This window comes from Rosa rugosa, chromosome 2 (assembly GCF_958449725.1).
Source record: "Rosa rugosa chromosome 2, drRosRugo1.1, whole genome shotgun sequence".
Taxonomy (NCBI): Eukaryota; Viridiplantae; Streptophyta; class Magnoliopsida; order Rosales; family Rosaceae; genus Rosa; species Rosa rugosa.
Genome location: NC_084821.1, coordinates 44,064,494 through 44,135,392, shown reverse-complemented (window position 1 = coordinate 44,135,392; position 70,899 = coordinate 44,064,494). Strand labels below are relative to the sequence as shown.

At 38.4% G+C, this 70,899-nt stretch overlaps 4 protein-coding genes and 5 long non-coding RNA genes across 35 annotated transcripts; 4 read left to right on the top strand and 5 right to left on the bottom strand.

The window, feature by feature from the left end:
• Positions 1-3,654: 3,654 nt before the first annotated feature.
• Positions 3,655-5,065, bottom strand: LOC133730796 (uncharacterized). The gene is made up of 3 exons (XR_009856665.1): positions 4,869-5,065; positions 4,111-4,141; positions 3,655-3,902 (listed from the first exon to the last, which is right to left on the bottom strand). It is a non-coding gene; the product is annotated as an uncharacterized LOC133730796 (long non-coding RNA).
• A 2,836-nt stretch (positions 5,066-7,901) lies between these two features.
• Positions 7,902-11,574, top strand: LOC133734313 (ornithine aminotransferase, mitochondrial-like). 21 transcript variants are annotated; one of them, XR_009858229.1, is made up of 8 exons: positions 7,912-8,233; positions 8,338-8,483; positions 9,215-9,330; positions 9,832-9,900; positions 10,045-10,121; positions 10,377-10,480; positions 11,045-11,220; positions 11,300-11,574. XR_009858229.1 is itself a non-coding variant. In XM_062161940.1 (7 exons), the coding sequence occupies exons 1-5, from the start codon at positions 8,188-8,190 to the stop codon at positions 10,280-10,282; spliced, it is 276 nt and encodes a 91-aa protein (XP_062017924.1). In that variant the 5' UTR covers positions 7,907-8,187; the 3' UTR covers positions 10,283-10,291; positions 10,377-10,480; positions 11,045-11,220. The 21 variants fall into 21 exon arrangements, 15 of the variants coding, with proteins under 15 accessions (XP_062017917.1, XP_062017916.1, XP_062017912.1 ...); XR_009858226.1 differs by having other exon boundaries at positions 7,913-8,233; positions 8,338-8,459; XR_009858228.1 differs by having other exon boundaries at positions 7,915-8,233; positions 8,417-8,459; positions 11,045-11,179.
• A 1,825-nt stretch (positions 11,575-13,399) lies between these two features.
• On the bottom strand, positions 13,400-25,187 carry LOC133727965 (transcription factor MYB1-like). The gene is made up of 2 exons (XM_062155394.1): positions 24,779-25,187; positions 13,400-13,976 (listed from the first exon to the last, which is right to left on the bottom strand). The coding sequence occupies exons 1-2, from the start codon at positions 24,922-24,924 to the stop codon at positions 13,529-13,531; spliced, it is 594 nt and encodes a 197-aa protein (XP_062011378.1). The 5' UTR covers positions 24,925-25,187; the 3' UTR covers positions 13,400-13,528.
• LOC133733394 (uncharacterized) lies at positions 14,666-17,889 on the top strand. 3 transcript variants are annotated; one of them, XR_009857678.1, is made up of 6 exons: positions 14,666-15,208; positions 15,936-16,253; positions 16,357-16,387; positions 16,630-16,751; positions 17,262-17,320; positions 17,705-17,889. It is a non-coding gene; the product is annotated as an uncharacterized LOC133733394 (long non-coding RNA). The 3 variants fall into 3 exon arrangements; XR_009857677.1 differs by having other exon boundaries at positions 14,667-14,995; positions 15,096-15,208; positions 15,936-16,387; positions 17,705-17,886; XR_009857676.1 differs by having other exon boundaries at positions 14,667-15,208; positions 15,936-16,387; positions 17,705-17,888.
• LOC133734182 (uncharacterized) lies at positions 22,020-23,757 on the top strand. Of its 2 annotated transcripts, XR_009858129.1 has the most exons (4): positions 22,020-22,280; positions 23,037-23,113; positions 23,338-23,419; positions 23,528-23,757. It is a non-coding gene; the product is annotated as an uncharacterized LOC133734182 (long non-coding RNA). The 2 variants fall into 2 exon arrangements; XR_009858128.1 differs by having other exon boundaries at positions 23,037-23,419.
• A 28,647-nt stretch (positions 25,188-53,834) lies between the features above and the next one.
• LOC133732462 (uncharacterized) lies at positions 53,835-56,313 on the bottom strand. Its single transcript, XR_009857149.1, has 6 exons — positions 55,798-56,313; positions 55,597-55,706; positions 54,897-54,970; positions 54,364-54,432; positions 54,216-54,275; positions 53,835-53,991 (listed from the first exon to the last, which is right to left on the bottom strand). It is a non-coding gene; the product is annotated as an uncharacterized LOC133732462 (long non-coding RNA).
• Positions 56,314-60,189: 3,876 nt separating this feature from the next.
• Positions 60,190-62,626, top strand: LOC133734377 (uncharacterized protein At4g14342). Its single transcript, XM_062162017.1, has 4 exons — positions 60,190-60,348; positions 60,522-60,607; positions 60,719-60,842; positions 62,286-62,626. The coding sequence occupies exons 1-4, from the start codon at positions 60,343-60,345 to the stop codon at positions 62,331-62,333; spliced, it is 264 nt and encodes an 87-aa protein (XP_062018001.1). The 5' UTR covers positions 60,190-60,342; the 3' UTR covers positions 62,334-62,626.
• A 132-nt stretch (positions 62,627-62,758) lies between these two features.
• On the bottom strand, positions 62,759-66,855 carry LOC133734376 (AUGMIN subunit 4-like). 3 transcript variants are annotated; one of them, XM_062162016.1, is made up of 13 exons: positions 66,569-66,855; positions 66,440-66,487; positions 66,265-66,330; positions 65,452-65,799; positions 65,129-65,228; positions 64,852-64,900; positions 64,313-64,406; positions 64,144-64,215; positions 63,943-64,001; positions 63,672-63,740; positions 63,542-63,593; positions 63,125-63,202; positions 62,759-63,058 (listed from the first exon to the last, which is right to left on the bottom strand). In XM_062162016.1, the coding sequence occupies exons 1-13, from the start codon at positions 66,701-66,703 to the stop codon at positions 62,987-62,989; spliced, it is 1,242 nt and encodes a 413-aa protein (XP_062018000.1). In that variant the 5' UTR covers positions 66,704-66,855; the 3' UTR covers positions 62,759-62,986. The 3 variants fall into 3 exon arrangements, with proteins under 3 accessions (XP_062018000.1, XP_062017998.1, XP_062017999.1); XM_062162014.1 differs by having other exon boundaries at positions 66,440-66,855; XM_062162015.1 differs by having other exon boundaries at positions 63,970-64,001; positions 66,440-66,855.
• A 1,270-nt stretch (positions 66,856-68,125) lies between these two features.
• LOC133733027 (uncharacterized) lies at positions 68,126-70,040 on the bottom strand. 2 transcript variants are annotated; one of them, XR_009857461.1, is made up of 3 exons: positions 69,723-70,040; positions 68,955-69,061; positions 68,126-68,409 (listed from the first exon to the last, which is right to left on the bottom strand). It is a non-coding gene; the product is annotated as an uncharacterized LOC133733027 (long non-coding RNA). The 2 variants fall into 2 exon arrangements; XR_009857460.1 differs by lacking the exon at positions 68,955-69,061.
• Between the last annotated feature and the right edge of the window lie 859 nt (positions 70,041-70,899).

Sequence of the window (70,899 nt, the reverse complement as noted above, 5' to 3'; positions counted from 1 at the left end):
CTGATCATCCTATTAAGTCTATAAGATTAGACAATGCTGGAGAGTTTACATCAAAGACTTTTGATGATTATTGCATGTCCATTGGGATTGATGTTGAACATCCTGTTCCTCATGTTCACACCCAAAATGGTCTCGCAGAAGCCGCCATTAAACGACTACAAATGGTTGCTTGAGCATTGGTAATGCGCACCAATCTCCCTATTTCTGCTTGGGGCTATGCAATATTGCATGCAGCTGTGCTTATTCGTCTGAGGCCCACTGCCACTCAACCCTTTTCTGCGTCCCAGATGGTGACTGGGTATGAGCCTAATGTCTCACACTTACGCATATTTGGGTGTGCAGTTTATGTGCCAATTGCGCCACCACAGCGCACCAAAATGGGTCCTCAAAGACGATTAGGCATTTATGTTGGATATGATTCTCCAACGATTATCCGCTACATAGAACCCTTGACAGGCGATCTCTTTACCGCTAGATTTGCGGATTGTCACTTCGATGAGACAGTCTTCCCGTCATTAGGGGGAGATAAGAACATCAATGTTCAACAGGAACGACAGGAATTGTCGTGGTCTGTCCCCACTCTGTCTCATCTTGATCCCCGAACCGCACAGTCCGAAATTGAAGTGCGGAGAATTCTCGATCTTCAGAACGTAGCAGAATCGATGCCTGATGCGTTTTCTGATATCGCTAAAGTGACGAGATCACACATACCTGCTGCAAACGCGCCTGCAAGGATTGATGTCCCTAAAAATAGAGGACATGACGCCAACTCAAGAATGCATGAGCATGGCGCCAACGTCCCATCTCTCAATGATGGTGACGTTATGGCTAGGCCTACGGCTCCTGCCAGGAAGCGCGGGAGGCCCATAGGTTCGATGGATTCTCGCCCAAGAAAGAAAGCGAGTTTGGCACAAAATAATCCATTAATCATCGATGTGAATAATCCATCTCATGAGAATATTCCGGATTATGGTTATGTCCAAGAGACATCATTGGGGGACGCTCCAATGTCAGAACCAACTCCAGAGAATAGAGAGATCTCCATAAATTACACTAGTGTACATGAGATGATGGATAGAAATTCTATGGCGATTGATGATGCATTTGCATATCATATTGCAAAAGGAATTATAGAATATGATGATATCGAACCTCGCTCTGTTGAAGAATGTCAACGAAGAGCAGATTGGCCTAAATGGAAAGATGCGATCCAGGTTGAATTGGATTCACTAACAAAGAGACAGGTATTTGGGCCTGTAACGCAGACACCCCCAAGTGTAAAACCTGTTGGCCATAAATGGGTCTTTGTTAGAAAGCGTAATGAGAAAAATGAGGTGGTAAGATATAAAGCCCGCCTTGTGGCGCAAGGTTTCTCACAACGCTCTGGAATCGACTACGAGGAGACATATTCTCCCGTAATGGACGTTATAACGTTCCGCTACCTTGTCAGTTTGGTAGTTTCCGAAAAACTTGACATGCAGCTTATGGATGTGGTTACAGCATATCTCTATGGGGATCTAGATTCAGAGATATATATGAAGGTTCCAGATGGACTTCAATTACCCAAATCAAGTGGCTCTAAACCACGGAGCGCGTTTTCAATAAGATTAAAACGCTCACTATATGGATTAAAACAATCCGGACGGATGTGGTATAACCGTCTAAGTGACTACTTGATTGGGAAGGGATATATTAACAATGAAATATGCCCATGCGTGTTCATTAAAAGAACAAGTTCTGGATTTGCAATCGTAGCAGTTTATGTCGATGACGTTCTGGATTTTCCTTCAACAGAAGAGAGTTTCTTACTCATTGTGGCGATAATATCAGTTCTTCAAGATAGTCCTTCACCTTGAATATTTGTTAAAAGGTCGACTACTGCAAGTTACAAGTCAAAATTCTCTTATTTCCTTTAAATATCAGTTCTCTTCAAGGATGTCCGCAGAGAGGCATATATTTCTGAGCAAAGTAGTGCAAACGGAGTTGGTTTGACCTCCAACGGATAGCAAGAGTGGAAGGCAGGCTTCCGGTCGTACAAGGTCTCTTCAATTAATATCGCTTTTATGATGATCCGGAAAAGTATACCTCTGATCCACCAGTGCAAGTAGCTCGAAGAAATATTTTGTTCCGTCCTGATGAATTAACGGGAACATTGATGGCTTGGGAACTTATGCAACTAGCTAGGTGTCCCACAAGAAGAACATGCAGCCAACTATTATTCAGGAAATAGCTCAGCTTGCTGAAGCGGCCGTCCCTGAATTGCCTATTACTGTTGCTATATTGGACATAGTGTACGTGCTCATTGGGTATTGTTGACTATATCAGGATGTCATTGATCGGCTTGCAAGTGAACGCATCAATATACTTCCTCCCCCTCCTATAGTTACAAGTGAACCCATCAAATTCATATGGAGACTATCTTGCTCCTAGTAAAAATGAATCCATGAGAACATGCGAACCTAATCTTTTAGCAAGTCCAACAAATTCCCGGAGGTGGGAAATGAAGTGGTAAATCGAAAACTATATATATGAGTCATTCACATCGACTTATTACAAAAACTAATTGATTTTGCCAGCTAAATGAATTTAACTCAGTCTAAAGGATAGTCATTTCAATACAAGCACATCAAGCATATATGCAGCTATATAAGCACATCAAGGGAAACAGACACAAGATAAAGAAATAAGCGAAGGATGATAGCTTAGTCCTTTATCATACAATCTCCTAGACTACAGATGGCTTACTATCTCTGTGTTTGATATATAAAGTAAACTAGCAAACCTCCAGGCCAAGGTGATCTCAAGAAAACCATTCTACAACAACGTCACAAGTTGAGGATATTAAGCATCTGTGCAGTGTGCACTGCACTACAGGGGACTCTTGGTATTTGGAATGATCCAGTTTTATCTCGGTGTCTCTAAAGTTCTCTTTACGTATTTGATTATAATTGAAGCTCATTTTTTTCTACTGTAAATCTTTTAATTAGTCTTAGTTCCATGCAGAAGCTTCCTCCATTCATGCTCTCTTTCCGCTTTAAATCTTTCCTCCTTGGATCCATTGGTTATGGTTGTTTGACTTCATTACTGTTAACCAAAATGGAGTAGGCAGGCATATCTGACATCGAGTATTGGAAGCAGAAAGATTATCTCCTTCAAATGAGAGTATGGAGAGTACAAACAAACACAAATATCAGTTTAACAAAAGCTCTGTGCACAATCAGTTCAAGATAAATATGGATGTTTTTCTGAGTTCAGGTATTACATTATGGTTGACCAAATATATACATTGTTCCAAACTTATTGTTCTTAGTTCTTGTGCTTTTATAGATATATATACTTCTGTTTTCATGAAATGCAAATACGAGAATCTGCTTTAGCAGATGGCAAACAGCACTAAGATGATGCTTCAATAAGTTGAAGAAGGAAAGTCGGGAGAGTCAAATCGGATGATCAGTTAGGTGAAGTAGATATTATTGTTGGAAGATTAATAATAAACTGACAACATTTGTAACAAAATCCATGCCAGAATTGAGTTAAATTTTAACATATTTGAATCATAAACTCTCTTACCGTCCAATTAATAAACGGAATTCAAGTATTATCTAAACAAATAAGAATACTCTCCATTCAGATCAAGGTGAGTCAAACTCTTCAATAGCAGAATGTTGAGAACTCAACATCTGTAGATGCCCTGGGAAGCCCTTTAATAAATCAATGGTATCATTTAGCGAATTCAGCGGAAGAGAACTTCCGCTTCTCCAGAAGCTAAGAGTCATTTTTTGCAGGCCTCTTCCATATTTAAGCAAAAACTTTACAAAAGTGAATGCAATCTCAGAGGTCATGTTACTAACACCAATGTCGACCACCTTTAGGTGACTAAGAAACGGGATCAAATATTGAGCCTGAGTTGTAAAACCAAATATACAAGAAATTTTGTCATGAAGCGGTGGATATTGAAGACCAAGCATTGAGAGTTAATTAAGACAACATATATGCACAAGACAAGAGATGAATCACAACATTGTCTGCGCTTCCAAAAAATTCCAGATTTTGACTTCTTTTTGTTCACAAATTGAACGAAGGAGTAAAGAAAAGAAACAAAGCTCTCACCTGGCTCCACGCGTAGAGAAATCAATTACACCTTCTGTTAGAACCAATCAGTATATGCTTGTAACGAACAGTATAATCATATATATATGAATATAAACAGATATACATATAACAACTAATAAACAAAATTGAGATCAAATAGTTTTGAACAGAAATTTAATTCACTAACTTGATCAGATAGAGGCCTGCAACGCAGTGACCTAAGACAGAAATTCGCCCCCACTTGTGCTATAGTTTTCGGACGTCTATCTAGAGGATACAACTATCTGGTACAAGTTCTTGCACAAGAACTTGACCCTGACAAATTCTACTTTATGTTTCTCAGAACTTTGGGAGGAGGAAGAAGAAGATTGATGGATTTATCAATGACGACCGAAAGGTCGTCCTTATACAGAAGCCAAGACGAGCAGTTGCGTCGGCAGTTGTTTGACGTTGTTTGATTCCATCCGTTGCAACTGTTAGATTTTATCCGAAAATTGAACAGTAAAGCAAAAAATAAAATCAGATTTAATCAAACCGAACCCAAGAGCCCCAATGCATGCCCAAGGCCCATCTATGACTTTATATAGATGCTTATTCCTATGGGAAACCCAAGAGGAAAAGCCCACCAAAGCCCACTTTTAGGCTTTGTTATCCATTTACTTGATTTGAATGATATGGTCTTATAAAGGCCATAACCCTCAACAATTTCTTCCATGTGGGACAAAAGTCCCACAAGTTCCAACAATTCCCCACATTTTCTATTCAAACCCTAACACCTTCAAACAATGAAGCCTTCTCTTGATAAGAACAAATGCAAATGCGTGTACCCATCTCTCAATTGCTTTGTGGAAGTTCATGCGTTCCCATCTCCAAGTCCCACTCTGATTCAATTTCAGTCTTCAACTCCACCTTCATTCCATTTTGGTTATGGACTTCTGGGTATTGTCCAAGACCGTAGAAGAAAGAAACGGAAGAAGTGAAAAGGAAAGAAGAGTAAAGGAGTGGAAGAAAAAAATAGAAGTGGAACAGAGGAAATAGTAACTAGGCCTCTATATCACTTTGAGCCTCTAAAAGGGCCTTGATGGATGGTAGACCAAGGAAATGACTCGCAAGCAAAGCTCATCTCAAATTTGGGCCCATTTGAAGAGTTCAGCGAGACTCAACACAACGAGTGTCCGAATTAAAAAAAAGACTCGGATATTGGTTTCTTAAAAAAATTGCTTCGAAACCAAATAAAAGTTTCTTTTAGTACAAAACCAAGAAATCTCAAACACAAATTTTATGAATTGCAATGGTTTGATCAATTCACAGGGTATGTAGGCAATCTAGTGATCCAATAGATGCAACCACAATTTCCAATCGAATCCCTAACTCCACCAGTCAAATTCAGCCAAACTGATTTCCTGACTCGACTAGTCAAATTCACCCAAACAACTATAAAAAAAATCATTCTCAAATTACCTAAAAACAAATTCAAGGGCTCTAAACCCTCACAAATATCCCAAACACAAATCCAAAATAAATGGGTCATCTAAATGCTGAAACTACATTTGGTTTGATCCCGCAAGGATATGTAGGCAATCTGGAATTAAATAATCTAGATACAACCACATCCTAAACACTATTCCTATCCCAAAAATCCAAGCATTCCAATAGGTCATTTAGTCATTGGAACTCTTGAATTGCGAGTGACTTAATCCCCTCCCGGGTACATAGCTAGGCAACCCATTCCAAAATTTGGGTGCAGCCACAAAAACAAACAAACACACATTGGTTTCTGTATAAATGAAATATTAAATAACTAAAACTCTATTTTGCTAATGAATACGAGTGAAATTACGTTGGGTGACATTTTACACTTTGTGCAATTTTTTTAACTCAACAATTGGTGGTACATGTTTTTTGGGGGGTCAAAATTTGGCCAAGAACTCGACTACTTCTCTCTCTCCCCAAACAAACCCCTGAAACCAGTTTCCCCTCTTCCTCCCCGTCTCTGGCCAGATCTCGATCAATTTGATTGGGATCTTCAACTTAAGAGGAGGGAGGGTACTCGTTCTTGATCTTGTTTTCTTTTCTGTTTTGCTTGTTTGCTTTTTCTTGGCCGTTTTGGCGATTTCCTCAGTTCGTCTCCGATCCGACCTTGCTTGGTGACCCCTGTGGGTCTGCAGTATGCCGGGTCCTCAGTTAATGTTCCTTCGGCGGATCGGGGAGTGGTGGTGGCGGTTTGGGGGAGTTGTGGTGGCGGCTTGGGTTGGTCCCGATTGGTTTGGGTCCGATCTGATTTGCTGATGTTGATATGAGATGGACTTGATTCGGGAAAGGCCTAGGGTGGTCTTGGTGGCAAAGGGTGGAGGGTGGCGGTCAGGCGATTCAGATGGCAGAGGGCTGTTGGTAGTCAGTCGGCAATGGCGGGGATGAAGATGGGTGAGCTCGGTTTTAATTTGGTTTTGTTTTGTTGGTACGTAATAAGTCATTTCCAAGGGATGTCAGGTATTAGTTGTTGGTTCGGGCACACTGCAGGTTGTGGCAAAGCCAATCTTCTCTTTGGCCTTTTGGAGGGTCGTTCCTGTTCTGGAGTTGGGTCAGCAACGATGACGAAAAAGTCTGGTTGTGGCACAGACAATCATCTTTGGCCTTCTAGTGGGTCGACCCTGTCTGGTTTCGGGTCGGAGGCGATGGCGATTTGGAGTAGTAGTGGATTGACGGTGTTGACATTAAGGTGGTGACGGTGTTGGGTTTACTTTAGTCCCAGGTCTGATGGCCCAGCAATTCACTTTAGTCGGGTTTGAAGTCACAACGAGTGTAGGCTTGGTCGATCAAAGGCAGGTCCAGTGGACTCTGGGTGGCGAGTTAATGTTGGCAAAGTTGAGTGTCAAGGATTTATTGTTCCTGCGCATGTTGTCTTTGTCACATAGTTGTTGTGCAAGTTTTCTCTTAGTCTCTTTTAAGTCTGTAGTTGTCATTTTGTGAAATGTGATGGCACCAAGATTGCTCACCGTTTGGCAAAATGGGTTTGTTTGGAGTCAGGGCCTTTTGGCTCCTTCAGTCAGTCTTTATAGAGTATTAGAGTTCCAATGTGAAGTCTAGTGGTCATTTCTGTATTAGAGATGTTGCCCAAAACTCGTTGTAACCGGCCATGCCAGTTCATTATTAATGAAGTTCTTCTTTGATCAAAAAAAAAAAAAACAATTGGTGGTACATAGACAACCATAATAAAATTAAAAGTGCAAGATATAAATGATTTAAAGTAGAAACATATTAGAGGTAAAATTGATTTCATTCTAGTATGCGTTAATTTAAAACATACCCATGCCATGCATTAACATTTTTATACTGTTTGTTGTATCCACTATGATCAGTACGGTGGAGTAGATATTGATTGTTGGAAGATGTATTAATTGAAGTGGACATCTACTCTGTAGGTTTCTTGATCAGAACTATATATAAGGAGAATGCCTTAATTAACCTCCAAATTAAGAAGATATGAGCAGAATGATACAAAGAATGAACATCATCCTAATGATCGATGTATTTTCTGATTGTATTAAACGCGTCACGACACTACTAGAAATTTCCCCAATAGCACATCTTTAATAGACACTAAAAATAATCAGTGGCTTCTCAAATAGTATCACACCGATCTTTGACCTCAGTGACATAATCAGTGCCTAATGGGTGAATAGAGGCTATGCAAGTACTGAAACAGTGCCATATGCATTATAATAATAATATAAGTGGGCTCCAGGGTTCCTATGTTTGGGCCGAGTTCTTAAGAACTCTTATGGTGTGGTGCCGAGACAGCAAACCTCTACTCTTTGGTATATATTCACTTGCTTCGACTAAAAACCCTAGCCTGCTCTCTGCCTCTCTCTCTCTCTCTCTCCGTCCGTCTCTCTCGTTGTCATGTAATTTTGTGAGTGTTACTCCAGAATCCCTCGATTTCCTAGATAAGAGTTGCAAAAGCCATGTTATTTTTGGGCCTAAACCAACCTCGAGGCTTTGGTGATTCGAGGTTGGCTTGGGGAGTGGGAGATCTGTTGTAGAGTTTTCCGACGACGACGTAGATTTGGATCTACGAGGCATCAAAGGCGTTCAATGGAGCAGGGGAGTTGGCCTGAGCCTAGAGCTTGGGGTGCTCGCGGTAACTTTCTTGTTTCTCTTCTATTATATTTTAAAAGTTTCGATCTTTAGGCTTGCGTGTTGTAGATCTTGAATGTTTCGCTTGATGGATTTTTGTTTGTGTAGGATTTTGTTGTGGGTTGGAGGGTATGTTGTTTAACATTCATGTGCTTTCCCCCTTCTCACTCTGGACTTTTATGTGCAGGGATTTGTCTTACAACTATTTATCAACAAGTCTTCCCCCATGGGTAACCTCAATATCTGAGCTGGATGTGAGCTGGATGTTTTTTTGACTTTTTTCTCTTATAAGCTTTTTACGATTTATATAACCTGCATTTGATTTGACAGAGCTTCAATTTCATTGTTTATTGTGTATTATTAATAATACATGAACAATATCAAGGAATAAGTAATGAGAAATCTATGCTTGACTACTAACGAACAGAGTGGATGAGTTTGAAACCCCATCTAGGTTGTTTGTCTTGGTTGTCTATCTAGGTTGTTTATCAGAGTGGATAATACTTATTTGATTCTTGATCATGTTCTGCCATCCGGGTTTTGCTTGTTTCAATTTGATTGTCTCTTTGTGGGTTCTAAATGAATGTTAATGTGCTCACTGTACATGAACTTTTGTATTTGCCTAATGGTTTTGTTTGACTATCATATTGTTTTGAGTTTTTTATGAGTAAATTTATGCATTTCTTGATGTTTTTGTTCAAGTTTTTATTTGCGCTGTCATTAATTGTGAGAATCATGGAAGAAACTGATGAAATGAGGATATTTGTGCGAGTAATTTCCCTATTTTCTTAATCTTTTTGGTCAAATATGTATACGTGGTGTGTCATTAATTGTGACAATCATGGAAGAAACTGTAGAAATGAGGATTCTAGTATGAGATTCTTGTCAATGTTATAAGGTTTTGCCTTGATGGTTTACATGTGTTAATATCTTTGGTTAGTGTAAGTGATAAGGTTTTAAGAAAATTTGCTGGTGCAATTTGCAGTTACCACTCGATCAGTGTTGTATTCTCTAAACTCTAAAGCGAAGGGATCATGCATATGGGATCCTGAGGAAAACAGATATCTCGACTTTTTTGTAGCTTACTCTGCTGTTAACCAGGTATAAAAACTAAGTTGTGTGTGTTACAACAATGGTTCATGCAAACATGTTCACACACAGACACATGAACACAGAAACTGGTAAATAGATATGCACTGAACCAGATGACATGTAGTTGGGAATGAAACTATAGTCTGAGCCTATAGTCCTTCTGGGTTGCATGAAACTATAGTCCAAACATGTCCAAATACTCATTGCAGACAAAAAGTAGAGTTCAAATCTCAATTATCTAGAAAAGAATGCTTCTAAACTGTCTCGCGATACATGAATATAGTGTTTTCATGCAAAATAAAGCATATAACTTGATGAAATGTCAAACATGTTATTCAAATAAACTATGAACTGAACAACCCTTCTTATTCATATAAACTTATGAACAAGTTGAACAGTGCTTGTGCATCTTGGGATCTGTTTTCTCCTAATAGTCAGCTAAAGTATAATGATGATGTATAATGTTAATGTATTGTTGAGTAACTTGAGTATTGTTTTTGCTAATTACAGGATGTTGCTGTTAAGGTATTCTTCAAGCAAGAATATCCAGATGATGTGCTTCTTTCTTTTAGACAACAAGTGAGCTTCCTACTTGCGCATTATTTGTACTATGTACTTGAAAGACAGATGAAAACTCTTTATTCTTTGTTACCAATATGTAGTTATATTTATAATATTGACCAAGATATTAATATATAGTTTTTCATACTGTCTTGTATAAAGCACTTCTTGGGCTGACAGGTGCCTCTCATCTCAATTTTTCTTACTGGAGACGACGTGTTCAAATGGCTTTGGATATAGTGAGTATTGATTTTTCGACATCCTTGAACAAAATAAAGAAAAAATATGGTTATAGTGTTCGTTTTATACCAGTGTTCTCGTTTTTTAATGTATTGTTGCAGGCTCAGTTTATATCAGTCTAGATTCTTGGATGCATCAATTTGTGTTCATCTTGTCTTGAATAGTCTCAGTTATGTATTTTTTTATATTTACTCTTTAAGAAAAGAAAAAAAATTGATTTCCCATTTAATGTATTATTTGTAATCCTTCCACAGGCACGAGGCATGAATTATCTTCATCATTTCAACCCCTTTAATTATTCATCGAGATCTGAAGTCTTCAAATCCCCTAGTTGATAAGAACTGGACTGTCAAGGCAGGTCAAGTTCATGTTTTTATTCTAAGATCCCTCAATTTGATTTTTTGTTTTGTTTTTTGTGTTTTAAGTTTATTTCTTGAATGTGTAGAATTTAATCATTGATGTATTTGTTGCTTGTTTTGCCAATGTCTAGCATCAAATTAATTGGTACACAATAAATTAAATTACCCTTCGCCTGCCTCAATACCAGAGCTGTAGCTCTTGTCTTTCTTAGTAGGTCTATTCTTGTCTTGTACTTGATTAGAGATATTGGATCCAGTTTGGACAAGGTTTTTGCATTGTGCTTAGAGGTGTATTGCTGTTATGAAATTTGCATTTTGAGAATGAATGCACTGCTTGTAGGCATTCATTATCCTCGATAAACACTACTTCACCAATAGCAGATTCTCTGGCCCAAATTCATTAGAGTATTTGAATCTAGGGTTGCGGTAAAGGTTATTTGTCAATCATTTGACTCGGTTTTTGTATTTGTATTTGGGGATCGTAGGAGTAGGATCAATAAACTGATTGTAGGATTCAATTGTGTTTAGGATGTTTCTCTTCTGATCTGATCTTTTGATTTTAGGGTTGAAGGTTCCTCTTTCTACTCGATCTCATTATACACCCCCTCTCTTTATATTTCAGTAAGGGGATGTTTACTTTGGAGACAAAGGTGGGCTGATCTTTGTGCGTTTGCCAAATCTGGTAGAGATCCATGTTGGTCAGATTTCCAACGGAACCTACTTTTAAATTGTTCCATGGGTATGGCTGTTTTCTTCTATTTAGATTTGTTTTCGTTAAATGGGTTCTGCCTTACTTACCTTATTGTCAATGTCAACAGAAATAAAGGGAGTTGGAATCAGATCGCATATAAAAGTTGCCGGAGGTAGCAGATGCAGCGTGGAGAGGAACATGAAGAGATTCAAGTTTTTTTTATGTTGTATTTTATTTGAAATTGTATACGAATTGTACAATACATTTTAGAAATATGTGGTTGTAGCTAGACCAAATTGTTATTTTTTTTATATTTACTCCCAATCTTGCCACTGATGTTGGTGGCATTGAGAATACACACTGATTCAGTAACAGTGGGAAAGAAAAAGGTATCTTGCAGCATTGGGTTTTGGGATGCCACTGATGTTTTATCAGTGTGGATTGCCCCAATAGCACCTGCTATAGAGGGGACTGATAGGGAATTAGTGGCTGCATAGTGGCTAATGCCATTAGCCATTGTTATCAGTGTGCTTTGTCCCAATAGGGACTAATTCAAATCAGTGTGCAATGGGGAAATTTCTAGTAGTGCGATTATGTACGTTCAGAAAGACAACGGGTATTGCAACCAGTAATATTATCGATGCAAACCTAACATCTTCTTTCTAAAGACTTTGTATACAAGCTGTCATTACGTACATCTTTTCTTCTGGGTTCTAGTAAACTACATATTGACAATGAATCAATTAGCAAGTCATCAACAAATTCTGGAGGTGGGAAATGTAGCGGGAGATTTGAAAACCATATTTGATCAAATAATTCTTACAAAAACTGATTAATTCTGCCAGATAAATAAATGCATCTCGGTCTAAAGGGTAGGCATTTTAATACAAGCAAATCAAGCATATGCTGCCATCGTAATCTGCTGATATGTTCTTGAGATCGAGGGAAATAGATAAATGATAAACAAATAAAAAAGTTAGAAGAATGGAGTGCCCAAATGTTTCGTTCTTCTGTCCTGCAGTGAATTTAATATATATATATGCACACACACACGGTCCTTCTTAGGTAAAGGATATCCTTACCTTAACTTTAAGAACGAATTTTAAGTTTTTGACCACTTTTTTATCACATATTTATATTTTAACTGTTCAGTTTTTAGGTCCTAATGTATAAATCACTTCTGCAAATTGTCAGCCAAATTGATGATCGTTAAGGTATCGAACTTGATTAAACCAATGAATTACGAACTGAATCTGTCGAACCAAAACCGTTCGCATTCATTATTGTAACTTGCAGTTTTGAATGTCTTAACGATCATCAATTTTGCTGAAATTTTGCAGAGATGATCTATACATTAGGACCTAAAAACTGAACGGTTAAGATGTGAATATGTGATCAAAAAGTTGTCAAAAACTTGAAATCCGTTCTTAAGCTAAGGTAAGGACATCCTTAGCCAAGAAAGACTAAGGATATATCAAAAACTTGAAATCTGTTCCTAAGCTAAAATAAGGACATCCTTAGCCAAGAAGGACCAAGGATACATACATAGATTAAAGATACATACATAGATTCACATATGTTGAATAATAACTATGTCAAATACAAGATTGTTATTAAACAGCAACATGAATCATAAATGATATATATAATCTGCAGCAGAACAAGTATTGATTACAAAACAAAATTTATAAGAGCATATGATACTAACTCGATGGAGTACTTCTCCAAGATCCACTCTATATCTCAATTGTTAGATCAGACAATTATTTGAGTGTGTGTAGTGTTCTTGCAGGGATCAATGTAGGCTGTGTAATCCTCTTATATAGACAAAGGCAAATGAGATAGTTCCTTCCATCAAGGAACTGTTATGTAACTGCCATACTTTTGTCTGATTAGATTGATCCAAATAACCATACAATTTTGAATTTCAAATTCAAAACAGATCATTATCATAAAACTAATTTTCGATTACAGGTTTTATGTATTTATATGTGTTGCTATTTGAACTCAAAACATCTCACATATATCAGCTTAAGTAATATTGCTGATATCTAGTTCTAATGAATTTTACATCGCCTTGATCCCCAACATTGTAATATGTGAGATATCTTGTTCATTTTCCTTCCAGACTTGGACTTGCCTTGATCCCTAAATCATTGAACACATTATTACACAATATTAATGCTAGTGAAATCTTGGATATCTACGGTAAATTTGGTCACTATAATATGGTGATTAATATTATGAATCATGCCTAAATATTAATGGATTATATATATATTTATGTATCAAATCTGGTGAGATAATTAATCACCCAAGGGGATTAGTGATACATTTTCTTGAATTAATATGTAGCTCAAGCAATATTATTTGGCATGTCTTGTTGATCGGTGAAGCAATCTCCGACGTCGATAATGTTCGCCTTAGATTCCCAATTCTCAGGGAAGTCGGTTTGGAAGTCAGATACGTCGAGTTGGGTATCATTGAAATCCGCTATGAAATTGTTCCACCAAAGGTCATCCCTCAGATATTCATCATCACCAATACCGTTATTATTAGTTGCTTCAACTCCAACTCCAACTCCAACTCCAACTTCAGTGACATTCTTTTTGGTCAAACCTGGGTTTTCCTCATCAGCAGCAGCAGCAACAACGGCAGAGGATGACCAGTCCTCCTTGATCTCCTCATCTTTAGACACTTCTAAGTGATTTTCTTGTTGTAGCTTCCTCTTTAAGGTGGAATTCCAGTAGTTTTTGATTTCATTGTCAGTTCGCCCTGGTATCCTTCCAGCTATCAATGACCATCTACACCAAGTGTACAGTGAACCGAAAGTTAAGAAAGAATAATGTACGTACTAATTAATTAGCTCACATAGAATTAGTTGAGTAGGGTTTTTACGAAAAAAATGTCACGCCCCTGATTTTTAACACAAATAATAATCGATATATAACCCCATAATTATACATGCGTGAACGTTCAGCCATCAATACCAAATACCTGGAAAACTTTTTCCTTTATACAACATACATATTGATGCCCTGAACCCACTATGTCAATATTGACCTGCTCCACAAAGTCATATATTACATAAGCTTACGAATTAAATTGTCAAAAACAAAATAATAAGTAAATGCTCCTCAGAGCTTACTACAGCAGAAGTAATAACAACGGTAAGGTCACAACATATGCTTCCTACCATGATGCTGCCAGCACGCTACCTCAGCTTCAGCCACGATTACCTTGACCTGTAGGATTAACCCACTACTACAGAAAACATGATTCGGGACACCCACAAATTTTTTCAAGGACGTTTTTTGAAACTTAATGTCCTTGTATAAATGTTAGGACGTCAACTCATGACTACCTCTTCAAAAGCAAAAACAGGAGAAGCTGCTTTAAGTCTAGCGCGTCTAGACGTCCTCCAAGTGTGGGGTTCGATTCACACAATACCCAAAAACCTTAATAGTTGAATAATAAAAATAATTGAAAAGTCCCCTTCTAGGAATTCAATCCAATGCACGCGCGTTCATCTTTCATTTTCCCCCAAATTGCTTTAGCCATTTTTGTGTTCCTTCTTAGATGCAAACCCTTCCGTTTCACTTTCATTATCAAATTTTCCCGTCAAATGGAAATATTTCACCGAATTTCGTCCTATCAATCAGCACTTCTCTACTCTTCTCACCTCGTTGCATCCATCATCACTGTTCTCTCATCACCCAGAAAACCCTAATCTTCTTCCTTGCCATTCAAAATCAAGACATAGAATAGCTGAGGAGTAGAATCCTTAGTCAATCAAAGTTGAAAATTCAGGCTGGGTTTTAGTGTTAGTGATTTCAGTGTCTTGTTGAAAATTTCAGAATTTTCTTGTAGAAAATCTGGAGTCTTTGCAATTTGGAAAATTTCAGTTGTATTTGTATTGGCAGGTGCAGGGAAGAAAAAAAAGAAAAGGATCTCGACTGCTGCTTTGAGTGCTCTCCCAAATCTCTCTCCTCACTTTCAGACGAAAGTCACGAAATTCGTCCAGAAATTTCTCCAGGTAATTCTCTCTTGCTCGAATTCCATGTCTCTTCTAGTTCTTCAATTAGGTAGAAACGAAAGGTCGAGATCTGGGATTCTGGGTGATGATGATTTGTGTTTGGGTACTGGGTGATGATAATTTGCGTTTGGATACTGGGTTGGTGAGTGGGTCTGTAGGAATGTAAGAGATGAAAGCTTCTGGTTCTCCTTTATTCTTTAATTTCAAATTGATTGTTTGTGCTACTATTGTGCTTCGTATCTCTTGGTTCATTTGTGCTGATCTAATCTTAATAAGAATAATGTTATGTAGTTCATTTCTAGGTTGTCTAGTTATGATCATTGTTCTGTACCTTCATTATATGTTTATTATTTTCTCATTCCCATCTCTGCTGCTCTTTATTGGTCAAAGAGCAACTGAACCATAGATATGAGAACCGAGCAATATAAGAAAAGAAAAAAAATATTACAAGGCACATTGATTAAGGTCTCAATTATGAAAAACTAGAAACTTCATGATTCATCCGTTTACAAAAGTATTGTAAACATATCTTAAAGTTTTAATTGAAAATTGTTTTTCTTTGCTTTTGCTTTGTTTAATAATAAGATAATGGTGTTGTATAATTTGTATGGCACTATGACAGTAAGTTTGAATTGAAAATGGTTTTGTTGGTTTGATACATTGGTATTTTTTATTATATGGCAATATGTTTATATCAAAATTTCCATATCTGTTTTATCTTTTATAGGTTATGATGGCTCCGATTAGGAAGTATCCTTCTGGGGTTAAAAAAAGAAAAGAGAAGCAAAAGAGAGAGGCATTGGTTAAGCTTCAAGCCGGATGTACTTCAACGCAAATGCTGAACAAGTACAAGAGAATGAGAATGAGAATGATAATGTGAATGAGAGTACAGAAGAGATTTTTTTTTTATTTTATTTTTTTTTATAAAATATATTTAAAGGTAGGGAGCCCCCATTTTTTTTTTCCACCTAGAGCCCCGGAAATCCCAGGGCCGGCTCTGCCCTATAGTAGATTAGCTGGGTCAGATCTAACACTTACAAGCGAGGTATCTGATAGTATGTTCTTGCTTATGTGAACCTGGGAAGAAGTTCTCAGATACTATGGAGTTTCCTACCTAATTGATTTTTTTCCTGTGTTTTTCTTTGAAGTTTGCAGGTATTTGAGCAATTATGGTTCCAGGTAACCCTTCTTCTCCATGTAACTAATTTAGTTTCCCAAATTGCACAGGTTTTCCTTTTTCATGTCGATGGGCTAATGTATGTATAATCTATATTTTCAATACGTTTTCTATGGCTATTGTAACTCCTTAATTGTATTATTTTGGTTAGGGTTTAGTGATTGATGCTATTATAATTGTACTTTTTCAGTTTTCTATGTGGTGATTTAGCATTCCTTCTTTGGCTTTTTTTGTTCCTGAACAGGGTAGTGGTAAAAAATTCTGGTGAGGAAGAAAACAAGGAAAAGACAGTGGTTATGCAAAGGGATAATGCCATTAGCCAGCAAAGGATTTCTACCCACCCTGAAAATATTGGCAGCTTGCATGGTATTCTCATATTTCTCTAGTCTATATGCTTGTATTGTGTGTTGTTTAATTTAAGTATTATACATGAAGGCTAGTTCAAGTTTGGTAATAAAGACAAATAATTTTGTTGGCTTATTTCTTAATTTGGATATAGTTTCTAGCTTATACTTAGTGCACCAACATTGGTTTGTTTCTCAATTCGGATCTCAGTTTCTAGCTTGTACTTAGTGCATCAATATTGGTTTGTTTCTCAGTTGGGATTGCAGTTCCTAACTTGTACTTAGTGCAGCAATATTGGTTTGTTTCTCAACTTGAGATCTAAATTTATAGCTTGCATAATTCATCTGGCTTCTCTCTTAAATGTGAATCTCACCTTTTATTTAGTGGGTTTCTACACATTTTACTTATATGTATTTGTGTTCTTGGATAAGAAAGAAGCTTCTTAGACATTTCGTCTTAGTGTTTTGGGTATTTGAATTTCAAGGCTGAAATTAACATTCTTATTTGGGTTTCTTGTTAACGTTTGAGCAGGTTTGGTGAGAAAAATATGAGCAGCATTGGGTATAGAAGGATGCTATTCACATAGATATGTAAGTTCAAGATCATAATTGGTAATTTGATTAGTAATATGGTCAACGCTGTGTGTTTGTTCTTATGCAGTATTTTGATCACTTAACTTGTCTTTCATGTTTCTTCTTTAAAAATGCTTATACATATGCTTTGGAACTTAGAACTATAACCACATAAGTCTGAACTGTCTTGAGCTCATATTATCTGTCCAGAAAAGTCCTACTGCTCTTGCCTTTACACTATAACCACCGAGTATTAATTATTAGTAGTTAGAAAATGTTTAGGACATGTACCTCTTTTAAGACAGTACTTCATGCTTATGAATTAGTTGTGCATGTTATCTTCTTTTTAGCATTACTTCTAGCATTGACAAATTTTGTAATACTCTTTAATGGTTTTTGCAGTTCAAAGATAACTTGGATGTAGTGCAGCCGTGAGGAAATTGATGTAGATAGGAACTTACTAGGAATTTTGTATTTGGTATCATTCAAACAGCACTTTGGTCAATAATATATAATTTTGGTTGGTATATGGCATTCATAGATCATTGGTTGCCAATATTTTTTTTTTTTGGGTTTCATATGGAAGTTTTGAGGACGTTTTTTCATATATGTCGACACTTTTTAGATGTCCTCTAATACATACAAGGACATCTTTTTTAGATTTAAGGACACTTATCTAGTGTCATAGTAAACATTAGAGGACATTTTTTGAACGTCCTAATAGATATTAGAGGACGTTTTTTAAACGTCTTAGAAGACATTAGATGACGTTTTCTAGAGATACAAGGACACTTTTCACGCGTCCTAGTAGACATTTTAGGACGTTTTTCGAACGTCCTTAAAAGGCACTTACAATGACTCCTTGATACATGACGTTTTTTTTGCGTGTCATCTAAAGTTTTCAAAGACGTTTTTCGAACGTCCTTAAATGCTTTTTTTGTAGTAGTGACCCCTACACCATTCCATTGAATAGTGCACCGGGTTGCCACACAACAAACCCGGTAAACTTATGAAGCTCGTATGAGTAAACTCAAAACCACAAAGCAAAACACATTTCTTAAGTCACCTCAACCTAAACACGATATACACATAGCTCACACCTACGACCATCAATTCCATAATCTTCCATATCGTGCCTACATAAGTCAACTGGTGACTACAGCCTCATGCTCAGATTCTCAACTAGCGTCCCATTACACAAATTCAATCAAACAAGACTTCCTGAAGCAATGTTTGATGCCATTCTAACGCCCTACGACGAATCTCAAACTACGCTCATTCCCTCCCCACTAGGAGCCTCTGTCATCAATCATGACATCAAAGGTGAAAATCAACAATTCACCTTCCTATCCTCACCACAGAGTACAATTCGTCACCACTATGGCTCTTAAGGTAAATCAAACGATCAATCAATACAATCAAGAAGAAACAAGGCAATCACATTCCAAAACAAGCAAAACAATTCATGGTAACCCCTGCATATAATTTAGTTCAGGAGGTCACACTAGTCAAACAATTCAAATCATAGTAATCATCGTAACCTCACACTCTGACGTTCGTAGGTAACCCTGGCCATCACAGCAGTTTTCTCGATTATTGTTAACTTAATAACAATTCAGCTCCACTGCCGAGCAGTCATCACACTGATCATCGCACAGCTTCCACTGGTGATCACGCAGATATTCATCATTCTACTGATCATCACACAGATCCTGAGGGTCATCACACAGATAGCAATTGTCCAGCTGATCATCATACAGATATCAATTGTCCAGCTGATCATCACACAGATTTCGCCGGTCATCACACAAATATCAATCATCACAGAGATTCATCACACTGATTTCAATGATTCATTACACAAATATTCCTACACAAGCTTCACATGACAATCATCACAAAGATTCATCACACTGATTCAACGATTCATTACACAAATATTCCTACACAAGCTTCACATGGCAATCATCACAAAGATTCATCACACTGATTCAACGATTCATTACACAAATATTCCTACACAAGCTTCACAGGGCAATCATCACAAAGATTCATCACACTGATTCAACGATTCATTACACAAATATTCCTACACAAGCTTCACAGGGCAATCATCACAAAGATTCAATACTTAATTTCACTATTTCCAACGATACTGAACTCAGTACGTCCTATGCTGCCCATATCACAACAATTGCACCAATACATATATATTTCACGTAAATATATATATACGTAGTCATCTACTCAGGAATGCCACTAATACCATCTATAGTCACAGTTAATCTCATAACTCCAAGACAATATGGTAACTAGGCTCATAACACATATCGCGAGATTTACTCACCTTGAAACTCCCGCTGCGTCTTCAATACAGAACAAAGCAGCCAAACCACCCAAATTAGCTGTCCAAAGAATACCTTGTCACGTACCTAAGGAATTACAGCTCTGATTCAATTAACGAATCACAAAGAATAACGTTCGAAACCCTATATCGAACCAAAATTCCCAAAGTGATGCCAATTAAGGCGAAACCACATCCGAGACCACCCAATGTCTCTGGAATACTTCCACGATCGATATGTCCAAACCACAAGTCGATCGGAAGCTCGAATCCTCACGGATCGAATAAATCCACCGGTATGAAACCGTAAAAATCATAACAATTCCATTCGAACTCCAAAATTTGCATATTATATATCGAAACGCTCGTATCAACAAGTAGAACATATATAATACCAAAAACAGTCCCTTACATGGCTGGAACACCACCGGAACGCCGCCACAGGCGGTGGCGCACCGACGCCGTCCAAAAATTCATTATTTCACAAAACCCCCAACATCAAAAAGCTTCATTTAAGCATGCTTGTGAATTTTCATAACTAGCTCGAAGTCAGAAAACAAGCATAAGGGATCGAAAACTACCTCACAAGCCGTGGATTACTGTTCAATCCGAGTTGAACCAACTTCCACGTAAATCGATCCAAACAACCACCAAGGATCGATCAAGGAGGCTGCTCTGAGCTCAGCCAAGAAGACTTGAAGTCTCGCTGACGTCGGAATAAGGATTTCCGATCGGGTCCGAAATCCTGAAACTGCACCGCCTTGCTGCACTTCCTCCACCAAGAATCGCCGCAAGAGGCTGCCACAGAGACGACCGCACGAGAGAGGCGAATCGTTCTGTACAGGTTTCAAGGCTAGAGGTCGCCGGAGATCGCCGGAAAAACCAGGTCGGATCACCGGGTTCGGGTCGAGTCAGACGCGGGTGAGGAGAGAGAACGGAGCGTTTCTGATTTTTTTTCCGGAATGGTGAAAGTAAAATGGAAATAGTAAATTTCCAAAAGTGGAAACTCCTATTTATAGAACTTTCCCAAAACTTCCGCAGACCATAACTTTCTCATACGAACTCTGATTGACGCGTTCCGCATGTCCACGAACTCGTATCGACACGCTCTACAACTTTCGTGAAGGAAGTTTTCGGAGAATCCCAATATATAAAAAGTCAACCTTTGCACCACCTTAAAACCATACTTTTCAAATAATTAATTCGTCCGAAACACTTCCGCTCGGTCCACGAGCCACGAAACCGTCCTATAACCACAATTTAGATTCCGGAAAATCCTCGGAAAATAATGACGAATTTCCGGGGTACTACCACTACGCCAATAATAGCTTCAGACAACACACTTCAGACAACTGCAGAATTTTTAACTGTCGTCTGATACTTTGGGACGACAGCAAAAATTATTCTGTCGTCTGAATTTTCGAATCAGACAACAGTTGCTACATTGCTGTTGTGCGATTATAAATCAGACAATGACTGTTTTTCTGATGTTGTCTGAATCAACCAATTCAGACAACAGTTATTTCATTGATGTTGTCCAAGGTTGATTAACACAATAGTTGAGAAAAATATGTTGTCTGGTTGTTTTTAATCGCACAATAGTTATTACTTCTCTATTGTGCAACTATTATTCAGACAATGGTGACATTTTGATGTTGTCTGAGTAATTTGATTCAGACAATAGTTTTTCTGTATCTGTTGTGCGATTATTATTCAGATAATGTTAGTATTTGATGTTGTTTGACTATATCTTCAGACAATAGTTTTTTTTTTTGTCTGTTGTGCGATTATTATTCATATAATGTTAATATTTGATATTGTCTGAATATTTATTCAGACAACAGTTATTCTATGTCTGTTGTGCAACTCTCCTTCAGACAATGACTCTGTGTGTTTCTATTGTCTAAGTTTTATATTTAATAAACTCTGCTGCCCTAATTGATTTCCCACACTTGACCAAAATTCAATTTCTGGACTCCTTTCATCGACCAACACCACTCTGGCATTTCTCTCAGCTCTCTCATTCTCTCTCTCTCTCAGCCCGCTCAAAATTTTTGCCCAAAACTTAAATTTCCCACCCATCGTTTTAATTTTGATCTCTCACTCTTTAACGGCTGTCTCTCTCTCTCTCTCTCTCTCTCTCTCTCAGGTTTCTTTCAGATCTGAGATGAACCCAAAATCCTCAAACTCTCGCTGCTTCAATGTTTGTTTCAGAGCTGGGGTGTATTGAATTTCAAAGCCAAAAATGGGAAGAGAGGCTCCATAGCAAACGTCGCAGCAGCAAGTGTCGTTCACGGTGGAGCAATTGGTCGCGGTCAATCGCTAGAACCCTGATATCCTCCCCGATTTCGAAAGCTACGTCAACGGGCAAGTCTTGTTTCTTTTTTATTCGATTCGTTTTAATTGATTGAATTTGTGGATGATTGATTGAATTAGAGTGAATTCTTTTCTGGATTTTTAGGTTTCGTCATAGACCTTTTTCGTCTCTATTGGAATATTTTTGGACTGTTGGTTTCCCCAGGATCTCTATATATACACACATAACATCAGTTTTAATGGGTTTTCAATCTTTATATGCGGGTGTTGATTATTTCAGGAATTGAAGTGATATGGTTTTACTACGATCTCATCTTGGTACTTTCCTCTGACTCTTCTCTATTTACTTCATTGATTTAGTCACTTAATTGAGTGTTTTTGGTTTGAGATATGAACTGGGTTTGCGATATCAAATTGTCAATTACAGGAAATTTTGAACCTTGACTGCGTGCAAGAATTGATATTGTCAAATTGTCAAAGAGCTGATATTATGACTATTGTCAAACTATCAAAGGCAGCACCCTGTTTGCTTCTTCTTTGTTTTTGCTGGAAAAGACGAAACGTACCTATTAATTCATTTAATTGTTGGAGTTTGATATAGAATAATAGAAATGGTCTCTTTGATTAATTGATATAGAAATGGTGTCTGGTATATAAGACTTTGTATAATTGGTCTCTTTGAATCATTCTTTGTTGGTATAGAAATGGCTGGGTACCTTATTGATATGTAGTAGTTTATTAACTGGATGGCCAATACATTAGACATATGGCTGGGTATCATGGGTGTTCAATTAAACAAAGATATCAGTGAAATTTAATAGGTACCAACCGACATCGCTTGTAATGATAAAGATAATTAGTAAAAGTAATCCGTTATTGGCACTATCTGAAGATTATTGGTCTGATCCATAGAGTTATAGCATTGATCCGTAGAGCTATAGCATTGTTGGAATCCTAGCTTTTTTTCTAGTATCCTGCAATAATACATTTTTCTGGTATTCTTTGTTTGTGTCTAGTGTTAGAGTTTATAGCATTGTTGGAATCCTAACTATTTTTCATGCGGTTGAGTTGCAGGAATGTACTCAGAGTAAGAATTCTGTGGTAACTGGGAGTGAAGCTGTAGATGAGATATGCAAGTTACCCTCGAAAGGGTAAGAATTCTGTTAATTATGTACAGCAAAGTTTCTTCTGAATACTAGATTTTGTATGACTGAATGCATTGAGCTTTTGGTGCATTATGGACCTAACTATCAAGATTTGTCTAATACTAAATGGACTTCACAATTAATTGCATATTATATTGTCAACATTAACAAACAACAAGACCTGATCAATCTTTTGGGAGCTACCTATGCTGTTGTTCTTTTCCTTGCAGCTAGCAATGCCTCTGCTGTGCAATTTGTTGTGGCGGTTCAGTAGCATGAATGTACTCAGAGTTGCCTTACGCATTTGCTCAGGTAAGATATCGGAAATGAATCTCGGTTATCTGTTTGATTTTTTATTTTATTTTTTATCATATTGAAGTCACATGGATCTGTTATTGGTACATGTTTCTGGTGCTGCAGGTGGCTATTGAATTTTAAGAACAAGGCATTGTTAGAGAGGAAAAGGGAGCTGCTTGTCATAGAGGAAAAACGAGCACTCCATGCAGTGAAGGCTTTCCCCAAAGATGACCCATCTAACCCCTGGAAGCTGACTGCTTCCCATATATGGAACTATTGTTACATTTATACAAGTCCAAGTGTTGTTCATCGTAGTTTTATAGCTTTCTTTCGATGCTATTGCATCGCCTCATGTACTCCTTAATTTCATTTAATAAAGATTGTTGTTCTTCGATCCATACAAGAAAATGTATGTCATAGGAGTCACTTTCAGACCACTCTCAACTAAGTAAAAACAATTGTCCGAGATAGTTAGACACAACTAAAATGATAGCAAAAAACTGTTGTTGGAGCCATCTTAGCACAACAAGACTACATAAAAAACTATTGTTCAATAAAAACTCAAACAACAGTTATTTAGAGAAACCTATAGTATCAAAAGTGGACAGCCAACGCCATTTTCAACAGCCTGTTGTGTTTTTTAAATCCAGTCAATAGAAAAAAATTAGTCATTTGATGTAGAAGCTTCATAGAGACAACAGTAAGCATATATGGTGCTGTTGTTGTTTCTGGTATTCAGACAACAGTCATGTAAGCAGCTGCTCATGTGTAAAATTTACTCAGACGACAGTTTCTTTCTGTTGTCTGATACTTCCACCAGACGGCACAGGCTTTAACAACAGCACTGAACTTCATCAGACAACAGTCCAAAACTGTCGTCTGATGCCATTATTGGGGTAGTGTACAAAAAAGTCAAAAACTATACTGAAATTTTTTAGGAATTGATATTGACAAAGTTGTGTTAGGTGTTTTTCCATAACAATTCTCTTCACAAGTTCAGTTCAAGCTAGACTCGTTCATTTTCGATCCAATTTCATCACACCTACATCTTTTCATCTGCAAAGAAATCTCAATGTGAAAGCACAGAGATAAAAGGCGGATCTTTGAATAGGAAAAAGAGAGGATCCGCAGGATTCCAAACGAATTGGCTTATTCGAAAGAAGCCTTGTTCTTTGAAAGATTTGTCTCGTGTTTGGTATTGGTTCTGCAAGAACTCCGAATCATTCTCCGCTAAACCGCCATAACCCTCAACAGTTTGCCCAAAAAAGATTTTTTTTTTTTTTTTTGGTACATGGCTAAAAATATCTCCTATATATTCAAACTTAGCTATACTGTAAGTAGTATTATACCCCAGTGAAGTAAATAACGGATTACCTGTTTCCCAAGAGTTTGTGGAGCCTGATGATGAGCTCTTCTTCATCTTCTTTAATGTTGCCTCTGATGATATCAGGCCTCAGATAGTTCAGCCACCTAAGTCTCACACTCTTCGCACATCTCTTCATACCTGCCAACAAACACATGCATTCATCATAAACGAAACGAGAGGTTCGTCATTAAAATTATAATAGATTGCAGCGACTCAAATCAAGCAAATATATATAGAGTGCCATACGTGAATGAAAACAAGAATTTAAACTTGAATTGCCTGTTTCCCTAGATAGTTTGCCCCATTTTCCGACACCGTGTTTTTCGACGTAGTCTTTGACAATCTGGTCTTCACTTGCAGCCCAGGCTCCTTTCTTCAGTGCATCATTCTTATCATAGTAAGTACTGCTTTCCCCCATCTCTCTCTCTCTCTCTCTCTCTCTCTCGCAGCGGCTTGATCAAAATATATATATAGTCGAGCTTCACAATATTACTAGCGATAGCTATAAATGAGAATTAGTTACTAAATATTACTAGCTATACCTATATGTGTGAATCAGTTACTAATTTCTCTCTATCTGTCGGTCTTTGAGAGTTGTGTGAGGTCCAAAATAAATTGGTCCAAGTCACATCATTTTCATACGTGAAAACAAAATCTCGGCACGTGTAAAAACAAGGCAATTCAAGTTTATTTTTTTTTTTAACTCTGTTTCCACTTCGGTTCAAATTCTTTTGGTCTTAATTTGTTAAGTACGTACTTGATGTTGTGCGGAAGCGGTAAATGAGTCCCACACACACGAATTCAATAATGCTGATACTCCCCCCACTTTAGCCACCCGGTGCAGAATAGGTATGGGGTTTTAATACAAAAGGCCTCGGCATTAGTGTGTGTGGTACCATTCCTTATAACCCAAGGATGACTCTTCACCTTTCTGATGTGGGATTCCAAATGGCTCTAATCTAAGCCACACTTTTCCAACAATCTCCACCTTGGCGTGATTCGAGCCATCTTCAATTGTCTCATGATCCGAATTCCAATAGCTCCACCTTGACCACAAGCATCCAATTCCAAATCTTGTGATCCCAATCCAAACGGGAGCTCCTCCAAATTGCAACTCGACCGTATGAGACACCAAGTCCCAAGCGTAACCTGGGCTCTGATACCACTTGTTGTGCGGAAGCGGCAAATGAGTCCCACACACACGGATCCAATAATGCCGATACTCCCCCCACTTTAGCCACCCGATGCAGAACGGGTATGGGGTTTTAATACAAAAGGCCTCGGCATTAGTGTGTGTGGTACCATTCCTTATAACCCAAGGATGACTCTTCACATTTCTGATGTGGGATTCTAAATGGCTCTAATCTAAGCCACACTTTTCCAACACTTGATTCACCCTATATAGGTTTTGGTGGTTGGATAATTTTGCTTATGAGAAATATTGAAAATTTGTGGGCTTGGTTACTTTCTTGGTTTTATTGCCATTTTCTGAATAAAAACAAGATGGTGGAGAATGATGAACTTTAATTGGGCAAGTACAAAATTCATTAAACCCAGTACCCAAATTTCATTCCAGTATGTTTTCTAGAGATTGATTGGCAATACATGACCCAAAGCATTGACTCTTTTTCCTTTTAAGATCCCCGAAGATGGACATCCAAACTTCTCACAAGGTATGAAAGATGACTGATATGCTACTACAATTGGCATAAATCCAGTCCTGCATTTTCATTTTTTTCCCAAGAGAACCACCACGATAGGACGTTTTACCTCATCTAATGACCCAGATTCAGATGCTCAAGTAGAAAGTCATGAAAATTCTGCTCTACAAATTTGCGTTGTTGATTATGATTGGTGAAAAGTTTTGTATGGGAGAAGAAAAAGAACAGAGGAAAAAGACAAAACTTAAAAAAAAGAGAGAAAGAGAGAGAGAGACATTCCTTATGATTAATGATATTGAATAGTTCCTATTCAACTTCTAGGTCCACTCCAGTCGAAAAAAACAAAAGACTTCTAGGTCTACAGAGTACGGTATTGCTAAAGAAAAACGTGGACGTCTCTATAATTCCAAAATGTGGGCTTTGCCCAATAAACTAACGAACTTTCCCCTTTATTAAAAAAAAAAAAAAAAAAAAAAAAAAAAAAAAAACCTAACACAGATCTTTTATCACTAGCGATATGAAGCCTTAGCAAAGTCTATAGCATGCTTCTCCGTGAAGATCTAGTCTCTGAGGCCTAGCTTAAGAAGAAAAGCATGAAGACTCCCACTTTTTTTTTTTTTTTTTTTTTTTTTTTTTTTTTTTTAAGGAGAAAGGGATTAGGCGATATTAGTTCCTCGGAGACAGACAATGCAGGGCACTTGTCCCACCCTCAAACCCGAAGGTGAAGGGTCTGCCCCACTCTGGGAACCCACCGCCCGTCCCCCAACTCAATTTATTAATAATAAAAAAGAAAAATACATCGTCCAAGAGAGAAAACAAAATTAACAGCGAAAGAGAAGAGAGGGAAACTTCCCCCTCATGAATAAATCTAAAAGAAGAAAAAATCAGCCACAAAAGTGAAAACTGGACACACGAAATATGCCAGAAATTCGCATGCGCCTGCATGTAGATGCTTATGAAGCTAACTTTGCGCACGACCTCCTGGGAATAAAAGCCTCTGAGAAGGTGCGAGCAAGAAAGACAGACGAACCTAATCATCTCAGCAACCTGTGAAGCGATAATTTGGGAGTCCCAAAAAATCCGCCTGCAAGTACCTGTGAAGCTCTGCAGGAGGGCTAGGATACCAGGTAAATGAGTGTTTTGAAACACCTAAGTTTGCCATCTTATCTGCAGCTGCATTCCCTTCCCTAAAAATATGAGTTCTACGAAATTGCATTTGTTGAATGTTCTTCAAGCAATTTTGCCATCTAACTCTCAAGTCCCATGGAGGAGAGAAAGAATTGGAGGAGAGAGATGCTAATACACTAATGGAATCACTTTCCAACCACAGAGTAGTCCAACCTCTAGTGAAAGCTACTTCAATAGACACAATAACAGCATAAAGTTCAGCATAAAAGGAAGTATTGCAACCCAGAGGTTGGCAAAAACTCCCTAAATAAACCCCAGAAGCATCGCGAAAAACTCCTCCACAAGCTGCAGGACCAGGATTACCTTTCGCCAGACCATCAGTGTTAACTTTAACCCAAGGAGGGAGGGGGGGATGCCATAGGACACGTTGAATCTTGGGCGCTTTACGAGGCTTGGGGCACACCCCAAGGGAAGAAAGAAGCCGGGAATCCAAGACGCCTTTGTAGTAACCAGGAACAAGAGAACCAAATTGCCGAATCCATGCCATAATTGAACAACACAGTGTAGAAAAAATAGGAGAACGATTATCAAACCTGAGTCTATTTCGCGCCTTCCAAATTTCCATGAAAGTAAGCAATCCAGCTGCCAACCACAAATTATAAAGCTGAGGGGAAAAACCCTTGTGACAAAAGCCAACCCAAAAATCCAACAGAGAGTCATAAGCAGGAAATGAGGTTCCAAACTGAGTTGCCAGCCATCCCCAAAGATGTTGGGAGAAAGGGCAGTGTAAAAATAAGTGTAAAGCTGACTCTGCCGAACTGTTGCATAATTGGCAGATGGACACAATCGGAATCCCACCTCTTTTCAGCCGATCATCAGTGGGCAAGCGATCTAAGAGAATCCTCCAAGCCAAGAAAGAAAATCGTGGAGGAATGAAGGAATGCCAAATAGTAGAAGCCCAGTCTCTCAAAATAAAGTGTCGTCTAAGCAAGTTATAAGAATCAGTGAAGGATAACTCTCCAGAGGCTGTAGACTCCCAAATGAGCATATCAGGTTCTGTGTCTAAAGGGAGACGAATATCAGAAATTTTCCTGTACAAGTCTGGAAAGGTATCTAAGAAGAAAGAGGGAAACTGCCAAGAATGATCTGAGATGAAATCAGCCACACGTAGATCACTGAATCCTGACCAGTCGAAAAAACCCAACATTTCCAAAATTGGATCTTGAAGCCATTTATCTTTCCAAAAGGACACTGAACGGCCATCTCCAATAATCCAACGACAATTGTGGGTGATATGAAGAGCAATAGAGCGGAAACCTGGCCAGATTGAGGATTTGCGGTAGCTCACTTTGGAACTAGATAATATAGGGTAACGAGTTCGCATATAATCACCCCATTGGTTCAAAGAAGTGAAAGAGCTCCATGCAAACCTTAAAACAGCTGCAGAATTAAGAGTTGCCAGATCACGAATACCAACCCCGCCCTCTTTTTTCGGAGCACAAACTTGAGTCCAAGTAACAGTGACAATTTTCCGAGTCTCAATATTTCCAGACCATATAAAACTACGCGCCCATGTAGATAACTTCTTCACAAGGTATGCAGGCCATTGATACACTGAAAAACTATGAAGAAGCATACTTTGAAAAACAGATTGCACAAGTTGAGTACGCCCAGCCATAGAAAGAAGCCTCCCCTGCCAACCCATTAACCTTGACTTAGCTCTATCGGCAATAACTTGGAGATGGCAGCTGCGGGGTTTTCCACAAAAAATAGGAACTCCCAGATAAATAAAAGGTAGGCGCCCTGCATGAAAACCCAATATACGTTGAACTGTACCTTTCCTGTGACGAGACCTAGCTCCAAGATAGAAAGTACTTTTCTCCGCATTAATGAATTGCCCTGAAGCTGCACTATAACGGTCAAAAAACCCACGCAGCCGTTTAAGAGAGTTTTTGTCCCCACGACAAAACACCATGAGGCCATCTGCATATAACACATGAGACGGTGCAGTGCATTTCCTGGGAAAAGATATTGGCTTCAATTGACGGGTTTGGAGAAGTAAGTGAAGGCCCCGGCTAAGAGCCTCCTCTGCAAGACAGAATAAAAGTGGAGAAAGGGGATCTCCTTGTCTAACACCACGAGAACACGTAAAGAAACCTTGAGGAGAGCCATTGATTAAAAGAGATAGTCTTGCTGAGTGAAGAATAGAGCTGACCCAACTAGTGAAAGTGGGAGAGAACCCAAAATTACTTAAAACTCGGAGCAGAAAATCCCAATTTAGAGTGTCAAACGCCTTTGCTATATCCACTTTGCAGCAATCTCATCCTCAAACCTTTGATCAGTCATGCCACGGGTCGCGATATCTTGTTGAATGTTGACTAAATTTTCGCGAGCAGCAGCAACCTTTTGATGGACATTACCGAAAACCGCTTTGTTCCAATCACGCAAACAATGTTTCAAAGCCTTTAATTTCTGCAAAGTAACAAACATTGGGCAGCCACAAAGTTGAAAAGGAATTCCAACAATTAGACACTACTGCATGAAAATTTGGATGCTGCAACCACATAGACTGAAACCTGAAAGGCTTGGGACCACTTGGGGAGAGTTTTGAAGCAGAGAAAATCAAAGGAGAATGATCAGAAACAACACGGGGAAGAGCAACACAACTAGTAAAAGGCCAAGCTTCAAACCAAGTGGTATCACAAAGACATCTGTCCAAACGAAGCTCAACATGTCCACGGGTGCTCCAACCATTTGACCAAGTAAAGAACAAACCAGAAGTATCTAGATGAACAAAATCACAAGTATCTGACATACTTTGAAAATCTGCACAGGAGAGGCGAGAAGGAGATGGGCCTCCTGATTCGTGGGCTCCTAACACAGCGTTGAAGTCCCCAATTACCATCCAAGGGATAGACGTTTGAGGACGAAGAGCATTAAGATCTTGCCATAAATCCCTGCGTTTGATATAAGAGGTAGAAGCATATACAAAAGAAAGTTGACTGGGATCATTATCAAAAGGAACCTGTATTGTAACCTGCTGTTCGGAGTTGGAAATAATCGTCGGATTAGGAATATGAAAACCCTTCAACAGCCAAAGATTTGGAAGAGCCGCTCCACAGTCATTAGTTGCAACAAGATCCAAATTCAAAGAAGACCAAAAAACTGCTGAAATTGAGGTGAACTTTATCTTTGGCTCAGCAATGCAAACAAGATCTGGTTTGTGAATATGGCAAATATTAGAAAGCTCGGATTGGGAGTCATTGTTTCCTATTCCCCTAATATTCCAATAAAGAACCTTCATTGATTGTACTTTTTATTCTTTGTTCTGTCCCTCTTTGGATAAGGAGTTTCACGATCAAGAGCTTGAGTAGCTTGTCGTCTTTGTTTTTTCTATTGAGACTTCGAGATAACCGGTGTGAAACCATTTTCAGTATTTTCATTAACTCCTTGACCAGTAATTAATGCGACATCCTTGGCTAAAGTTGCAACATGTTCAAATCCCGGGGGAGCACCCGTAGGTAAACCTACCAGATCAATCAGATTTTCCTCTTCCACCATATCATGCCTGTCACGCCCCGAATTTTAAATACAATTAAAATCCGAAACATGAATTATACAACTTAATAGAATAAACGTCCTGAATTTTTTTCTCACAAACAACCACACTTCACACCTCTCAATATTACAATAAATCAAATCCTCAAGTTAATTATTACAACCCACTCTCACCAAATCAAATTGTAAGGCTCAATGAGCTTAACTCACCTCACTATTACAAATGCTGTAAAACTATAACAAATACTCTAACCCGCTCGATCACCGCCCTGATTCTCCTGACCTGCAGGATTACCCGCTACACCGTTTGAATAGTGTACCGGGATTGCAACAATACAAACCCGGTAAGCTTTTTGCAAAGCTCGTATGAGTAAATGAAAGGATTGCACGATTTAAAGTAACCAAATCAACTCATGCATAAATTTAACTCAAGTATTTTCTTTGCATAATAATTGAAGTGTACAATGTCACTTCAAGCATCAATCAACTCACATCTCAACATGACTACTCAAAAACAAACAACTGTTTACTCAATATATACTCACAGGCTTATGATTTATTTATATAAATCATCCCATGCAGTATATTATACTTACAGGCTTATGATTAATTAGATTAATCACCCCATTCAGTATATCATACTTACAGGCTTATGATTAATTATATTAATCACCCCATTCAGTATGTCATGTCATACCCAAGGGCATATGATAACTCGTTTATCCCCCAAGCAGTATGATGGCAGACAGACTAGAGCTCTAACTGTATCGTAGTGTGTCACCTGGGCCAAGGTTCACACTTACGAATGACTGCATTTCTCAATTCACTCGACTCCTCATTTAACTCATCTCAACGACTCAACTATCGCACTATACTCAATTACTCTTTATCATCCTCAACTCAACATAAGATAAGCCTCAACTCACTTAACTCCTCATTTAATTCTCCTCAACGACTCAACTATCGCACTTTACTCAAATACTCTTTATCATAGACAACACAACATCTAAGATAAATCACATATTCCAAATGGTAATGCTCAAAATATAACTCAGTAAATCACATCAATACTTCACTCGATGTCACACCATCCAATATATATTCCACGTAAATATATATATACGTAGTCACCCACACAAGAGTGACCACTAATACCAACTATAGTTCACATGCAATAAAATCTAGAAATTCATTTTTATAGTTTAAATACATTTTACTTACCTATGGACCGTAGTCGATCAAGTCCATATAATTTAAAACAAATATTTATTTTCATAAAACAATTTCCACAATTTCCCAATTAAATAAAATCACCGAATTTCGGTTCATGAATGAACCATGTGCGATTTACTCACCTCGATATTCCCGCTGCGTCTTCAATTCAACACAATACACACCGAAACCGCTCACCCAAGGAAGACCGTCAATCACCTAATCAAACATGACCTTAACTTAGCCAACAACTCAAAAACATACTCAAACGACAATCCAACGGTCGGATCGAAATTAAATGATGATCCAACGGTCGGATCCTCACGGATCGCCTTTAGGATCACCCTCCAAAAATCATCACGAAGATCCAACGGTCGGATCTTCCTGAATCGTCCTTACTAACATCTTCACAAATTTATACGAAAATCCGACGGACGGATTCTCACGAATCGCCTCCCTAATCACTGTTTTGCATTTATACGAAGATCCAACGGTCGGATCTTCGCCCATGACCACACAAAGCCACTGGGACAGTCATAAGATCATCATATCAAAACTACAAGTCCATCTGACGGTCCTAACTTCACATATCACAAATCTAACGATCGAAATCGATCTAAACTTAAAAATTCATAACTTAATCATACGATATCCAAAAAATTGCGTATAATATATCAAAATGATCGTATTGAAATATAGAATCTGAAAATGTACAGAAACCATATTTTTGATCCCCGGAGGTGGCCGGAAAGGGCCGCCGGAGTTAGTGGCAGAGCCGCCGCCGACCACCACCAATGGTGTCGGGGCCAGGCTGCTCTTCTTCCTCTCATCATGCTTAACAACTTTCATAACTACCATGTAAGCTGAAAATGACCGGAAGTGGTTGAAATTACCTAAAACAGTCGAGGTGGCCGGAATTTTTTTTCCAGAAACCGGTGAGAATTTGCAGAAACCGGCGAAGCTCCGATCAACGTAAAAATGTCCTCCTTTCGCTTCGATTCCTTCAGGAGACTTGTTCAGAACTTAAAGACGAACTCACTGGTTCAAGAATCACTCAAAACTAAGCTCTATAGCTCGAGATATCTTGATCGAAAGTTTCGGTGGCCGGAAAAATTCCAGAATCCGGCAGGTGCTCCGATCTACGTAAAAACTTCCACAAATCGCTTCGATTCCTTCTGGATATTTGTTCAGAAACTCAAGGCTATCCTTTCAGGTCAAGAATCACAAGAATTGGTGGTCTATAGCTTGAGGTATCCGGGTCGAAAGCTCGGTTTCGATTTTTGATCGGGTCTGGCTTCCAACCGCCACCACGCACAGCGCCACCGTGAAGGGACACTTTTGAGAGCTTCTGGAGGTTGAGGTGAGCTCAAGGATGAAGTTTGGTGAGGATTGGTGGCCGGAAACACGAGGAGGATGAGTTAGTTCGGTTTCGGGTGCAACCGGGTTCGAGCTGGTTTGCCGGACCTTGAGGTCGTGCCGGAGGAAAAGACGACGTCCAGTAGGTAGAGCAGCCTCAGGAGAAGCCAAAGGGAGTGGTCCGACGTCTGGAGGTGGTTGATGGAGGAAGAACAAGGCTGGAGAACTATTGCTCTGTTTTTCGGAGTGAAACAGAGTGAGTGAGAGAGAGATGATAGTCTGTTTGCTAGCTCTCGTCAATCATGCATAATCATGAAAGAGACAAGGCTCCGATCTTTACTGCCTAAAACCAGAAAGTTGTCTGCCACCATTTTTCTTTTATTAAAAGTATAGGTCGGTTATTACAATCTACCCCCCTAAAAAGAATTTCGTCCCGAAATTCAATCGCAAGTCTATTTCTCCCGATTAAGATTTTCTGTAATTTATACAGAATACTCATCAAGCACCAAATTGATCACCATACTTTCTACTTCAACTACCCCGCTTGACTATACTATCTCCATCCTTTCCAAAACTGTAGAAATCTACTAAGCTACGGCTCTACGTATAAAAATACGTCCGTATACTGAGCATATACAAGATCCAAAAATAATTGTAAGAGATAAGGTTCGAACTCCTGACCCCGAACACGAGGGTTTTGCTCCCAACCACTGAAGCCAGAGCTGCTTTCATTAATACATGCTCACGTGTTATATTTATTATGTCATAAGCGACATAAATAAAATAAAAGGGAAGGCAAGGTTCGAACCTCGGACCTCTAGTACAAGGATTCAGCCCTCAACCACTCGAGCGCAAACTGCTCTTGTTGTTATCCATCCATTCCTTTTAAACAAAGCTGTTTCAGCAATCCAGCCCAAAACACCCAAAACTGTTGCAGAATCCGGCCCATGAATTACACCAAAACTATTTCATCGGGCCTCCACCCACAGCTACAGTGAGGGCCTTGATCCGAGACAAGCCCAAGTACGGCCCACCTGCCACGGCTTATCCTTTCCGTGATTTACGGAAATCAGATTTACTTTCGGCTAAAGTTGTCTGCCACAGCGACTCGAGATTCGTTCGGTCCCCTTACGCGCCAACAGCTTTTCCGTGTTTTTGGGCGACTTTAATCCAACGCGTAGTTTGAATCTCTGAGGTCGTCCATCCAACGGTGGAGATCTGCTCACCTTGTTCTATAAATAGGTGCATTCGGGGGATGAGACTATTCACACCAAAGAAAAGAAAATTTCCCCAGAGTTTTAGCCATCCTCTCTCAATTCTCTTCTTCCATCCGATAACTCAAATCTCTTCTTCCATTAGATAAACTCAAATCTCCACCACCTATTTCATCAACTTCAATCCTTTTAACAACAATCTCTCTCAAACACTCAACATCATCTTCTTCAATTCTCACATTTTCTCAACCCTATCTTGTGCTCTATATAAACCTCCTTTTATCTCCTCCAGATTTTACTCGGTTTTGTCTAAGCGTGCAGTTTCAAATTCCTTCTCCTTCATCATGGTTCGAACCAAGATTATCGCTCGCATGAGCGTCAATCAACGCTGTGTTCTCTCTTTAGAAGAAGAGGGTCGTCAAGCGGCCGCTTGCGCTGGCCTCACTCGTCCTGGAGACCATCGTCCTATACGTGAGCGTAGCCGCAGTCCCCCTCCTCTGCCTCGTCGTTCTCCCAGACTGCATCCCAGCGAGTCCTCTTCCTCCCTAGCTGCTCGTGCTCCTCGGCCTGTGGCCACCCTGGAAAGCTTGTCAGACTCAATTGATGCACTGCGTTCCTCCCTCCGTGATGGTATTATGGTGACGGATTGGCGAGTCACATGTATGATCGATTACATCTCTGACATGAACCTCTCTTTGATCCGTTGCCACACCGCAATGAACAAGCTTGCTCAGGAGGTCAATAACATGCAGTGTCATCCTCCTGGGTTTCCTTGCAAGGAAGTTGCTGCGTCACTCCACAAGGACCCTCCTCCTGAGGCTGAAACCAGCAAAAGGGCTGCCACTCGTCCGTGCACCGCTCCTCATGTTCCTTGGGAAGATCTTGACTCAACCAGTAGTGACTCGCAGGACAGTGAAGAGGTCGATGATCAAGTCACCAAACTCAGGGAGGAGATTGCTAAGCTTTCCCAATCAAAGGGGAAGAAGTAAAAACAATTCATCTTTTAGTTATTGTATCTCTTTTTCTGCATTTTAACTTTCGTTGGACAATAACTTTATTTTGCTTTTGACTTGTAATAAGACTGAATGAATGTGGTAGTCTTTTCTTTAAAACAAACCAACAACGACACCATGGGTCGAACCTTGGTCCCTCCTTGCTCTTTCAAAACCTTCGCCAACTCTGCTGCGCGCCTCTTTCATAATGATGTATCACAAACAATCATTCAAAACCTACCAATCAATTAAGTCACACAGAAGTCTAGCTAGCACCATCTGAGTCAAACCAAACACAAAACAATTTCGTCGCTAGAGTCAGGGATTAATAAAGCTAAACACTTCCCATTCAAAAACATCTATAGAGCGCCAAACTTAACACCTCTTACACTCGTGATCTTTAGAACTAGAACACTAACATATCCTTAGTACCAAATCTCATCATGGTCATGCTTCACCTTAAGGAAGAGATATAACTATATTCTTCTTCTTCTCCGCGTTCGTACGTCATGTCTTAGTAGGTATCCCTAATCTCGATCCATGGAGAAGTACTAGCTCTAATGAATCTCTACTCAAGTAAACTCTCACCTTGAACTTCAACTCCTTAAGTTTAGTTGGTGTCATCCAATAAGGCGCCATTAATATAGGTATTAAACCTAGTATCACCTCAATAACAAACTCCACTACCCTCCTTAGAGGTAACATAAGTATTTCCAAATTTACATCACTAAGCTCGAAATCCACAACAATCTCTCCCCTAACCGCAACACTACTCACAAGCTCCACATAAGTCAAGAATCCTATTCAATGGCTAACACCCTAACCAAAACAAGTTCTATTAAATGGTTACGTCATGCTAAAGGGAAGTATTCAGCCCCAGCTGAGACTTTATGGCCAACTCTTTGCATCCATTTGTCTCCTAAACAATATAGCCTTGAGAATTTTGTCTCATAATCTCTCACACTCCTATCATCTTGAGTTCGTGAAATCAATTCTCTTTCCAACTACTCCTAGATTCTCAATCTCTTTCACGACTTCAAACCGAGAATAACATCCATCACATCAACTACAGGTGGAACAGGCAACTCAACCTCTGAAGCCTCCACCTCATCCTCAACTGTCTACATATAAGGATCCTGTCCCTACACAAAACTCTATCACGATATCAACGGATGGTCCAATCCCTACTTACAGGTGTCCTACCACTTTAGAATACAATCAAGATAAAGTCTAGCTTTATCTAGCCCCCATAAAATTCCTTGTCACACAAACTACCACTAAAGTACTACAAGCACTGCCATAAAAACTGTTACAAAATCACTACTGGCACCACCACAAGGCTGCCACACGAGCACTGCTACGAAGCTGCTACAAAATCATTACTGGCACTGCCACGAAGGCTGCCATATGTACAAGTCTACTATAGACATCAGGGAAAAACCCATGCTTTTACTCATAACGTTTCCTTCTAAAAGTTCATCACGTAGTGTATATAGAATCACCACACAACCTTCTTAGTCTACACTAAGAATTCAATCTCACACAAAGTCAGCATAGTTGCCTCAGAGTCACTTTAAACACGCAACACATGCCAATTACCAAAACTCCACTAAGATATCTAGTTACAAAACAAGATATCTACCCCTCTGTACGTATATTCCATCCAAAAAACATCTGCAATTCTAACTTAAAAGGCAAGATTTCTATCAATTAATACTTGTATCCACAATTGATATGTGTATAGGTCAACACCATGCCTTCAACCAAACACTTCTACGTACAAAAGAAACTCATTTCCATAAACAATCCTCACCGACTCATCAGAGTTAAATCCGGAGGTTTCCATTCCTCGAAGATTGCAACTCACGGAAGCAAAACTTATTCTAAAACGAACCTACAAGACAATTCTACCGTCCTACGGACTTACACACTGTCTAGACCCCATACTAAGACATACCCAATGATTATACCAGTACCGAAGAGTATATGATGGGGATCCGCTGCAGACGGGCCATCACTCGGGGAGTACTGATTATCACCAAATATGTACCTTACGCTCTGATACCAAACTGTCACGCCCCGAATTTTAAATACAATTAAAATCCGAAACATGAATTATACAACTTAATAGAATAAACGTCCTGAATTTTTTTCTCACAAACAACCACACTTCACACCTCTCAATATTACAATAAATCAAATCCTCAAGTTAATTATTACAACCCACTCTCACCAAATCAAATTGTAAGGCTCAATGAGCTTAACTCACCTCACTATTACAAATGCTGTAAAACTATAACAAATACTCTAACCCGCTCGATCACCGCCCTGATTCTCCTGACCTGCAGGATTACCCGCTACACCGTTTGAATAGTGTACCGGGATTGCAACAATACAAACCCGGTAAGCTTTTTGCAAAGCTCGTATGAGTAAATGAAAGGATTGCACGATTTAAAGTAACCAAATCAACTCATGCATAAATTTAACTCAAGTATTTTCTTTGCATAATAATTGAAGTGTACAATGTCACTTCAAGCATCAATCAACTCACATCTCAACATGACTACTCAAAAACAAACAACTGTTTACTCAATATATACTCACAGGCTTATGATTTATTTATATAAATCATCCCATGCAGTATATTATACTTACAGGCTTATGATTAATTAGATTAATCACCCCATTCAGTATATCATACTTACAGGCTTATGATTAATTATATTAATCACCCCATTCAGTATGTCATGTCATACCCAAGGGCATATGATAACTCGTTTATCCCCCAAGCAGTATGATGGCAGACAGACTAGAGCTCTAACTGTATCGTAGTGTGTCACCTGGGCCAAGGTTCACACTTACGAATGACTGCATTTCTCAATTCACTCGACTCCTCATTTAACTCATCTCAACGACTCAACTATCGCACTATACTCAATTACTCTTTATCATCCTCAACTCAACATAAGATAAGCCTCAACTCACTTAACTCCTCATTTAATTCTCCTCAACGACTCAACTATCGCACTTTACTCAAATACTCTTTATCATAGACAACACAACATCTAAGATAAATCACATATTCCAAATGGTAATGCTCAAAATATAACTCAGTAAATCACATCAATACTTCACTCGATGTCACACCATCCAATATATATTCCACGTAAATATATATATACGTAGTCACCCACACAAGAGTGACCACTAATACCAACTATAGTTCACATGCAATAAAATCTAGAAATTCATTTTTATAGTTTAAATACATTTTACTTACCTATGGACCGTAGTCGATCAAGTCCATATAATTTAAAACAAATATTTATTTTCATAAAACAATTTCCACAATTTCCCAATTAAATAAAATCACCGAATTTCGGTTCATGAATGAACCATGTGCGATTTACTCACCTCGATATTCCCGCTGCGTCTTCAATTCAACACAATACACACCGAAACCGCTCACCCAAGGAAGACCGTCAATCACCTAATCAAACATGACCTTAACTTAGCCAACAACTCAAAAACATACTCAAACGACAATCCAACGGTCGGATCGAAATTAAATGATGATCCAACGGTCGGATCCTCACGGATCGCCTTTAGGATCACCCTCCAAAAATCATCACGAAGATCCAACGGTCGGATCTTCCTGAATCGTCCTTACTAACATCTTCACAAATTTATACGAAAATCCGACGGACGGATTCTCACGAATCGCCTCCCTAATCACTGTTTTGCATTTATACGAAGATCCAACGGTCGGATCTTCGCCCATGACCACACAAAGCCACTGGGACAGTCATAAGATCATCATATCAAAACTACAAGTCCATCTGACGGTCCTAACTTCACATATCACAAATCTAACGATCGAAATCGATCTAAACTTAAAAATTCATAACTTAATCATACGATATCCAAAAAATTGCGTATAATATATCAAAATGATCGTATTGAAATATAGAATCTGAAAATGTACAGAAACCATATTTTTGATCCCCGGAGGTGGCCGGAAAGGGCCGCCGGAGTTAGTGGCAGAGCCGCCGCCGACCACCACCAATGGTGTCGGGGCCAGGCTGCTCTTCTTCCTCTCATCATGCTTAACAACTTTCATAACTACCATGTAAGCTGAAAATGACCGGAAGTGGTTGAAATTACCTAAAACAGTCGAGGTGGCCGGAATTTTTTTTCCAGAAACCGGTGAGAATTTGCAGAAACCGGCGAAGCTCCGATCAACGTAAAAATGTCCTCCTTTCGCTTCGATTCCTTCAGGAGACTTGTTCAGAACTTAAAGACGAACTCACTGGTTCAAGAATCACTCAAAACTAAGCTCTATAGCTCGAGATATCTTGATCGAAAGTTTCGGTGGCCGGAAAAATTCCAGAATCCGGCAGGTGCTCCGATCTACGTAAAAACTTCCACAAATCGCTTCGATTCCTTCTGGATATTTGTTCAGAAACTCAAGGCTATCCTTTCAGGTCAAGAATCACAAGAATTGGTGGTCTATAGCTTGAGGTATCCGGGTCGAAAGCTCGGTTTCGATTTTTGATCGGGTCTGGCTTCCAACCGCCACCACGCACAGCGCCACCGTGAAGGGACACTTTTGAGAGCTTCTGGAGGTTGAGGTGAGCTCAAGGATGAAGTTTGGTGAGGATTGGTGGCCGGAAACACGAGGAGGATGAGTTAGTTCGGTTTCGGGTGCAACCGGGTTCGAGCTGGTTTGCCGGACCTTGAGGTCGTGCCGGAGGAAAAGACGACGTCCAGTAGGTAGAGCAGCCTCAGGAGAAGCCAAAGGGAGTGGTCCGACGTCTGGAGGTGGTTGATGGAGGAAGAACAAGGCTGGAGAACTATTGCTCTGTTTTTCGGAGTGAAACAGAGTGAGTGAGAGAGAGATGATAGTCTGTTTGCTAGCTCTCGTCAATCATGCATAATCATGAAAGAGACAAGGCTCCGATCTTTACTGCCTAAAACCAGAAAGTTGTCTGCCACCATTTTTCTTTTATTAAAAGTATAGGTCGGTTATTACAATGCCAACTCTGACCATTATGTGAAGAAAGGGGGTTGGTTGGGTGGGCACTGTAAGTCTTTTGCTCCATATTGGAGTTCACCTCTTCATCACACATTTCATTATCACTGTCAACTTCATCATCCTCATCAATAATATGAACCGTACGGTCCTTCAAAATAGTTGTTCCAACAGCTGGAGCAAATTCATTAGGAATAATGTCAACCACTGCTTCAGTTTCCTTGCTTGCAAGGATGGCAAATTTATTCTTATTGATAAGAGGAGACATGTTGCCTTTACAACTTTCTGGCTTCCTGTTGACTATGGGTTCATTAATGACCAGATCAGCAATACAATCCAGTTCCTGGTCAACGGCCTCAGTGAGAACATCTACTGCAAATTTAGTAATCTGATCATGGTTTGCAACCTCAGGGGAGTGTTACACCTGAGGGGTAGTGTCCAAATTTTGCTGAGAAACATTGTTTACAGCCATCTTGGGACGATACTCTTGACGCCCAATGCGAGAAGTCTTTTTAACAACCTTATGTTCTTGAGCATTTTGCTCATTATTAGAGCTCTTCAAGAACCTGCATTGATCAACCATGTGGCCAACCTTCCCACAATGAGTACACACATTCTCATAGACCACTTCAATCGGAAAACAATGAGTTTCCCGCTCAACCATCAAAGAAGGTGGTAAGTCACCTGCAAGATCCACATCAATCAAGACTCGAGCAAAGTACCCGAATTGCCTTTCCCTTGTGGCTTTATCAATTTGCAATGGAGTCCCGACACCCCGAGCGATTTCCATAAGATGTTGTTGGTGCCAATAATCTTGACTCAGTCCATAAATCCTAACCCAAATTTGGGCATGAGTTTGAGGAAAGGTATCTCCTGGTACAAAATCTGGTTTCCACTGAGTTAGGCGAAAAATTCGATCAGGAAGGGTACAAGTACCTCCACTCCATACCCTACGGAGATCCTCTTCAGTGGCAAAATGAATGTCAAAGTAGCCTTTACCGAGAGGTACAAGACGCCATGGCTTTGAGGGCTGCCAGAGAGCAGCAAGCAACCCTTTTATGGCATCAGCCTTAAGAGGTTTAGAGCCCTTACGAAGAAGAAGACGACCAATAAGATTGGTTTTGAATTGCTTTAATTGCTCTTGATATAAGGATTCATTGATCTTGACATAAATTTTATCCCCACGAACAACCGGAGATGGTAGTTGGCTGAGAGATATAGCAGCCTCTGTTGAGTTAGCGAGGATAGATGCAAAAGTGCGTGATTTTGGGGCTGTTGGAGGAGGCGCAGAGGCCGTGTCCAGGCCTCCCAAGAATGCCCAGGGGCAAACAGCCATCTGATGCTTGAATACTCAAATATATAGTTTTCCCAATGCTTCCAGCAGTACAAATGCCATCAATTGCAATTGCAGAGAACACGAAAAACATCCAAGAAAAATAAATTTCATCCGGTCACCATCTACACTAGCCTATGCGCACGCCGGGAATGCAACTAGAGTTCTTGTGATCATCAAATAATAGAATACGAAATTGACTCAAGAATTTCTGAAAACTGACCTGACTGTGGTAAGCTTTGTTCTGACCGTTTTTCGTTCCATTTCATCAAAACCCACAGACCATCACCGATGCAAGGAGAGCTTCCAAAGCGCACATGAAGCAAAACCCTCAATGTACCTCTTCGTTTGTTCTTGTCGGCAATTCTCTAACATGGTTAGAAATGTACAATGTTGCCTACATTTGTATAATGCACTCTTCTTGATCTCTGGTTTATCAGGACATGATTACATAAATCATCAATTTAGTTGAATTTATTGATTTTAGTTGAATTTATTACATAAATCATCAATTTAGTTGAATTTTTTTAGTGCTCGAATTTTAATTACTAACCTCGATTACAAGTTTGAAAGCGTTTTACCTACATTATCTCAACTTCGTGGTAGGAAGGTGCCTTTGGTGGGCGGTTGTTATTTCTGTAATGAGGAAGATGAGTCTATTGCACATATTATGGTGGACTGTCCTTTTATACGAGACCTGATCATAATGGTGCCCTCGCTACAAGGTGTGCAATCGGTTATGCCCTCTGATTCCCTACTGCTTTGGTTGTAGGCATGCAATTCTTCCCTCACTCGTGAGAACTTTTCTCTTCTATTGATTCTCCTTTGGTCAGTGTGAAAAGAGAGGAATAAGAGAGTATGGAACAACAAGTTTCACTCCTTTTCTCAGGTTTATTTTCAGGCTATGAGTCTCTTTCAGTCTGTAAAAATGGTTCTCCCTGTTAAAGCTCAGAGGGGAGGACGTCGTTCTAGACCGTGGAGTCCACCACCAGCAGGTTGGCTTAAGGTTAATATGGATGGGGCTTTTGATGCAGCAGCTCACAGAGGTGGTGTGGGGGTGGTAGTCCGTGATGTTGATGGTCGGATTGTTGCTGGGGCTTGTGCCAGGGTAAGTGTCCCCGGCTTTGGTCGAAGCTTTTGCTGGGCGTCTTGTCTGTCGATTGGTGGAGCAGTTTAGCTTAGCTCTAGTTGACAGGACCCGCCCCGGATTTTACCCCGAAATCCGAAGTAGCCCTGCGGGGCCCACCTTAGAAGAAATTTTACCAAAAATTTGGCAGAACTTCCTCTAAAATGGACTACCCAAAACCTGTAGAAAAATATTTACACTTCTAAACCATCCATCCTTATTCTCCTGGAGCCACCCTGCTCCCCAAATCAACATCATCCCAATTCACATAACACAAATCACAACTTAAATAACATTAATTCCTCAGGTGATCAGAGCAATTCTAATAGCAAGGGTAGTTAAGGAAAGCCTAAAACAAAGAGAAAAACGCGGAAGCCATGCTGTTGACTATGCCTCAACTCCAGTGTACGCCCGACCTCAACTAATTTCGCCTGCAAACTGGGCATTTGAAACCGAAGGGCCCAGGGGAAAGTAATTGAAAAACATGTTAGAGTGAGTGGACAAAAATAAACAAATAAATGAATAATTTTAAAGAAAAGAAGTTGTATTACTTTCCCACGAATTTAAATTCATAAAACTTCGATGCATGCAACGTTTATAAACGTATGTGTTTAAAACTCGGAGTCTCGTGAAAACATACCAGTCCCCGCTGGCTAAAAGAATCGGACTAGCCCCGCTAGTCAAGTAACAAATAAAATGATATGGGGAAGGGATGTCACCATACGGTAAGGGAACCCCTAACCTCGACTGCCACCCACACATAGATTGTGTGAGGAGGAGACTAATAACCTCGACTACCACTCACGTGAGGAGGAGAAACCTCGACTGCCACTCACAAACACAAAGTAAGTGAGGAGGAGAATAAGCTACCTCAACTGCCACTCACAAACACAAAGTAAGTGAGGAGGAGACCTAGTAATTGGACCCCGGTATGGTGAAGGAAAACATTCAAAATCCACAAAATCCGAAAGGCTTCCCCAATCTCTCACGAGAAAATATATATATTCCAATGACGTGACCCCGCACGTCAAAATATTCTCGAAAACATAATAAAATAGGAGAGAAACCTTCCGAAAACCTCAAGTACGATATTATGGTAGAAAAATCTCAAAATCGCCGAATAAGATGTAATAAAATTTCTGGAGTTCTCCTCGGAAAAATCTTCATCGATCATCACATAACTCACAAATTCATTTCCCAACTCATACTCGAGATGGATTAATCAATTCCCGAAAATCAAATCATACTCCCGAAAAATAAATCTTAAATCCAAATCCGAGTATAATAAAATTAAATTCCGAAACTCATACGGAAAAACAATGCCCAAAAGTATAGTCCAAAGCCAAATATTATACTTAATAAATAGAACGATAAATAATTAAATAAACCAATCATCATTTCGGAAAAATAAATGCATGCATCATTCTTTGAAAACAAAAGTCCACTCACAGTACTATTTAGGCGATCAAGCGTACGAGTTTCTTCGTCGAGCAATAGCTCGGTACATCGCCCTTGAGGTTTCTCCAAAATATCGACGGTTTGGACGGATCTCCCTTTCTTTCTTTCTTTCTCTTTCTCCTTCTCTTTCTCTCTCTCTTCCTTCCTTTCTGGTTCTGAACGTGAATACATGAATAGTAGAAGAAGATGGCTGATTTAATGAAGTTAGGGACAAGGTGAAATGACTAAAATGGCATCAAAACGAAAATGCCCAAAACTTTCGCATACAAACTCCGATTTTAACGTATCACATGTCTACGAACTCGGTTTAACGTCCTCTACGACTTTTATGAAGAAAATTTTCTCAAATTTTGACCCGAACAAAAAGTCATATTTTAGGGCTCCCTAAAAGTACCGAAATGACAGTAAAAGTGAAAGTAAAGGTCGTTTACCGTCCAAATGACTAGTAAATCGGTAAATTCAGGTTCGGGACGTTATACTAGTTGTGTTTGAAACTGACTGCCTTCAGCTAGTTAATGCTATTCAAGCTGATGGGGAAGACATTTCGGAGTTTGGTAGGTTGGTAGACGATATTTCTCATTCTCTCTCTATCTTCCAGAATTGTCGATTCACTCATGTAGGTAGGGAAGCTAATGTTTTAGCTCACAAGTTGGCCAAGTGTGCTCTAGGCACAAGGTTGGTTCTTTCGTGGTGTGGATCTATTCCCACAATACTGGAGGAACTCCTCTGTACCTAATGTAATTCTCTTGCTTACATTAATATAGTCGGTCGTCTTGCGCTAAAAAAAAAAAAAAGTCTGAAAGCGTTTGACAAAAGAAAAAATAAATTCATACAATTATAAATCAAAGATGACATACCAGTTTACTGTCTTCAGAGTAAATATGCGCAGTACTAGTCAGTTGCTGCTTTACTCGATTGAAAGCCCGTGTTATTGGGTGTTGTAATTGCGGCAACGTTGTAATTGCAATTTTAATGAATGATATTTCACTTTATAAAAAAAAAAAAAAGATTAAGCTGAATCGAACTACATCTAAATTCCAAAGTCTTCTCAATCACCCGTTTATCAAAGTCTCATGCCACTCAAAACAACATAGATCATCGATCTAGTTGAGTTTCCAGAAGAACTCAGACTTTAATCATAATCCTTAATTACAAATCTAAATGTGGTTGAGCGAAAGAAAAAAACAAATGCAGATCGCCATAAATAAAAAATGGATCCAACCGCATCCAAATTCCAAAGTTTGATGATCAGAAAAATTCCAAAGCCAAAACAAAAGATTTAAGATGAACGGTTGGACCAGAGTGAGTCATCAATTACAACGAAATTTGAAGAGGTCGATCGACAGCTGAATTGGGACCATAAAGACTCACTTGGCCACTTGTATTTGTATGGCCACTCACGCACCTCGTACGGTAGGGTGGGTCAGGGTCTGGGTTCATGATTGAGCCCAATCAAAACGTTCAATTTGATGAATGAGAGGTAGCCTGGCAGGAGAAAGGTACAAACCGAGTAACAGACCAAGGATCTCGAAAAGATGATCCATCATTTTCAGGTTAATTAGTTTGTTTTAGTTAGGTGGAACTGATTGGCTGGACCAAACAGTCTCTTTAATTTTGGACTCAAACAGGAATAAAAACGACGACGAACCTAAATGGCATGCAGTACTGTAACGCGGCCGGCGTGGTTGGAGACATATAACATCGATCCAAAAGACCGACTGGAAGTTGGAATTAAGCCTTGCTTTCAAGGTATCAACGATTATCTAAAGCCTAAAGGTACCAAGGCCAGTAACTAAGTACCTGTTGCCTGTGATTTTGTGAAGCCTCTTCTTCATCTTCCTTGGTCCAACAACCTAAAGAAGAAGAAGAAGAAGAAGAAGAAGAAGAAAAAAGGCAACCACTTTCGGCATCAGGAGTAATTACGCTGACTGTTTGGTGACTTTGGGATTTCAGAATCTTATTTACCCGAGGCAGAAGCAATGGCAACGAAGGTCCTTAAAACATAAAAATATCTAGAACCCTAGGAGACTAGAACTTAAAAAATATATATAAAAAAAAATAAAAAGACAAAAACAAAAACAAAAAGCAAAACAAAACAAAATAAAAAGCTAGATAAATCTAATTATGACAATTTGGCTGAATATCTTATGAAAAGATGAACACCCTTGCAAATCTTGGTTCTTTCAAATTTATAAAAATTAAAAAATTCTAGTTCCGCTCTCTAAAATATCAAATGTTGGCCTTTCAAAATGCAAGTGTTAATGAGGAAAATTGGTTTGGACTGCTTATTTCAATTTGGAAATTTGGTTGAAGTTTTAGTGGTGGTACAAGGCCAAGGTTTTTCTTTGTTTTTGTTTTTTTTTTATTATTGCAGGTAATCTTTTTTTTTTAGTTAGACATTCAAATTTGATATTTAGACTTTTCTTAATATTTGAAATTTTTCAAAATTCAAGCCCCTATGGCAGATCTGCTCCCCCTCTCTCTCTCTCTGCAAACGCATCTTTCTTTGCGTTGTTTGTGGTCCTCCAATTTGCAAGACGATTTGCTAAATTTGGATGATAATGTTTCGTAAGATACTAACTCAGATAGTCACTAACTTTTGAGTTTAAATTCAAATACCAATTAATGTCCCATTAATCTAATATAATAAGAGTAATAATATGATAAACTAATATATTGTCCAAGATATTGAAACTAAAACTCTATTACTTCGTCTTTTAATCTTTCAAGTAAAGAACAATCATAATTGAGTGGCAACTGAAGACCAATATAGGTGGATAGAGCATATATAAGCTATTTTCACAATCAGCTCAATATAATTATTAAAAAAAACAATAGTAAACTTGTATTAAAATATTTTTTTCAACCCACTCTATTCTAAAATCTTACCTCCGCCATTGAAACTGGATAGTATTTGAACCCACCATATCAATTGTGGTACTTATGAGATCTCAAATGTGGAATGTCACAACTAGAAGATTGATGGTTAACTTGCAGTGGATCTATATAAGTAAATTAGTTCAGCACAACAATAATATCTTATGCCATTTAATTTTTTTTTTTTAAATTAAAAGGTTGAGACACGCTAAATAATTTATTGTTAATATAATTAATACATATTTAAGTTTACAAATGGGAAAAGCTATTGCTCTGAGTGTCCTTAGTAGATTTGGGTGGGATGGGCCCCTTTCGTGGGCTTGGCCTGCATTTTTCTTATTTGTCTTTTATTTTATTATGTTGGATGAGGAATTTGCGTCCTCATCTACTAGTAATATTTAAATTCTGTTTGAGTCGCAGGCTCTAGTCCCTCGGTTGCTACATTTATTTAATTTGCTTATGAGTTTCTAGGTTATGTTAGAATAAAGGTGCTTGAATGTCCTTAAAAGGTGGGTGTACTTGAGAATGCGAGGTTATGTTTTTTCTTAGAATTGGTCATTTGTATGTCCAAAAGGACGGCTCTTTCTGTCGGCCCCTCGAGAGTGTGTTTTTTTTTGTATTGGTTGCTGAATTATAAAACTGGTTAACCTCCTTTGATTCAAAAAAAAAAAATTAATACATATTTGTATTTTTTTTTCCAACAATAATAGGGTGTTTTGGATTATATAAATAATAAATAGCAATCTCTCACATAGATATGAAAGAGTTACTGACTTACTGCTAACATAATAGAGCAGAAGAAATTTTTTGGTTTGTGGAATATCTCTTATTATATATCTAACAAAGCCAAAATCCAAAAAAACATAAAAATGTTATAAAGTAGAGAGAATAGTTGGGAGGAAGTAGAAGTGTTCTCATTCAGTCTCATTAGCCTCCTTTATATAGAGGTAGGGTTTACATCAAAGTACACAACTAATGAGTATTTACGTGGACAGCCATATAGATAATAATATTTACAACACTCCCCCTTGGATGTCCACCAATGAATGATGATATTGGACGCGCTTATTGTTGCCTCGTTAAAAAACCTTGCCAGGTAACAAAAACCCAGTGGGACAAAAATAACCCTGGTCGAAGGACAAAAAGAGCACAACGCGCATATGTCCTAGGTAGCATGCTTCTGGATGCTCCCCCTGATGAGAATCTTCCCCTGATTGTTGCAAGCCTTAATTATGTATGCGATAAGCTACATGTACCATGTATAGTGGTTTGATGTGTCTATCACTGAAGTGAGACCATGTGTGCTTTGCATATAGGGGCTCATCACAAAATTTCATACCTGCAAAGGTTAAGCAATACCAACAAAGCTAGACGATTTTCAATAAGCCTTACCTTATATGATAAGGTTAGAAAACAATCTCATATGTTCAAAATCATACACAAAGTAATAGCTAAACAATATAAAGAAATTGACACATTTAACTTTGTATAGTTTAAACATTGAAAAATCATCATGGCATACCTAGCCATACACATCAATATCTTTGTGTATTGATATGTCTCATACAGGCTCTTCAAGAGCTCTAAGTAATTCATAACTTCGCGAAGTTAAAATATGTTGCAACACAATAATCATAATTCGAATTCGATAGTAGTCTCGTCATAGTACTCATTAAGGAAATTTAGATCTCGTTGACTAGAACGAAATGAGTACATATGAGCTAGCTGTAGACTCTTTGATTCCATGAGTGAGCTTCAGGCTTTTTCAACCTTTCATGGACTTGCATTTGAATCATTCATGTATTTGAATCCCTTGAGGATTGATAAGCAATACGCTTATAATGACACTTTACTTTTGAGATTTTGCTTTTAGCAATGTATCTTTAAGATCTTCATAATATACGATGACAACGTGCCATAAATCTCTCGTCAATATAACAGCTATATGTAACACTGTACTTATAGAAAATTGTCATTTGTATAAGGTAAGATGTTCACAATCTCATGTCTCTATAAATAGACATTGTGTCATAGTGATTTATCTTCACTTTTGTAAATACCCTTTTGTAACTTGTAGGGTTAAAGGTCTAAGTATTTCAGCACGTTTCAAATATTCAATTTCATTGGAATTGCCTCTTTCCAATTTGGCCAATAATATACTTTGTCGACATTCATAATGAAACGTGGTATAGCATCAATACAGCCCTTAATGATTTTTGGTAGCTACCATATGTAAATTATCATCGATGATCATTAATCATAGATCCCACACATTCTTATATGCATGCATTAGCTGTAAGAAGCTTATTGATATTGGGTACCCATGCCACTTTTGGGGCATATATTGTCACTTCTAGGACAATCATCTCTCATTGATGAATTATGTAGAATGTGGATCTTTTTACGTATAATCTCATGTCGAGCACTATAGGGCTTGTATGATCTTCCATTTTTGGGAATTTAAAACTTTAGACCCGGTGGATATAATCCACATAAATTCACGCCGTTATTCAAATGACAGTAGTCTTTCCTCCCCCTAACGGCGGGAAGACTGTCTTATTTTGACCATGCTCAAAAGATGCCTTCAAAAATCTATCACTTTCTTTGAAGTGAAGATGCTCATTGGTTGGTGGCGAGCCCAAACCAAGATTTAGGTCAAAACATGCTTTATTCATTAGCATCAACCATATTGATTTATTATTGTATCACTAAGACATCATTTCCTAATGGCATACCTACACCCTCTGTATGTGTAGCCATATTAGGAGTTGTGATATTGTTTAATGACATTCTCTTCAGGAGAACCATGTCAATTGGATACACTTGTATCCCACAAATCAAATGGAGTCTACATTGTTTGTATTAATATGGTCGGTCTCAAGGACTTTAACCCAAGCTGATGCCTTTGCATTTAGCATATAATTTTGTCACTTTCTTTTATCAATTCACTAGTTTAGATATTTCTCAAGATCAAATTGAGATGGTGGATAAATATCTCACACCAATTCATGTCGTTCTTCAGGAACAATCTTTCTCCCCCTCATGACAGGAGAATTGTCTCATTAAAGTGACAACTCGCAAATATGCGGTAAATGAACAATTTGCTTGTGAGTAAGGTTAGCAATCATCAAAACTTGTAAGTGATTCCATGCAACATGGCCAACAAAGATGACGTAACCGGTCAAGCCAAAATAGTGTATTTGGTTCAATGAACTTCTGGTTCATGACATTATATGCCTAAATTTACAGTATAAATTTGACATAGTATATATGAGGTAGCAAAAAGTCTTCTCCAACTATATAGAAGGTACTTAATTCGTCAATATTTCAATTTGGTAACATGATGATAGCTCATTTGGAGCCATAGATCAAGATCTGTAACTCTTGATATGAGTGTTACCTTAGCTTGAGTAAACATCAATTGTGAAATGTTGACAATTGGAATGGACCAAATTCATTTTGAACTGTTGGCCAAAATGATAGACTCAAAATTTCGAGTAGTTAAAGACTACAATCCATAAGAACAAGTAACTTTATCATGTGGAGAACCTCAAGTTCTGTGTCACATATAAATGTGTAGTCATAAAGAGGAGGGACTTCAGGCCCTCATATAATTGGAGATCCAAGAAACTTGAGGTTTCAATTTTTTTTTCAATTTATAACAACCTCTTAAGGAGCATCAGGTTCCTAGATAATCGTGAATAGCCCAGTAAAAAAAATTAATGCCATAATTATCCAATTAGAATGGAACCAAAAGTAAGAGACTGTGTTTCATATTGAATAGCCCAGTAAAAAAAATTAGAGAACGAATGTAGGCAAAAGCAAACTGATGCATCCTTATGTAACCAAATAATAAGAGTTAGAGACATTATGGAGGTCAATAAACAGAATCCTAATGGTATCAAACGTCCCAAGTCCTAATCGTGATCATTAACCAGTGCGAAAGAAAGAAAAAAAAAGGATAATGATCATGTGGGAACAAAAACAAAAAAAATCATTCTGCCGATTATAGCAATAGAACAATCATTCAGCATCATCTGAATTAAAAATAAGAAAAAGAAACTCATAGATCAAGAACACCGGTGAAAAGCAATAAGTTGCACCGTATGACTTTTAGATCATCATTGAGTTTAGAAAAAAAAAAGAAAAAAATAGAGCGTGCTGATAACGTGTTATAAAGTAGAGAGAATAGTTGGGAGGAAGTAGAAGTGTTCTCATTCAGTCTCATTAGCCTCCTTTATATAGAGGTAGGGTTTACATCAAAGTACACAACTAATGAGTATTTACGTGGACAGCCATATAGATAATAATATTTACAACAAAAAAAGGAATATATCTCCTAAACCCTAGTTCCCAAGCCATGGCGACATCTTTATCTGGTGTATTACCCATGTGGGCCGAGAATCGCCTTGTTACAATCTAGTGTCGATAGACGTCGACGAGTTTCAATCCTTTTTTATAGGTTTCCACAAACAAAACCCAACCGATCATGGTTGTTCAGTTTTTGTACTTGAGTTGTCATATCCCGACGATCTCAATATGATGTGTTCGGTCGCGTAGGGGACATCTCAAGTATTGTGAGTATCACAATTAAATGTATAGGCGAGCAGTGCAACCCGTACAAGTTTACAGCGCCCTTTCTAGATGGACATATTGAAAAGATGTATATAAACATCAACTAATTAGGACGATAACCAGCTCAGGAATTAAAAAACACCTAAGCGCCGCCTATAGTGCGCCGCCGGCAAGCTTCGACTCTGAAGTCTCCAAACTGTCCCCTATGCTACAAGGCAAGATCCTCGTGTGGAATTGCAGAGGCATTGTGAAACAATGAAACCAAACGTGCCCTGATAAACATGGTACAAGCCCGAAAGCCTGCTCTAATATTTCTGTCAGAAACCCTAGCGAATCCAGATATCATTGATCGTCTTATAAGAGATCTGGGTTTTAAGGATCACATCTGTTTTCCACATTGAGATGAGTCTCAGGGCTTGGCCTTAATCTGGAATGAAGAAACACATGTGGAACTTCGAACTAAATCAGCACACCATATCGACGTGGTTATTGGTAAACTGGAGGAACAAAAAAAATGGAGGTTTACTGGTATCTATGGCTGTGCAGCACGAAATAGAGCCCAAACATGGTCCCTCATTGAATCCCTTGCAGCAGAACCATGTCACTTGCCCTGGCTGATAGCAGGAGATTTTAATGAAATCATGGTACAAGCTGACAAGTCGGGCGGACCTCCTAGGGCTCAAGCTCCAATGACAGCTTTTAGGAGAACTATGACAAATTGCGGATTCATTGATATGGGATTTGTCGGAAGTCGATATACCTGGAGCAACAAGTTCACAAAAGAGAGACTAGATAGGGGTTTTCAAACTACTCTGTGGCGAAACTGGTTTCCACATAGTAGAGTTATCACCCTTGACCCCTCGGAATCTGACCACAGTCCGTTACTTATTGACGTTCAGGCTGACAAACAGAGGAAACGTCGAAGCAAGAAAATGTTCCGTTTTGAGGAGATATGGCATGAACACTCAGAATGTAATACCATCATTCAAAAAGGATGGGCACAACCGCTGACGGGAAATGCCTTACAATAGTTAGCTCATAAAATCAAGTTCACAGGCAATCAACTGATGCAATGGCACACCAAGGAGTTTGATAAGCAGAAAGTTGAGTTGTGTGTCATCCAAGAAAAACTCAATGACATTATGAGAGCTCCATACTCACCGGAGCAGTATGAGGAGCAGCGACAGTTACGTGTCAAACACAATCAACTCCTCTCTCAACAAGAGAAATACTCACTACTAGAAATTTCCCCATTGCACACTGATTTGAATTAGTCCCTATTGGGACAAAGCACACTGATAACAGTGGCTAATGCCAATAGTCACTATGCAGCCACTAATTCCCTATCAGTCCCCTCTATAGCAGGTGCTATTGGGGCAATCCACACTGATAAAACATCAGTGGCATCCCAAAACCCAATGCTGCAAGATACCTTTTTCCTTCCCACTATTACTGAATCAGTGTGTATTCTGAATGCCACCAACATCAGTGGCAAAATTGGGAGTATATATAAAAAAAAATAACTCAAAATATACTGTACAATTCATATAAAACTTCAAATATACTATATATTTCTAAAATATACTGTACAATTCATAAAAGTAAAACAAAACTACAACATAAAAAAACATAAATCTCTTCATGTTCCTCCCCTTAGCTGCATCTGCTACCTCTACCTCCATCAACTTTCATATGCTTTCTGTCAAATAAATCAAAAGCTCAATAAAAGACTTTCAACATACACAAGAATGAAACTGAGATATAGAGCAGCCAAAATAGCAAATTTATTCAATTCAATCAGTATCCTAAATTTAAATTTGTTAACAACACATAACAAAAATGTCTACGAATGAAAATAATGAGTTCTTGTATATGATTATTAAAAAACGCCACTGATACCAAAACAAGATACAAAGCTAATACCTATTAGTTTCTTATGGTTCCTGTACGATATATGTATCTTCTTAATAATGCTTTAGCTTCCTGCAAATTAAAGACTAAGGCAGTGATGATAGGCAATGAGTATGTAGTCATCTCCAAAAATTTGAATCTTGAAATACTTGTGCTTTACCTGATTAACTGTAGTAAATCCTTGCCGTAAATCTTGAACTTGTGAACTTGGCTAAAGCTTTTTTGGAGCCTAAACACAAAGTAGAGAAATACTTATTCAGTTTGGCGTGCATGTAGTTTTTGATATGCAGAATAACTACAAATGTATATATGTACATGTATAAGTGTGGGGTTTTCTACCAAGGGAAAACGAAAGTACAGAACTGACTACCAGCATTTTCATACTCTGTATGGAAAATTGCTGATGCACTTTGTTTGGCATTACTTTTACATATTTTTGTGAATCTGCATATCAGGTGAAGGCAAGTATTGCCGAAGTGAGCAATGCCATATAAGTATATCTAAACGCACATGCCAGTATCACACATTCTTAATATACTTGTAAAAGTGATATGCAAAATAAATATTACATCCCACTACTAAAAATGGAAATTAGAAACCAGTTTAGTTCATTAATAAATTTTGTTTGTAAATCTCACTACTAAGTTTATCTGCAATTCAAAAAAAATTAAAATTAAAAAATTATCCACTTACTTGATCAAACTGTTTGAGAAAAGTAGTCTCCTGCTCCTCCAAGGCAACCAAAAGCTAATCCACCTTCAGGTTAACTGAGGAGGTAAGAAGAAATATCCAATAAATTTGTAAACTAATCCGAACCAAAATATTTATTAGTTAGGTACATAAGTATAAAATGCTGTAATGAATTAACCTAAGTAATCAAGGTTATCAGACAAAACATATCAGAATGAAACAAAAAAGGCTAACTATTGGTACCCACAAAAAGAAGAAGCAATACACAGAAACAACCCAAAATAAGACTTGATGATCAATATTCAAACTTGATTGAATACTCACCACCCACAAAGGCAAAGCATCAATTTTTCTGAGACTATAAGCCAAAGCTTTAGATCTGAAACAGGGGAACTAAGCCACGTTTCTTTCTTTTCCTACTCAAAGCAAACCACTTGACTATTTATGTATCAAATACTTGGCTAACCCAGCAATTCTTTCATGTACAGTTTATATATATTCAATTTTCATATGACTAGAGCCATTCAATCAAAACGTCTATTTCACATTTTCACGGTAATCTTCATAACTGACATACATAACCCCCAAAGTTCATAAATTTAGACCCGAAATTACATAACTCCCATTCCAAACCAATCGCACAACCAAAATTACAGATCTTATCATGAAAAGTGGGGAAGAATAATATATATGAAGTGCTTACCAACTGTAAAGCTCAATGCCTTCAAATCTTCAATTCTCCATATCACCAAGGAACAAACAACATGACTCCTCATTCGAGACTGGATTCAAGTTACTCCTTAATAAAGTTGTCTGAATAGTATACATCGTCACCAACAAATAGAAATATCAGTCTGATGTGAAACACAGTTTAAATCATTTGATAAATAGAAAAAGAGAGTACCTTTGTACGAAGATATTCATCGGGGACGCCGGACTCTTCAGATCACGTCGGCCCTGTACCCGACCTAAGCTTCGGCCGAGAATGGTCTGGACCCAGAAGACGGTGTTGACGAACCCATCACTTGTTGATAGCGTTGGTGATGACGACTTCCATATGGAACCGTTTGGTGTCTTGATCGGTGTCTGATCTGGTCATATTGGAACATCAGATCGTAGATCCGCCGCCTCTCCATAGCTGCAAATTTGTGGGAACATCAGATCCCCACTATCGAACGCCTACGGAAATGTCAGAGATTACAGAAATATAATAGCGTAAACTTGAATCGGCATCGTCTAGGCCGACGGAGGTCACTCCTTGATGAGATTGAAAACGGATGACAATTGTGATGGGTTGCAACAGTTACCTAGAAGAAAACACTAGAGAGGGAGAGATCGAAAATTAGGAGGAGGGGAGAAAAACTAGATCTTGTTTAGGTCTGGAGAGAGAGAGAGAGAGAGAGAGAGAGATGAGGGGAGAAATTAGGTTTGAACTCTGAAGGTGAAGGGGGTATATTAAAGGCAGTTTTATCTCATTGTCAGATCAACTCTTCATCACTAATTCGACTGCTATAATTAGAATTGACTGCCATATAGCCACGTGTAAAATTGCTGAAGTCCTACTTTTTCACTCTGATAGTTTGAATCACATAAACAATGCTTTATAGTATTCTTACTATTCCTGGTTGACACCGTTATCAGTGAAGTAGGGATTAAACAATATATTGCTTGTATGTACTGTAGACATTAGAAACTGATGATCAGTGACAGAAACAAAAAAAACCACTGATTGTTTATATCAGTGTGAAACTATTCATTTATCACACTGAAGATTTTTAGTGGCAAAACAAGAGGTGCTAATGGGGAAATTTCTAGTAGTGACTGGAGGTAGAGATCACGAGCTATTTGGCTAAAGGAGGGCGATAGAAACTCGGCTTTTTTTCATCGTCGAGCTAGTAACATAAAGAGTAAAAACACGATCAAAGGGCTGAATGATGATTCGGGGCAATGGAGTAAGGAGCCAGAAGTTGTCAGGCAATTATTGTTAACTTACTTTCAAAACATCTTCACCTCGGAAGACAATGACGTTGTGGCCATGCAACATGTCATAGATGCCACTCCTACTAAGGTTACGGCTGGGATGAATGAGTTATTGATGCAGCCATACTCTGATGATGAAATCAAAGCTGCGCTTTTTCAAATGCACCCCTCCAAAAGCCCCTGCCTGACGGTATGTCCCCATTTTTCTATCAAAAGTATTGGAATATAGTTGGTTTTGATGTCTGTAATGCAGTTCGTAACTTCCTGGAGAAGGGAGAGTTTTGGGATGCCTCAAACTACACTTACCTGTGTCTGATACCAAAATTGAAAGATCCAAAGGAAGCGGCCCATTTCAGGTCAATTTCCCTTTGCAATGTTGTGTGTAGAATAGTTTCAAAGGCAATTGCAAATCGTCTGAAGTAGTGCTTACCAGAGATTATCTCACCTCTTCAAAGTGCATATATGCTAGGAAGATTGATTTCAGACAATACATTAGTTGCCACAGAAGCGGCGCACTTCATGCACAAATTAAAACATCAGGAAACCGGTTTCTTCTCCCTCAAGCTAGATATTAGCAAAGCTTACGACCGACTGGAATGGCGATTCTTGCAGGCCATGCTTACTAAATTGGGTTTTTGTTCTCAATGGATTAATCGAGTGATGCATTGTGTGACCAGTGTTAGTTATGCTATTCTTCTTCATGGAGAGCCAACATCTAAAATAGTACCTACTCGTGGAATCCGACAAGGAGATCCTTTGTCTCCTTACTTGTTCATATTATGCGCTGAAGGACTTTCAGCATTGATCACAAAGGCAGTAGAAAATGGTGTTATCAATGGTCTAACTATGTGCCCTCAGGCCCCCACTCTTCACCACTTATTTTTTGCAGACGATAGTCTTCTATTTGGTACAGCTACTGTGGAAGAATGTCAACACTTTCGTGCAATCCTCAATGTGTATGAGAAAGCATCGGGACAGAAAGTTAACTATCAAAAAAGCAGCGTGGTCTTTAGCAAGAATGTCTCGGTGGATCACCAATATTTCCTGGCCTCCATTCTTGATGTGAAGCGAGTTGAGGAACATGACAGATATCTGGGACTCCCACTCCGGGTAGGAAATTGTAAAACAACTGTTTTTGAGTATATTAAAGAAAAGGTGAGTAAAAAGCTAATAGGTTGGAAGTCAAAAATCCTCAGTGTTGCAGGAAAAGAGATTCTTTTAAAAGCTGTAGCCCAAACAATGCCAATGTATGCAATGAATTGCCATCTCTTGCCAAAGGGTTTGTGTGATGATCTCCATAAATTATGTGCCTCTTTTTTCTGGGGAGATACAGATGAAAAGAAGAAAATTCATTGGCGGAGTTGGGAAAAGATGTGTCTCACAAAGCAAGAAGGAGGCATGGGTTTCAAGAATATATATGCATACAATCTGGCCATGCTTGCCAAACAAGGTTGGAGGCTTCTTTCTAACCCTCAATCTCTTATTGCTCGCCTATATAAGGCCAGATACTTCCCACATTGCTCATTTTGGGAGGCCGAAGCTGGAGACTTTCCATCATTCTCTTGGCAAAGTATTTTGACTAGCAGAATGGTCCTAAAAGCCGGTGTTCAATAGAAGATTGGAGATGGGCAGCAAGTTAGTATTTGGACTGATAGATGGCTCCCCGTGACATCTTTGTACCAGGTACAAAAGCCGCCAAACACCACCTTGGAGTATGTTGTTGACCTCATCAATGAGAACACCAGGGAATGGATTCCGGCCTCAGTGAATAGTCTTTTTCCCCCTGAGATTGCTGCAAAGGTGCTTTGTATACCCCTAAGTCGACAATCTGATCAGGATCGACTCATTTGGGGACCAGAGAAGAAAGGTTTTTACTCAGTCAAGTCGGCATATTGGATAGCTCGAGCTCATGTCCTACAACATGTCTTAACCTCCACGTCACAGGGTGACCCTTTTCAGGTATTATGGAAACAACTGTGGAGAGCTAAAGTCCCGGGAAAAGTTCAGGTTTGCATGTGGAGAGCATGCAATAATTTATTACGTACCGACGAGGGAGAGGCTGCTTCTCAAAGGTTATCAGGGAGAACTGAACTGTCTATTATGTGACTCCAGAATTGAGGACACTGTACATGTTTTCTGCCAATGCCCTATGGTCAAAAGTATTCTTTCTGCTGCCCCGTTCAACCTACAGCATACTCTGCTCCCTAATATGAATTTTAAACAATGGATACTGGAAAGAGTGGTGTAGAGTCAACTGGATTTATTTGCTAAGCTGCTTATGATCTTATGGGCAGTTTGGAAAAACAGGAACTCCATTTTGTAGAAAACAAGTCGCAGACGGCTCAAGATGTTCTTCTTGGTAGCTTTGCTTGGCTGGAAGACTTCCAAAAGGTGCAATCTAGTAGTCGAACACCTACTGCACCGAGGAAGATGGTTTGGAAACCGGTGGTGCAAGGTAGGCTGACATTAAATGTGGATGCAGCTTTTCTACCCAATCAACATCATGGGGGCATTGGAGGTGTGTTACGTGATGATAAAGGTAGGTTTCGTGCTGCCTTTGCTCGTACCATCCCCTACACTGCATCACCAAAGCAATGTGAGATGCTTGCTATACGAGAAGGCATGGACCTGCTATACTCCCTCTAGGAACACAACGTAATAGTGCAAAGTGATTGTCTCGAAGCTATTTCTGAGATACATAGTCAAGATCACAGTCTCCTAGCCAACGGGGGTCTAATTGATGATATAAAGCAAGTATGGTCTAGATTGACAGGTGTTCGATTAGAGCATGTCTCTAGAAATTGTAATGTAGTTGCTCACCGTTTAGCTGCCATTGGTTTTGAAGAGACTCAGGCTTCTGTGTGGCTCTAACAACCACCTGGAAGCATCACTGATGTTCTCATCCATGATTGTAAAACGCTCTTATGAGCCTTCTATCTATAAAAGCTTTTGCTTTGTGTTCAAAAATTAGGACGATAACCAAGCGAATGAAACAAGAAATACTTGATCAATAAGGTTACCATAATCTTCTCCAATATATAAATCACTTATGCAAATTTTTAGTTAAAATTGATGATCGTAAAGACATCCATAATCGAAATTTACGTTTCTAAACATGAACCATTCATATTGGACAGTTTCGGTCCGTCCATTGATTTAATATAATTTGATACCTTAACAATCAACATTTTCACTGAAAATTAACAGAAATAATAAACTCACAATGACCTAAACACTCAACAGTCGAAATGTTAATATGTGATCGAAAAGTTTTAAATCCCTTCAAATGGCTACAAAGAAAAAACACCCCTCGATAAAAGCAGCCCTATAATAATATATATAGACCCACCCTCCGCCGTCGCCTTTGTTTTTGGGGTTTAATTTCAGAGTCGCTGTCTTCTCCTTAGGTGGGAATTTCGATTCTCTCTCCCTACCCAATTCGCGCCGGCGCTTCTTCTCCGCAGCCAATATGCAGGTATGAACCCTAGCTCGATCTAATCTCAGTTCATCATTCAAACTTGATAATTGCTCAAAACCCTAATTATCCGCTTGCCACCCAAAACCCTAATTTCAAATCGCTATTTAACAATGTTGCTCCATCTTCTTCAAATTGAGTAGTGTATCTGATTGTTTGTTCTTTCGGTTCAGGCCAGTGACAGGTTCAACATCAATTCCCAGCTCGAACACCTTCAAGCTAAGTACGTCGGAACAGGGCATGCCGACTTGCATAGATAGTAAGTGGAGATTTCGATTTCGGTTTGTAAAGTTTGAGTCTTTTTGGGTTAATTTGTTGGTTGAATGTTGTTTCGAAGTTCTGATGTGGTTTGGATTTTGGATTGGTGCAGTGAATGGGCTGTGAATATTCAGCGTGATAGCTATGCCTCCTATGTTGGTCATTATCCGATTCTTGCCTACTTTGCTCTTGCTGAGAATGAGTCGATTGGGAGAGAACGCTACAACTTTATGCAGGTTCGATTTACTTGCTTTGATTTTGATAGCCTTTTTTTTCGTAAGTTTTGCTTTTGATTTGTGTTGGGTGTGTTCTTAGCTTTGGGCACTGTGTCTGGACATAGTTTCTTAAACTGTTGCAAGTGCTTTCGGATTTTGGATTTGTTATTGTCTATGTGTTCTTTGGTTGTGTGTTTGCAAGATCATATATTGGCTTGCTAGAATGATTTTCAATTTGACGTTTTCAGTTCACAAATTTCATATTAGCCTTCTTGGATATGATGTTTAGGGGGTTAAATGTGGTATGATCATTAGGTTAAGTAGACATCCATTGGGATGTTAACAATGTTGGTTATCGGAGCATAACTAAAAGAGGATGGCTGGGAATATGATAGGTAATTGGGACTTGAAAGGAGGGTTAAATGGATAATGCATTTGTGCCAAGTTCCAGAAAGTACAGCTCAGGAAAACATAGAGGAAGTTCACTGGAAGGCCCTTTTTTATTTAATTTAGTTTTTATTTGACTGCCAGTAGTTAGATTAATGATTACCATTTACTAGAATACTGCTCACTATAGAAAGAATATATTTCAGATAACTACCGTGCATAAGTAGTTTGGATAGAGAATAAATTTTAAATAGGTACTGTTCAAAAGTAGTTGGGATAGGTTTTGTTTTGTTCTCTCAAGTTTGCCACACCAGTCCTATTTGTTGAACATGACATTGCAATCAATGACTAGCCTTGATTATGTAATTTAAGCTGTGATGTTTCCTATACATGGAAGAAATGTGTCCAAAGTACAATTTTGCTTACGTAATGTTAAACTGAACTGAACTGAAAGGTTTTCTTAGTGGGTTTTTGGTCCCTTTTCATTACATATAAAAAGGGGGCTACCGGTCGGATACAAGTTTCATTAGCTGTCCGGTGATCTCGACATTTAGACCCATACTATTGTCCAAACTACTGGGGCTAACTATGCCCCTATCAAATACTGTTTTCACAAATAAATATCCTTATGTTTTCTCATATTGCCACTTCAGCATAAAATTTTAGCCTTGGAGACTTTAGATTTTAATATTATCTCTTGGACAGATTTTAAACTAAGGTGAAAATTCAAATATAATGATATGTTATCTTCTTGGAGTGTGGAGAGCATGATTTCATCAAATTAGTGTTGAGCTTCTGGAAAATTATGTCGATAATTGGTGTCAAATATGCTTTTTGAAGCTTATACCAAGGCTTAGTTTTGAATAGGATCTTGTGAGTAAAACCTTTTTCTTTAAATTACTACCAAACTGTTTTAGTGTGTCTTTGTGTACCACACTCTCCTACTCGGACCTATTGGCAAGCTCATATCTGTCCCATTAGTGTTACTTGGGGCTAATTCGGGCTAAATCTGGGTATTTTTTGAACTCCAAAATACTTGTGTTAATTTTACTTACCAAAATCTATTTTGGTGTGCAGAGAATGCTTTTGCCTTGCGGTCCTCCCCCAGAAAGAGAAGACGATTGAGAATGTTCTTGTAAGGATAAGGACGAGAACAAGTCTGATCTACCCTGTTCCCATATTCTCTGTTTGCTGGAAGTAAACCATATGCTAATTTTACCTCTCATATGTTTGAGGACTAGTTGGAAGTTATTTTCTTTGCACTTGTGGGTGAATAGTTGGAATGTAAACTTTTCAGTAACAGATTTGTAATGCCTTGTTGTGCCATTGTCGGTAAACAGTCCCAAGTCAAAGCTGTGTATGAGACCAGTTTTATGATCATTTGTATTAATGCTTCTAACATGTGCTATGCACTGCGATAGGGTGAGTTATACATGTGATGTGGTTTTACAGTCTCGGTTTTCCAAGAAACATGTGGAGATGGATGCTGAGAGTTTTAAGTTATAAGAAAATTAGAAGTAAAAAGCCGAGATGTTCCAAAATACTCTATGAGTCTTGAGCACACTATGAATCTTATTCTTCCAAACTTGCTATATACGTTCAAGCTATAAATCTATGAGCAGAAATTTTAAACGGATAAAGGAGAGAAATTGACATCCATTTACAATTGAATTGGGTACGCTTGTTAATGCATTACTTTCTAACTGATGGACGCCGCTAAGCATCACAACCAATGGGAACACTCAGCGAACTGCAGGAAAAGAAACAAATTCTATGCATTAGGGTAGTTCTGGGACGCGTTTCAGGTCCATTTCTACTTGCTGGATCGTCCATTGCATATTTTCCAACTTCTGTGGAGGAATGTTGATTAGTTTAGCATTAGGAAACCAATGGACAACTGTAACCATTCCTATTACCTTTACAATATCACGGTACTGCCCTGCAATTTTATTGAAGTGAGCATCAACACTCTGATACTCATGAAGGCGAGTAACCTGGTAAAACAAAAAGAAAACTCAACTAGTACATAGCCAGGAAGAGAGATCTAGTCAAAACTAAAACTTCCTAACAGAATGCCATAAAAACCACAGATTTAGCAGCAAATAAGTTATGAGCAATTTACAGCTTGACCGATTGGCACATCAATCCAAACAAGCAAACAAGTATTGAAAAAAAAAAAAAAACAAAGAATGCTAAAGAAAATACATTATGACTAGAAGCAGCCTGAGATCGTTTTTAAAATCATTGAAACTGTTGTCAATAATGAAAACTCTAACCAGGAACTGAGGATTCGCATAGGAAAAGCAAAACAGATAAGAATTAGAATAACATACTGCTTTATCATGTGTGATTGAAGCTTCTTTTGTAGCTTCGAGAAGATATTTCCTGGAAATGAGCTAAACTGATTATATGAACTTGAGCTAGTGACCTGCACATGCTTTCAAACGAGTCATCGGTACATACCTTATTTTATGCAGGGCAGGTACTGAATCCTTAGAATAAGTGTCCCGAAGGAGACCATACTCCAGGCTCCTGAAATGAAGTGGGAAATATTTACTAATAATGTTAGAATAAATGAAAACCATGGTGTTAGCCAGAAATCGCTACTGAACTTCCGTAAGAAGACCTAAGCAACAAAGTTCATAAACATATGGGAACATATGGAAAATAGTAAATTAATTAAAATTAATGCAAAAATTAAATAATTGAAGTACAGAAAAACCAGACAGCAAACCTCAATTTTGCATCTATGGTCTCGCACCTTTTGCACAAGAATATCTTTTGCAGTTCATCCTATAGATCATTAGTTCAGTGAAGGTTCAAGAATGATCCACAACAAAAATACATAAAGGATAATTTACAACAGTTTTTAAGGCATATAAAAAAAAAAATTATTGCTGAAAACATATCAATGATTCGAGTACTAGAAGCTTACATATTTGTGTTGATGTTGCAACTTCAAATTTCTGACCAGCTTTATAAGAACTCCCAATATCTGCTCTAAAACCTAGTTTGTGCAAAAAGACTATCCGTCACATATCCTCCTGAACAAAATATGGCCGGTATAAATCTGCAGAAACAGGAAATATATACTTGTTTCATACATTGTAGTATTCAGTAAATCTTCTTTCTGCTGAATACAGATCTTCCTTCAGAGCTGCTTCCTCCCTTTCCAGCTCCTCAGTTATTAACTTTACCCTGATAAACTCACCAGAAAAGAGAAACACACTATAGATCATAACAGAAAGAAACAGAACAGCGGTTCAGAAATTTATAAATTAATTTAATTGTTCACCGAGAGCATTGGTCTATAGATGCATTGCAAGGTACAATGATAACCACAAACTCTTGTCACTCGACTATTCATTGTAATTAGTAGTGTTAAAAAATGAGGGTGCTACTGCTAACCATTTAGCAGAGAATGACATTTTAACTATTTTCTTGAAAAGAAAGAAACACTTCATCTTAAGCCACGAAACACTTTAGAAATAATTCCATGATTGCGGACCATTCATGTCAGCTTCTAGCTCATGTAACAGATGTTGTTATATGCCAAATAATTTTGTCAAACATCAGGAGACAGAATCTTTATCCATGCATGAAATTACCGTAAACTAAAATTGCATTATAGAGCAACTTAAACCTTTCTGGTAACTGATCACTAGTATTTTCCTGTCCGGATGACGACCAGTCTGCAGCAATAAAGCACTGGTGTCAATTACCCCTATAACTACCATACATATTTCCAAAAACATTGTTGTTAGTGTATTAAATTTCGAGAACATTAGCGAACTTGATCACCCCACGGCCATTCATAAAACCAAATTTTGCTTTAGAGAAATCAATAGAGAGAGAGAGAGAGAGAGAGAGAGAGAGAGAGAGAGAGAGAGAGAGAGAGAGAGAGAGAGAGAGAGAGAGACCTATGTCTTCCATTATAAAGGCGTTTGCTAACTTATCACATTTAGCTTGCAAACGAGCCTCAATCTCATCGGAAAGACACAGCCGGTATTCTGCCAGATCCTGCAGTTGAAAGATGATGGTTGTGTCTGAAGCTTCCAATTATATATAGGATTGTTATATCAAAATAATATCTTCATTCTTCTTTACAATGGACTATATATAATGAAGTAACAGCAATTATAAGAAACAATGTTCAGATGCGATATAATAACAAAAAAAGAAGAAGGATAGATTAGAAAAGAAAAGGCACTTTTGTATGGCAGAACCATAATAGACAGTGTACCATGTTGAAAGGGATTTGTTGAAGCTGTGTTTTCCATAAATATGCAGGTGTAATTCCAAGAAAGCGATTGGGAACGCCTCCAAGTCCAGGTTCCTCGACTGAAGTAGCACTGAGACAAAGATTGTTGTTTGCTGCACTAACTGTGCTATTTGCACCACTATAATTTGGAGAGTTAGAACTTGACCCGACTGTGAAACTGGTACAAGTACTGTCGAGGGAACTTTGTGACACTATGCTGCATCTTTCAATTTCTTCCTCATGAATATCACCGTCTTTAGAGAGCAGAGGAAGCCTCAACCTTTGAGCGGCTTCCGCAGTGATCATAAGATGCTCCAACGTCTTAAACAGCTGATATAGACATGAAAATCCCAATTTCCATCAGTACTTAAATGGCTCACATATATCAGGCAAATACAAAATTCGACCAGCACATTTGCATTCAATGAAAATTGAATCACCAAATTGTTTTTAGAAGAAAATCTAAAATTCAAAGTCCATCGGTGCATATTTCAGTTCAGACAAAGGGTTAAATTCAAAGTGAATAGTCTTCCATGGATTACTACTTTAAATTCATACCATCCCATAGTATATCTCACTATCTCTAGCAGTTCTAGTCAATTTTATATTAATACTATGCCTCCTAATTATATTTCATCGCAAGGCATAAATTCATGAAACCATTCCGTTCCATGCATGAAGATCATATGCTCATTTCGAATCAACAACTGAATATTCATATATAGTGTTCCCAACAAGCATATTGATGATCGTTCCGAAATTCCAATACATTGAGCAAATGAACAAAATACAAACCTGAGGAGGGTTCCCCCAGCCTTGGTGATAATCTTCCACCATTGCAATTGCCTCACTATAAATTGCCTACATTACAATACAAACCAACATACATGTACACTTACATTTAAAACTCTTGCAGAAATAGAAAAACTAGTTCAATAATAACAACTCCAAAAACCAAAAACAGGGTTACCATGGCCTCCAAGTAACGCAGTCGTTCCCTGCACATTTCCTCTCTAGCCTGCAAAACCCAACAATAAACCAAAGGCATGGTAACTCGATAAGATAGAGAAATGTAGAGAGAGAGAGAGAGAGAGAGTACGAGTTGGAGGTCGTAGTATGCGGATTTGGAGACGAGAGAATCGTCGGGAGCAAAGCAGTGGCGCCCCAGATGATCAATGACTTGGTTCAAATCCTGTAGCTGGCATTGTTCTTGTAATTGCAGTCTCTTCAACATTTCCTGATCTTCTTCTTCTTCTGCGTCGTCCCCTATCGATCCGAAACGGCGTCGTCTCCGTTGAATTCCGTGTTCGTTCTTCTTCTTGCTTTCCTAACAATATGGATGCCACAATGCCCTTGCAGGAATTCAAATGGACTACCACGGTTCCAAAATTCCAGGGAACCTATGTGTTGGTTTACCAAAAGGCCCTCGTGGTAATGGGAACGATGTCGTTTACTTAAAGGCCCATGCAAGGTTTTAAATATCTGCGATATATCCGATATCTCCCCCGATGTCTCCTTTTTTCGACGGACCGATATATTTAGGGGGGTAAATATCTTATCTTTCACCGTTTCTGCGAAATTTCTCCGACATCGTCAAATATCCCCTATATATTAGATATTTACGATATATCCCCGATAAAGTGAAGAAATATCTGTAAAATTTGAGATAAAAATATGGCTATTTTTTTTTTTTTTTTTTTCCCTTTGGGGCTTATAGTCTTTGATTGCTGACTAGTAAGTAGTGACTATTGTTTATTTACACTCATTCGGACAAGAGGGGCAGATAGATGCTTATGTTTGTCTCTTTTTATTGATTTTAAATTATGGTGAAGCCTTAGAAAGCTGGTTCATGCCTAATTGCCTAGACAATCTCTATTGGTGATAATAATGATGATAAAAAAGCTCCAATTATTTAAAAGTAGTAATGGATGGTGACCTAATTCCCCAATCCCTAGTTCCCTACTCTTGTTGTCTGGTCCTAGCTGACTCCAGAGCCCAAGTTCAATTATTTGAAAAGAGACCAAGTTGAATACCATATATGGATGACATGATGAGAAGAGAGCAGAATAACAAAGCTTCTATGGCTATGTTTGGTATGGCTGGGCTTTTCAGAAAAGCTGGCTTCTGCTTATTTCTGAGAATAAGTGGCTGAAAAGCAAAGCTGCTGAGTGTTTGGTAAACTGGCTTTTTATAAGAGCTGTCAGTGGCAGCAGTAGTGGCAAAGTGTTTGGTAAATCAAACTGGCTTATGCTTTTTGTTTGTGGAATGACCAAATTAGACATGAGAGATTATTTTGCTTTGATTGTTTGGTAATACAAATTTTTTTTTTTTTTTGATTGAAGGTAATACAAAGTTCTTCAAATGCTCTTGTTATTATTTTTAATCTTTATTATGTCCTTATTAATTTTTGTTAACTTTCAATTTTTATAAATCATGGTGACGATATATGATTAATATTGAACAATTTTAAAAATAACTCATATAAATATATTAGTAACATTAATAACAATTGGTTTTTGGTTCGCATCAAGTAAGCAAATATGTTTCAAATATAAAGAGCCTAAACAAATTAGCAAACAAACCAACTGCGAAAATTTTGTCATCCAACCAAATCAAGTGCAAAGAGAAGTCACCAGAGAACAACCAAACAACCATATCAAAAAATGCAGATTAGTTCTCTCTGATCAAATGGACTAATGAAAAAATAGGATCTGCTTGAATCTAATCAAGTATCTGTACAAAACTTTGGTATTTCAAAATCCATATCAATAATTCAAGAATGATGAATAACATCCTTTCCGAGGTTTTCCAGATCGGTGTCTTTGGATCTTGAACAAGACGGCACAAAACAGTGGTATGTTTGAAGGTTGTCTGAAAACATCACCATGAAGGTATTTCCAACCAACTTCCTTGTCTTCTTCTTCATCACCATTTGAGCACCTACGAGAAATATGCTTACGGTTAGGCTGACCCAGCTATTTAAAAATAAAAATAAAATAAATATATGCGGTTGAAAGATCATAAACAACCTTGAGTTCATTAACAAAAGTAACATATAGACATAGACGGTATTGCCTTAATTCCATGCGTTCTCCTAATTAAACTAGACAAGCTGATAAGATCAATAGGAGCTAGCTGGGTCTGTTAGCCAGAGAAGGAAAATATTGCTCAATCTCAGCTCATATATTAGCAAACCTTTGAATAAGGAATCTCTTGAATTTGCTTTTAATAATAAGCTATTGCAACTAGCTAATGTGCATATGCATGAGATTAACCCTCCAGTCATATAACAAATCAATTTGTTTTGTTTAAGATGTTTTCTGGGTTCCTTATGTTTGTTCTCTTTGCTTTGTTTAATGAAGTATTCAGACCAAAAAAAAGATATCATAATACAACTCTTTAACAAATCAAGAAGTATCGATCTCTCTCTAATTAACCACATATATTAGAAGCATTCATCTCCTCAAGGATTAAAGAAACAGTACCTCAATTTATTGCAAGCCTTTACTAGCTATAATATGAGACCTGCACCACTTTTCTGATCTGATCTCTTTTTCAGCTACCTGCCAGCTAGCTTCCTGTGCTGGGAAACCTACATGCATATCAACAATTTACTATTAATACTTGCACCAAATAGAAGAAAAATTGTCTAGCTTGGATTATGTATTCAGAAGAAAAATGCAAACACTAAGCTCATTATTATTACCCAACCATTGAACCAAATAAGAAAAGGGGTATAATTAATCATTTTCGGTTATTAACCATGATCGATCAACATTTTTATTTTTCATTTTTTTTTGTGAACCATGAACATAACATGATTGCTCCACTGAAACCATTCCAAAAGATTCAAAGAAGCTAGATGATAATATATAATTTTCATACATGGTAGTGTGGAAAACCACATCAACTTGCAAGATTATAATGTATCATACACGAAAACCACATCAACTTGCGTACCAAAAGCTTGAATACTAAACTAAATACAAGAGCTTGAATACCAAAACCATAGAAGAGGAATTAAACCCATCAAACAAAATCACAAGCACATGAAGTCTGAAAAACAAATTCAACCAAATCGTACGTTTTGTTGCCCAGAAATCAAACCCAAGTTTGTAAATCACACACATAATCTTGAAATTGAAATGAATACTAGAACCCAAACAGGTTTTTGAAATTTTATTCAACCAAGCTGAAAGAAAAATTGATTTGGGAGATCGAAAATCAAGAGAGACAAACTAGCTTTTCCTCACCAGGATGCGTTCTGTAGTAAAGAGAGGATGAAGAAAAGCTGGCTTCCCGATCTGAAATTGGGGGAGGATGTGGGTTCAGGTCATGATGTGATGGTGTTTGACTCGATTGCTCTGTGCTTGGGGTTTTCGTGATGAGAGGCTGAGGCGGCGTCTGTGATGAGAGCCCGGCAGCGTCAGAGGGAGAGTGGAGATGGGATAGAGATGAAAATGCTGTGCGGCCTCTGATCTCATCTCGAAGGCTTGATGGCAATCCGTAATTGCCTCTCCCAAGGGAGGATAGAATCTGTCATTTTGAAACATTCATTTAGCTACAGTAAGTTGTAAAACCATAGTTACATGCTCACAACATATGCACAACAATCATAAAAGGATTAAGGTTTACCTTCAGCAATAACAGACATGGATTCCATCTTATGCAACTGCTTAACTCGATCACTGAATGTGGTCTTCTGTTACTTACCAACTTGCTTCTCAATGGACAGAACAATATGCAATAGTCGTGGTAGTAATCAGAGACCAATTCATCTGTATATATATATGAGACTTAAACCTCAAGAAGCTTCCCATTAAAGCATTCCTTGTCGGTTTAGGTTTCACTATTAGATTCCTAATGTATCACAACTTATAGCCTTTCTTGTCGACTAAGCAATGGATTACTATCCTTAATGAATTGATACACTACTTCATTAAGTCACTAGTATTGATTTACTGTTTGTATCCATGTTAAATTAGGATTGATATTAAGCTAATCATCAATTACTTTATGATGATATGTGTTATGTCCATATTTGATCTTACAATCTCCCCCTTGGACTCACACATATCATGCTCCATGATTTGCACCAGAGAACATCAAAACCTACTTAACTTACTGAAGTGCGCCCTAGATAACAAACTCAAATCGAAAATCCATTCCAACATGGTCAGATCACAGTTACTTATGCAGAGCAAGAAACAGTACATTTTAACAAAAATGCAGAGTTTCAAAACCACTAACACAAGCTTCTGCAATCCACATATGTTCAACCAGAAGTGATACAATATATGTTAATGTGTATCAACAAGTAAACATATATTAGGTCCTACTTTATGTTTCTAAAACCAGAAACTCAAGCAAATTCACTGAACACTGATGGCTTAAAAATATTGCTTGAACCTTAACATCATGCTTCACATG

Coding starts and splice junctions, on each gene's coding strand:
- LOC133734313 (XM_062161932.1), top strand. CDS start 8,188: ATGGAGCAGGGGAGTTGGCCTGAGCCTAGAGCTTGGGGTGCTCGCG. Junction 8,234..8,337: donor TAGAGCTTGGGGTGCTCGCG/GTAACTTTCTTG, acceptor TTGTTTGTGTAG/GATTTTGTTGTGGGTTGGAG. Junction 9,901..10,062: donor TTCTTTCTTTTAGACAACAA/GTGAGCTTCCTA, acceptor TTGGGCTGACAG/GTGCCTCTCATCTCAATTTT.
- LOC133727965 (XM_062155394.1), bottom strand. CDS start 24,924: ATGTGTTTGTTGGCAGGTATGAAGAGATGTGCGAAGAGTGTGAGACTT. Junction 13,977..24,778: donor CACAAACTCTTGGGAAACAG/GTAATCCGTTAT, acceptor CACTTGGTGTAG/ATGGTCATTGATAGCTGGAA.
- LOC133734377 (XM_062162017.1), top strand. Junction 60,608..60,718: donor CATGCCGACTTGCATAGATA/GTAAGTGGAGAT, acceptor GGATTGGTGCAG/TGAATGGGCTGTGAATATTC. Junction 60,843..62,285: donor AACGCTACAACTTTATGCAG/GTTCGATTTACT, acceptor TTTGGTGTGCAG/AGAATGCTTTTGCCTTGCGG.
- LOC133734376 (XM_062162014.1), bottom strand. CDS start 66,703: ATGTTGAAGAGACTGCAATTACAAGAACAATGCCAGCTACAGGATTTG. Junction 66,331..66,439: donor TGCGTTACTTGGAGGCCATG/GTAACCCTGTTT, acceptor ATTGTAATGTAG/GCAATTTATAGTGAGGCAAT. Junction 64,002..64,143: donor TGCAACATCAACACAAATAT/GTAAGCTTCTAG, acceptor AATGATCTATAG/GATGAACTGCAAAAGATATT.